This window comes from Zalophus californianus, chromosome 6, assembly GCF_009762305.2.
Source record: "Zalophus californianus isolate mZalCal1 chromosome 6, mZalCal1.pri.v2, whole genome shotgun sequence".
NCBI lineage: Eukaryota > Metazoa > Chordata > Mammalia > Carnivora > Otariidae > Zalophus > Zalophus californianus.
The window spans coordinates 42,288,545-42,349,492 of NC_045600.1; the positions used below are offsets into that span (position 1 = coordinate 42,288,545).

Here is a 60,948-nt window from a genome sequence, read left to right on the forward strand (position 1 = left end):
CTTGTGGATGCTTCACAGCAACAGGTCCCAGTCGAAGAATCTTTCTGCCCTGATCCTCCCTCTTGTAGTCCATGTGTTGGACAATGATATTCTCATAGGCAGAATTCTTGGGTACATCCTTGAAATCACTTGTTCTCACATTCCCCACTTCCTTCTGGCCAGGATTCCTGTCCGTTCTGCCTCCTAGTGATTTTAAGGATGATCTTTCCCCTCTTCATGCCTTCTCCCACCTTCCCCTCTTGCAGCCCACCACCAACTTTAAGCAGAGCAGATGTCAGCAGACATCTTCTGTAAAGGGCTGGCTGGTAAATGTTACGGGCTTTGCGGGCCATGTGTAGTCTCTATCGCATTATTCTTTGCTTTTTTTGTTTTACAACTCTTTAAAAATGTAAAAACTATTCTGGGCTCCCAGGCAGGATTTGGCCTTAGGTTGATGGCAACACCTCCAGGAGGTCTGCGTACTTTTAGGGCGTTCTCCTAGGCTGGCCTCCCTTGCTGGTCTCCCCCATCCATCTTTCTATATTAGACATTTTATTTATTTTTCATTTTTCTAACAAAGAAAAACCGCCCAACATGGGGCTCGGAACCCACAACCCTGAGATCGAGAGTCTCATGCTCTACTGACTGAGGCAGCCAGGCACCCCAATATTAGATATTTTAACACCCAAGACTTCAATTCTTTCCATTTAAATCATTATAAAAGAAATTTGTATCACTCTCCTCTTCTAAAATTTCTGCTATGCCCCGTATTATCTATAGAACAAACACAGATGCCTTATATACAAAAAGGGATTCCAGCTGAATCTGCCCTTACTCCATCCTCCACACACTTGAAGAGGCCACAAAGAATTTACCATTCTGCAAGCACCCTATAGTTCCCTGCCACCCTCCTAACAGCCACATGCTGTTCCTTCTGCCTAGAACGTCCCCTTTCTTCCTTACTTTTCGTTCTTCTTGCTATTCCTCCTGCCCCTCCCTCCCCCCTCCTCCCCCTCCTCTTCTCCTTCTCCCTCTTCTTCAATTCCCCTTTGGTTTACCCTCTATGGTACCTCAATTCACATGTACCCTTCAAGGTCCAATTAAAAAGTCATCTCATCTATGAAGTATTCCAGATCCCTCCTCTGTCACTAGCCTGTCCAGCTGGCTCCTTGTGCTCCCACAGGGATTCGCACACCCCTAGCAGAGTAGCTTCTAGCACAGGCAAGGCTGCCTGGGTTCAAGTTCATCCCTGCCACTCGCCAGCCGTGGGTCACTGGGCTGAGCTCTTCCTTGGTTCTCCCGTGGGAAAATAGGGATTATGTGACGATAGAATAGTTAATACATGTCCTTAAGACTCTCTGACACATCCTCAAGACTCCAAAGCCAGCTATGATTATTTTCTCAGACAAAGCACTGAGTATGATGTCTGATACATATTTGATTAAGAATCTGTCCTCCCACCAGATTAAGTTGCTTGGGGGCAGAAACTAGGTTTTTTTCACCTTTACTCAAGGTGAAAATATAGTTTGTGTAAAATAAATGTTCAAGGCCTAAAATATAGTTTGTGTAAAATAAATGTTTGCTAAGTGAATGAATGACCCCAGATACTGGATATTTTGAACCAGGTATGGTTATTCACCAAGCTTCCTTGAAAAGAAAGGCTTTCTGAGGCACCTGGCTGGCTCCGTCAGAAGAGCATACAAGTCTTGATCTTGAGGTCGTGAGCTTGAGCCCCATGTTGGGTGTAGAGATTACACAATAAATAAATAAATAAACAAACTTTAAAAAAAGGAGAACTTTCTGTCTCCCCTGGGGCTGCTGGTAGCAATGTGGGAGGAGAGAGGTCCTTCCTTGGGAACAGAAAAGCCAAAGAGCACAGAGATTGAGACGGAATTGTCAAATGGCCGGCCTGAATGGCCTGGTTCCACCACATTTAGATATGCAGCCTCAGGTATACTATTTAACCTCTCTGTGCCTCATTTTCACCCGTGTAAGAATAACAGTAACATTGACCTTACAGGCTTTTTTGAGGATGAAATGACTAACGCATTTAAAGCACTTGAAACAGTATCTGGGTGTGGAGTACACACCCAGTAAGCATCAGTCATCATTATGATTAGCAAGATCATCCTCCCTTCGGGCATAGGGCCATGTCCTCACAGAGCCATGCTTCAAACCCTCGACACAATCCCACTGAGTTCTGTCACCTTATATATATATTTTTTGGGTCTCAGGTGATATCAGGGCCAGCCCCAGATATAGGTGAAGTGGAGATATTAGGTGTGCCACTATTTTCTTGCCAGGTGTGAGAAATGGATATGTGAGGATATGTTAGGCTTCAAGAAATAGAGGCGTCTGATTAAACTGGCCTGAACAATGAGGAAGTTACTATGGCTCACGATAAGCAACTCAGAAGTAGGCAGGGCTTGCAGCTGGTTAAATTATCAACTCAACAACATGGAGCACCCAGATTCTTTCATCTTTCTGCTCCGTCATCTTTAGGATGTCTGCTTGACTTTAGGTCAGGACTTTCATGGTTATAAGACAGATGCAGTAACTACAGCCAGGGAATTACATTCAGGCACAACACTATTCCCCACTGGATGAAGAGGAATGTCTCTTCTTGGGCTCTACTTTGACAAGAAAAATACTTTTTGCAGAGGCCACAAGAAGATTCCCTCCATGTCTTATTGGTCAGTTGGGTCACATGCCCAGCTCTAAACCAAAGATTGTCAATGGGATCACCATGGTTGATTTACATTAACCAGGATTTACCCTAGAGTTTGGAATAGGGGTAGATTCTGGAACAAGATCAGGGTTCTCTAAATAAGGAAGAAAAAGGGAATAGCTATTGGAAAAGCAAATCAGCAGGGTCTGCTACAGAAAATTTTGGTACTTTTGGTGCTTTTGACATTTGGTGTTTGTCACAGTGGTTTATTTTGGAAGAAGTAGAGCAGAAAATAGTCTTATTCAGACTAAAGTATTTCAGCAGGGTTGTGAATGCCTTGCTTTGTGTTTTATATATTTTTTGTTTTTAAAATATTAACACATCTGGGGCGCCTGGGTGGCTCAGTTGGTCAAGCGACTGCCTTCAGCTCAGGTCATGATCCCAGGGTCCTGGGATCGAGCCCCGCATCGGGCTCCCTGCTCCGCAGGAGGCCTGCTTCTCCCTCTCCCACTTCCCCTGCTTATGTTACCTCTCTCGCTGTCTCTCTCTCTCTGCCAAGTAAATAAATAAAATCTTTAAAAAATACATAAATAAAATATTAACACATCTGATGAGGCACCTGGCTGGCTCAGTAGGAAGAAATGCGACTCCTGATCTTGGGGCTGTAAGTTAGAGCCCCAAGTTGGGTGCAGAGATTACTAAAATAAATAAATAAATAAACTTAAAAAATATTAACACATCTGAGATTCTAGTTTAAAAAATCTGAGCAATGGGGGCGCTTCCGTGGCTCAGTCTATTGATTGTCCGACTCTTGGTTTTGGCTCAGGTCATGATCTCAGGGCCCTGGGACTGAGCCCCACATTGGGCTCTGTGCTCAGTGGAGAGTCTGCTTCTCTCTCTCTCTAAAATAAATAAATCTTTAAAAATAAATAAATAAATATCTGAGCAATGCAGGCAATAAAATTTAACTCTCAGGTGTGATGGGTATCCAACTGACGAAGAGCTTTGCCTAGAAACTCTCTGAGGAAAACCTCTATTTAAAAGGGCTATTTTCATGTCCATGGAAACTGAAGAGTTAGCCTTATTGAAGGGATTTATATCTGAGAGGCTTTCATCCTATCCCGAAACAAACAAAATGATGGCCAGTGTGTCCTAACCATCTATCAGGCTCAGACACTGACCTTAATTATATCTGTCATTGTCCCTACTTCACCTAAGACTAGATAAGAGCCTTTGATGAACATTGGATTTCGGAAAGGGCACCAATGCTAGTGACCATTGTTTAGAGAACTGGAATTTGCAGCTGGAATCAGCACCTTAATGAGGGCATTGCTCTTCACATTTCAGAGGTATATCTTCTGCTCAACATTGTCATTTTGTAAACTTCTTGGCTAACATCAAGAAGAATGAAAAATTCATAATGAATTCATAATTCATAATGAAATCTTATATTGGTATATTATAGGACCAGCAAAAAAAGATCCTAGACGCTAAAACCATAAAACATCTACTTTAGATAAATTGAAAAAGGAGCTTCTATTATAAATGTTGTCTATACTCTGAAGGCAGAGAATACTTACAATTTTGAAGTGAAAGAAATTTTAAGATATTTCATGGAATTTTTGGCAATTTACAGATGAGGACAACTAAGTCTCAGAAAGAGCATATGATGGATGGGCCTAACCTCTCAGTGCTTGGGAGCTGCAGAATTGAGATTAGGGTTACTACTTTTTGCTACTCTTCTTGAGAAATGGAGTCTGATTCTCCTCCCCTTGAATCTGGCCTGACCTTATTGACCTGCTGGACCAATAGGATGTAATAAAAGTGATGTTCTGGGGCTTAGAAGGCTAGGTCAAAAGAAGCCTTGCACCTTCTGCCTAGGCCTTCTTGGAATGCTTGCTCTAAGGGGAGCCAGAAGTAAGACGTCTGACACCCCTGAGACTGCCAGGGCCTGAAAAAGCCTAAGATTGCCAGTGTAAAGGCAGCATGAAGAGCCTTGGCCAGCCGTCAGCTGGTCCAGTCATCCCCCAACCCAGATGCCTGATACAGGAGTGAAGGAAGATGACTCCAGTCCCAGGCACCATTTGATTGTAACCAGATAAAAGACCTTAAGTTAGAACCATACAACGGTTCCCTGCTGATCCACAGAACCATGAGAGGTAATAAGCAAATCTGTTTTAAGCCACTCAATTTGGGGATGGTTTGTTATATGATGATAGATTAACCAGTACATCCTCTGACTCAACACCTTTACGTGCAGCAACAATAAAGTACACAAAGCAGGAAATCCAAGTTCTAGAAAGTTCTAGAACTTTCTAGAAAGAGCAAAGATTCTTCAAGCTGTTGCAAGGTTATATCCTTGCTCTGCTGGCATCATCTGTATCACGGAAAGTCCATTAGAATGCAATCCTTAAAATGCTTTAACAGTCCACATCATGTGACAAAAGTGGTCTTCATTATTCATATGATAGTGTAGCTTAGGAACTGAGACATGGTTAGAGGATCCAAGAGAAGATACTCTTGGATTTTGCAATATTGACACCAATATTCGTAAATGACTGTGAATACAACTTGGAAGAAAGAGATCTTCCACGATAGTTTTAAAGGACCTTTCAAGGATCATCAAGACTCAAATACATCCAGTGTTACAACAATTGCACAGCTGGTATCATTTGAAGGTATTGGTCAGTGTTTGGTTTTATTCCACAAAATTCTCTTGGGAAGAAACTAGATTATTACCACTAAGTAATCAATGACTCCTTACCACTAAAGAATCAGGATGTTGATTCTCTCATAGCTGCTTTCCATGGGAAATTGTCCACAAATAGCTCAAAGATTTAAAAGCTTATAGCAGGAAACCAATATTGTCCCCTGTGGATCTTACTATTATATCAATTCACTTATACCTTTTAGGAATCTTGAAAACATTATGTCAAGTAAAATAAGCCCCACACAAAAGAACAAATATTGTATGATTCCAATTATATAAGAGACCTAGAATAGTCAAATTTATAAAGACAGAAAGTAGAATGTTAATTACCAGGGGCTGCGGGGAGGGAGGAATGGTAAATTATTGTTTCATGGGTACAGAGTTTTAGTCTGGGATCATGAAAAAGTTCTGGAGATGGATGGTGGTGCTGATTGCACACCACTGTGAATGTACCTAACACCACTGAACTGTACACCTAAAAATGGCTAAAATTGTAAATTCTGGTTTATGTGTATTTTACCACAATAAAAAAGTTTCCTTTTACTTTAAGAAAAAAAAAATAATACAAATAAAAAAGAAGAATTTGGGTGCTTTGTAAGTCAGCTTCCCAGCGGGAAACAGATGGCACACTCAGATTAGGACAATTTGAGGAGAGCTTCATAAAAGGACTCTTTACAAAGGTTTGGGCAGAGCCTAGGGAAATGGCAAGGGAGAGAGGAGAACCCCAGGGCTAGAATGGAAGGAGCACGGAACCAGAAGCCAAAGAAACAGAAGGCTGTGTGGAAAGGCTCTTCTAGAGCAATAAGACTTTCAGTGTGCGAAGAGCCAGCCTGTAACCAACCTGCAGGAAGGACACCAGAGGAGAGCATGGAGGCTGGATAAGAAGGGCGAAAGGAAGAGAGCCGCCACCACAGTGTTCAGTCTAATACGGCATCCGCAAAGCGGTCAGTGACCCATTAGTCCAACAGATATACACCCCCCAAGTCTACTTCCTCTCTGCGTCCCATCGCACGGGAACAACTAGGCCAAAACATTTGCTCTGTGAAACATAGGGAAATCAAAAAGAAATACACATGTACTTGGATATTCTTTCTCACAAGACAGTTCATTCTCTGGGGCTCACAGCCGCACTCCATTGCAGTGAGTGCCCCATGAGTCTGCATCATCTCTCTATACCCAACTTCCGGGAACAGACACCTTAATTCTTCAGGGGTCAAAACTCAACAGAATGAGGCCCAGAAGGAGGATTTAAAAACATTTACCAGTCCTTCTCTATTCTGTCTAAAGCCAACTCTGCAAGTTCTGCCTCCAATTTAAGGATTTATCTCTTTCTTATCCATCTGCTTCAAAGCGCATAGACTTTTCCTGTGGACTCAGCAAAATTAAACTATCTGAATGTGTAGCAATGAACCCCGTATGTGTTTCAGTTCTGTTGAGTTCTGGCTCTTGTTTTGTAGAGGGGTTTTCAATAAGAAATAATTTTGATTTAGCAAAAGGATGTTCTGAGAAATCCTCTTTCTTCTTTGCGGTTTAGGTATGAAAGGGTTAATGAGACCATCCCATTGGCAGAAACTCACGTTTCTCGTGATCTGAGGGTCCTTTTTGCCTGATGAACCCTCTCTTGCCTGCCTCAACTCAGCTGTCTCTCCTACTTGACTTAAAAATCTCATTCCATTAATGTCAATCCTCCAGGTTAGACCACTACAGCCAGGTCATGGTCTCTCGAAGCTCACTGCTGTTCTGCACATATGTTACCTGGCAGGAGGAGAAGGGCCCCTGATTAGGAGGTAGGGGAAGGACAGCCATCTTCTGTAGACCTCTTTCATTAGCACATTAGCATGAATGAGCTTATCAGATTAGCTAATTGTCACCTGGACACTTTGGACAGTGCAGAGATACTGGTGAGCCACATTTCCACAAAAAGCAGGGGGGAAAAGCACAGCGATGACAAGTCCCTGGAGGAGCTTGGAGCATCCTGGAAAAGGAGGACCCAGTGAGGAAGGATGAGGAAGATGCTGCAAAGCACTGGCGAGGCGGGAGAGAAGGCTCTGAATGAGAAGGCGCAAAAGATGGATTTCACCACATTCAAGGTTTGCCTGGGAGCCACCCCCCACCCCACCCCACCCCCTGCTTAAAGAATGGCAGATACACAACGCAGCACAGGCATGAACAGATAACCTGACCTCTGTTTCTAGAAATAAGAATATGAGCAAAATTGTGTTTGGGTAAATGGGAAACCAGATAATCTGCAGTCCCTCCCCCTACAAACACCTAGAAAAACTAGATAAAATACATAAAACTTTTTAAATACATATATAAGCCTCTGGGAAAGAAAGGGAGAGTAGAGACCTCTGTAACACAGCAGCTTGACTTTTAACACCCAAACAGGAGCAGAAGACAAGACTGGACTAGTATGAAGTGGGAGTTGACATGAAGAGTCTGGCATAAAACCAGGACTCTGACTTTCACTGAAAAGAAGGACTAGAAAAAAAAAAAATCTACCCAATGACACTGAGAAGTGACAAGGAAATTTAACTGAATCTTCTCCACCTCTAGGTGGGAAAATAACTTCCTCTGGAATTCATACCACAAAATCAGGGAGCCCCAAAGTGTAGAAACCAACATAAAAGGTCATGGTTCTGGGGCGCCTGGGTGGCTCAGTTGGTTAAGCGTCTGCCTTCAGTTCAGATCTTGATCCGGGGGTCCTGGGATCGAGTCCCACATCGGGTTCCTTGCTTAGCAGGGAGCCTGCTTCTTCCCCTGCCTGCCACTCTACCTGCTTGTGCTCTCCCTCCTTCTCTCTCTATCTGACAAATAAATAAATAAAATCTTTTCTTAAAATGTGGTCGTTCTGTGCCAGTGGTAGCCAGCCTATTGGATGGACCTCAATGATCCAGTGACACCACTTAGCTGCCAGGCAAAAGCACCTGCTCTGGAAAATGTACCTCAACCCAGACCCCACAGGTTTCCCACAGATTAAAGTCTCACTGGAGATGAACTCACAGTCAAAGCACATCATAAATAATCCTATATTGTCAAGATATGCAGACATGATAGACAAACAGAAACAAAAAAACCCCACAATATTTAACTCCCAAGAAATTCATATAATAGGACTGGCAGTGGTATAAGTATATTTTAAGTTATATAAAAGGGAACTGAAACCACAAAAACAGGGCACTATGAAAAACTATGTCAGAATCAGGAAAAAACAAAACTTCTAGAAATGAAAATTTCTCTTATTAAAAAAAAAAAAACACAGTGGATTTTTTAAATAGTAGACTGGACCAAAATGAAGTGAGAACCAGTGAGCTAGAGAGTAAATCTGAGGAGACTCTCAGAATGAAGCATAGATAGATGAATGTTAGGCCTTCTCATGATCTTTTCAACATTTCTTTACTTCTCAAATTCCCTACCTTTTTATCAGCAGGGATTCTAGAAGGATAGACAAGAAAGAATGAGATAAGATGCAGTATTTGAACAGAGGATGGCTGAGACTTTTCAAAATTATTAAAAGACATGAATCCTCAAACTCAAGAACCAGAATGAATCCCAAATAAAATAAGTAAAAGCATTATGTAAGTGTGGACATATTGTAATGAAAATGCAGAACATCAGAGAGAGAAAAAGAGAAACAGAGTGAGAGAGAGAGAGAGAGAGAGAAGGATCCTAAAAGCTTTTACATAGAAAAGACAGATTACCTGGGGGGTGCAGGGGGGAGAATACTTAGTAGTACAATAGAGACCTGAAGAAAATGGTATGTCTTTACAGTACTAAGATAAAATATCTATCAAGCTAAAGTTCTACATACAGCTAAATTACAATTTGGAAATGGAAGGAAAATTAAGACATTTTCAGACAAAGGTAACAAGGGTTTCTCATTGGTAGGTTCTTGCTGAAAGAACTTTCCAGGGGTAGACTTCAGGAGAAGAAAAAGAAAATTAATCCAAACTGAAGTAAGATACAATAAACCAAGGAGAACCAATAAATTGCTAAGTGTGGGGGTAAATCAAAACAAACACTGTGAAACATGCACACACACCCACACACACAGTATATGAACAACAATAATAATGAGAAGCCTGGATTAAATGATCATAATTAAAATGTTCTAAGATCCATATATTGCTCAAGATGAGGCAGGGATATTATTTAACTTTAGATTTTGTTAAATCAAGTATGCTTATTAAAATCTGTAAGGTCATTATGGTGCCTAGTCTGGCACCAAAGATGGCTCCCAACAGGCCTCACCTTCTTTGTGCAGTCCCTTCCCAGTTGGTCTGTGTGGCTAATACAATATGGTGAAAAATATGGTATGTGACTTCCCAGGTTAAATTATAAAAGACATATCAACATCTGCTTCCTCTCTCAGATCACTAGCTCTGAGGAAAACCAGCCACCATGTTGTTAGACACTTACACAGTCCTAAAAAGTGGTTTATGTGGCAAAGAACTGAGGCTTCCTACTAACAGCCAACACCCACTTGCCAACAACACAAATGAGCTCTTTTGCAAGCAGATCCTCCAGCCTCCCTTACAAGCCTTCAGATGACTGCAGCCCCAGCTAAATTTTGGCTGTATTTTCATGAGAGACTCCAAACCAGAACCACCCAGTCAAGCCACTTCTCAAATTCCTGACCCACCAAAGCTGTGTGAGATAATAAATGTTCATTATTGTTTTAACCTGCCTAGTTTTAAGATAGTTTGTTACACAGCAGTAGATAGCTAATACAATAACTATGATAAGAATAAAATTAGGTCATATAACTTCTGAACCATTAAAGGAAGGAAAGAGAATTTTTTAATAAAAATCACCCAAGTCCAACAGAAAATTAGAAATGAGGCGGGGCATATAAAGAAAAATCGTAGTGAAAGGAAATGCAAAATAATATGGTATCATGGAAATGTAAATAGGCCAAATTTACCACTTAAAAGAATATTTCCAGATTAGATTTTGAAAAAGAATCCAGCTCTATGTTATTACGAACTTTTTTTTTAAAGATTTTATTCATTTATTTGACAGAGACAGACACAGCGAGAGAGGGGACACAAGCAGGGGGAGTGGGAGAGGGAGAAGCAGGCTTCCCGCTGAGCAGGGAGCCCGATGCGGGGCTCAATCCCAGGACCCTGGGATCATGACCTGAGCCGAAGGCAGATGCTTAATGACTGAGCCACCCAGGCGCCCCTCCTCTCTCTCTCTCTCTCTCTTGCAAATAAATAAATAAATATTTTTTTAAAAAATCTTACAAATCATAAGAAAATACTATGAGTAGCTTTAGAAATATACATGAAATGGAAATTTTACTTTGAAAACAAAACCTATCAAAGATGACACAAGAAGAAATAAAAAATTAAACATTTTTAAAAAAATTTTTAAAAATTTGGATCAGTTGTAGAAAATCTATTCACAGGGTGCCTGGGTGGCTCAGATGGTTAAGCGTCTGCCTTCGGCTCAGGTCATGATCCCAGGGTCCTGGGATCGAATCCCGCATCAGGCTCCCTGCTCCTTGGGAAGCCTGCTCCTCCCTCTGCCTCTCTCTCTCTGTCTCTCATGAATAAATAATAAAAAAAAAAAGAAAAAAAAAGAAAATCTATTCACAGAACAAGCAAACAAAAAATATCAGACTCAGACACTTTTCCAAAATTCTACCAAGCCTTCAAAATATAGATAAACTCTATCTTATACAAACTGATCCAAAAAAAAAGAGAAAACAGGAGAAACTTATTTTTTGAAGCTGGTATTCCCTTTACTTTTTACACCAAAAGCAGACAAGGGTAATATGATAAAAAGAAAAGAATAGATTAGAGGAGAAAAACCATATGATTATTGTACTAGATGTACAAAAATATGTGATAAAATTCAATCCCCCATTATTTAATCACAAAACAAAATAAACAAACCCCAAAACCCTTAACAAACCAGGGAGATAAGCAAACTTCCTTAATCTCACACACCTATGGCAAATACCATATTTAATGGTGGAACACTATAAGCACGCCCTTCCTCACAGGGATGCTCCCCATCCCCATTTCTATTCAACATTGTACTGACAGCTCTAGTTAGCACGGTAAGACAAGAGGAGAAAAATCGAAGTATAAGAATCGGAAAAAAAAGGAATGAAGCTGTTATCATTCAAAGAAAATAAACTTGGTTCAAAAAAATATAAAAGTTCAACAAGTTTACTAAACATACATCAATATACCCACATTCATTGCACTTCTTTTTTTTTTTTTAAGATTTTATTTATTCATTTGCGAGAGAGACAGAGAGAGCACAAGCAGGGGGAGAGGCAGAGGGAGAGGGAGAAGCAGACTCCCCGCCGAGCAGGGAGCCCGATGCGGGACTCGATGCGGGACTCGATCCCAGGACTCTGGGATCATGACCTGAGCCGAAGGCAGACGCTTAACCGTCTGAGCCACCCAGGCGCCCCATTCATTGCACTTCTATATAACAACACAAACTACCGGAAAATGCCATTTAAAGTTTTTCATGTACCATAGCTTCATGGAATGTAGGGGAAATACGCAACAACAACAAAAACAAAAAAACTTATGGAGAAATAGGAAACTTTACTAAGTAGCATAACAGAACTAAAATGAAGAGAGGTATATCAAGTTATTGGATGAAAAGACTCAATGTAGTAAAGACTCAAAACAGTAAAGATTGCTATACCCTAAAGATGAGACAGACTATTGTTACATAGTAAAGACTCAATACAGTAGAGATTTCTCCAAACGAATCTAAAAATTATATACAATGCCGATCAAAATCACAACACGATTTTTTATAGATGGTGACAACCTCCATCACACGAGAGAGTAGAGAGCCGAGAAAAGGCTAGACAATTCTTGGGAAGGGGGAGGAGCAGGAATGAGAAGAGGGGGCTTACTCCCAACAGAGTGGTATTAGAGCAGCAATAGACAAAAAGGCCATGGGATAAAACAAAGAGCCCAGAAACAGATTCTCATGTATATGGATGCTTGATATATAACAGAGATGACATTACAAATCCATGGGGGGAAAAGGTATCATCCAGCCAATGGCATTAAGACAATTGAAAATTCATGTGGAAAAAGATAAAATTGAATCCTTATCTCATACTGTAAACAAAAATTAATTCTGGAAGGACTAAACACCCAAATGTAAAAAAACAAAACTGTAAAACTTCTAGAAGCACTGAATATCTTTAAAATAAAGAAGACTATCTTAAACAAATCATGAAAAGCATGAACATTAAAGGAAAATATGAATACATTTTGCTACATTAAATTTAAATATTGATATGATGTCATAAATAAAATACAAGCCACAGATTAGAAGAAAATATTTACAAATGATATGAGAGATTTGGATCCGAGCCACATAAAAAATTCCTAAAAACAAGTGAGACAAAAAAAAGAATATAAAGCAAAAATTATGAGTAAGTTATTGACAAGGCAAGAAGCTTGAATGGTAAATAAACATGAAAAATATGCACAACTTCATTAAGAATTCGTGAAATACAAATTAAATCAATAATATACTATTTCACACTCATCAGACTGGCAAGCATTAGTGTCTGGTAATACCAAGTGTTTTTAAAGATGTGGGGAATTTAACTATTATGTATACTTCCAGTGGAAGTATAAATTGGTACCATCATTCTGAAAAGCAACTTCAAAATCTAGAGAACTGAAGATTTCCATACTTTGCAACCAGTAATTATACTTTCAGTCATCCTCTCTAAAAAATTCTTGAACATGTTTACTGGAAGACACCCATTGTTAGACTGTATTGGAGAAAAATTATTGTACTAGAGGAAAATGTTCTCTAATTTCCGATGGAATACTGCACAGCAGTTGAATTGAATGTGTTAGATCTACATGTATTAACATGAATAAATTTTAAAAACATGATGGTAAGTAAAAAAAGTAAATTCTGAAGAACATGTGCAGTATTCCTTTTTTTTTTTTAAACACACAAGCAAGAGATTATGTATCTACATGTGTATTGTAAAAGTACAAAAGGACCATGGGAATGACACAAAATTTCAGGGTAGTGGTTGCCCCAGGAAGGGAAGGGAAGAGAAGAACGAATGGAGATGGGTCTTTAAAAGTATCTATTATATTTTAGTCCTTCAAAAAATTGAGGGGTGCCTGGTGGCTCAGTCATCTGAACCCCCGACTCTTAATTTCAGCTCAGGTCATGATCTCAGGGTCATGGGATCAGCCCTGCATCAGGCTCTGTGCTCAACATGGAGTCTGCTTGTCCCTCTCCCTCTGCTCCACACCCTGCTCTCACCCTTTCTAAAATAAATAAGTAAAATCTTTAAAAATTAGAAAATTCTAGGGGCGCCTGGGTAACTCAGTCAGTTAAGCATCCGACTCTTGGTTTTGGTTCATGTCATGATCTCAGGGTGGTGAGATGGAGCCCCATTTGCTTAGGATTCTTTCCCCGCCCTTTCCCTCTGCTCCTCCCCCTTGCTCATGCGCACTCGGGCTCTCTCCCTTTTTCTCTAAAATAAATAAATAAAATCTTTTTAAAAAAGAAAATAAAAGAAATTTTAAAATATAATTTTTTAAAGATTTTATTTATTTATTTGACAGAGAGAGAGACAGCGAGAGAGGGAACACAAGCAGGGGGAGTGGGGGAGGGAGAAGCAGGCTTCCTGCTGAGCAGGGAGCCCGATGATGCGGGGCTCAATCCCAAGACCGGGAGATCATGACCTGAGCCGAAGGCAGACGCCCAACGACTGAGCCACCCAGGCGCCCCAAAATATAAAATTCTTTAAAAAATAGAAATATAAATGAGTAATCATAATAATATGTATTTAATATTGGTGGTGGGTAGATAGAAATTGGATAGATTCCTTTCTGATCTTTTGGAGGTGTATGAAATGTGTCATTATTGACACTTTTAAAGATGAATTCAGAGATGTGACATGATGGTTTTTATCTTTCATCTTACCTGTTTTCTTAAACTCTCTACAAAGGTATTGCATTACTTTTGTAACAAGAAAGGAATATGGAAAAATGTACAGATAATCCTTGACAGTCTCTTAGATCACCTCAATTCTGGACATTAGGAATCAATTGTTTAAAATCAATTTCTAGGGGCGCCTGGGTGGCTCATTCGGTTGAGTGTCTGCCTTCGGCTCAGGTCATGATCCCAGGGTCCTGGGATCAAGCCCCACATCGGGCTCCCTGCTCAGCGGGAAGCCTGCTTCTCTCTCTCCTTCTGCTGCTCCCCCTGCTTGTGCTCTCTCTCTCACTGTCTCTCTCTGTGTGTCAAATAAATAAAATCATTAAAAAAAATCAATTTCTAAAGTTTGATGCTGGGGCACCTGGGTGGCTCAGTTGGTTAAGCATAAGCCTTCAGCTCAGGTCATGATCTCAGGTCCTAGGATCGAGTCCCAGGTCAGGCTCCCTGCTTAGCAGGGAATCTTCTTCTCCCTTTGTGCTCTCTCTCTCTAAATAAATAAATTAAAAAAAAATCTTTTTAAAAAATGTTTAAAAAAATAATAAAGTTTGATGCTGGTTGCCACGTGGGCATTCACCACAAGACTAGGTTGTGGCAGGTGCCTGTGTGGCTCAGTTGGCTGGGCGACTGCCTTCGGCTCAGGTCATGATCCTGGAGTCCCAGGATCGAGTCCCACATCCGGCTCCCTGCTCAGCAGGGAGTCTGCTTCTCCCACTGACCCTCCCCCCTCTCATGTGCTCTCTCTCTCAAATAAATAAATAAAATCTTAAAAAAAAAAAAAAGACTAGGTTGTGGCACAATGGACTGGGTCATTTCAGGATCATCATCAGCGCAGCATCTGTAACATTGACCTGAACATTCACTGCTGATGGCAAATTGATCGGATCTGATTGTGAGAATCTGATATGTGAGATCTGATATGTGCAAATTTTTCTGATTGTATCATAGGTGAATTTTCCCTGATTTATGTATGTGTATACAGTTTATGTGCATGCGTGTGTGTATGTGTACTTATCCCTTGTTGTACATACGTGTACTTTTTTAATCCCATAAGGCGTCTTGCAGAGATGAGGAACTGAGGTAGTTTTGGAGTTGGGGAAATTCTGGGAGTTAAATGAAGCAGAGATTCTTTTACTTCCGAGTCATTGTTTTGCCTCCAAACAGAAGATGTCAACAGTTGCCCGGTGATCTCTGTGAAATGTTTGTGGTCTTGTGTCAGTTCCTAACAACAAGTTGTCCACATAATAGAAGTACTTTATTTATTGTATATACTCCTTTGATGTCTGTCAAGGTTTTTAATGTTTCCTTTTCTTTTTATCTGGTCTCTCGCTGTTGGTATTGTCCCATTATTGCCTTCCTCCATTCAAAGGATCTTGTCCACTTAACTAACTTGGCATGGCAACCAGCGCAGCTCAGATGTGCACGTAGGTGCTTCATGACTGTATGGTGCTGCTATTGGTTGCGCCAACCCTGTGCTGACAATAGGGCCTCGGAATGATTTCCCGACGTATCTGTTCCCACCCTAATACGAAGACTCAGATGCTCGTTGCCAGGCATGGAGTTGCCAACCGTTAGTAACTCAAAATACAAGATAGAACAAATCTTTTTTTTTTTTTTTACTTTAAGGATGTCCTAATCATTGCATGGGACATAGTTATACTAAAAAATTATTGTTTTTTTTAACTGAAATTCAATTTAACAGGGCACCCAGTATTCTGACAACCCTGTTCTGACACCGTTCTTTAAGATCTCCAAAATATTCAGCAGTGTAATCACCCAAAATGGAAGAATTGAGAAGTTACTTAAAAGAAACTCTATCAGGGGCACTCGGGTGGCTCAGTCAGTTAAGTGTCTGACTCTTGATTTTGGTTCAGGTCATGATCTCAGGGTCCTGAGATTGAGCCCCACATTGGGCTCTGTGCTCAGTGGGGAGTCTGCATGATGTTCTCTCTCTCCTCTCCCTCTGCCCCTCCCTCCACTCACTCTCTCTTGCTCTCTCTCTCTCTAAATAAATAAATCTTTAAAAATAAAAAATAAAAGAAACTCTATTATATTCATTTGGGTAGGAAACAAAGAAAATAACTACAATTTTCAATATACTTCACAGTTGTAGAGGTGTTTATCTCAGTGCATGAACTTCATGATTGAATTATTATGAGCTCTCTTTGGACAAAATAAAGCTTGAATGTCAGATGGTTATTATCTGAGTCACCCAAATGTTCCATTCTCCCCACACTAGAAGCCCATATCTTCTGTGATCTTTCACAAAATGGCAGAACTAGAACCGATCCAAGGAAATATAGAGTAATGAAAGAAAATATATCCAGGGAAAGAAGTTATTTTCCAAAGAATTTTCAACCCCTCCCCATCTCCTGTCTCCCACTTCCATCACCACACATCTCCGTCCCCAAAGCGTTCAGGCTTAGGATGTTCTCTGAAGAAGTTTTACTCTGAGAAGTAGACAACATGTCAAAGCATCAGGACAGCAGATGAGACAACAAAATTCTCCTAGTTAAAATCAATCTACAGAAAAGAAAAAAAAGAAGCATAATGCTGGTTACAGATTCAGTAGTAGAGGATGTGAAGAACTGTGAATGTCATCTATTATGGGACATGTAATAAGGCAACATGGGGGAAATAACACAGCATCATAACTACTGACATGAAGAAGATTCATGCTTAGTTACTTGCTGCTTAAAATCACTGGCAGGAATACCCCAAGACCTGATTTCTATGAAGGCTTCTGTGCCTTTCTGGGTTGCTTCCTATTCCAGGTCTATATCTTCAAACACTCTCCTCCTAAAATAAACTTCGTTTCTCTCCTTACTGTATCCCTGGATTCTAACCCTATGCCTGGCACACAGTAGGGATACAGTTATTTATTAATGACTACAGAAAGAAAACCTAAGTCAGCTATTTAAAAAATATCTTAATTGATCTTTCCCATTTTAAGAACTGATAATTTTAGGATATAGGCCAATAGCTGGGGAATATAGCACTGCCATTTTTAAAAAAATTTATAATTTTTCTTAGTATTAATTGCACAACATAGTTTTATTTTTATATTAAATTAAAAAGCAATAAAAAAAGTAATGTGAAGTAGCTTATGCATGTTTGGGCTTTTAAGTGTTTGCCTTATGCTATGTGATCTAAAAGACTCAATCCAAAGAGCAATGTGAGAAAACCAATGCTTTTAAAATAAAATTTATTTTTGCTATGTGTGTTTTAACCAATGAGTGGTTAGGTGTTTCAGCTTATGACTGCTACACAAATAAATCCTCCCTATGTTACAGGGTCCCGAGGCTTACGTTATAACATGGAATCACTGTGTTACTGTAAGACTGTTAAAATAGATCTAAGGTAATTATTCTGGAAGTAGTACAATGATAAGCCACATTTACTCAAATGAACCAGTTCTCTCCCTTTTTTTATTAGAAAACTCTCTTGAATAGGGATTCTTGACAAGCTACGGTATGTCTGCCCTTAAATATATATGTCTAAAGAACTGAAGAAGCTATGATTGTAAGCCTGAATTGGCATCGAATCTTTTTCTCTCCAACAGCGTACTAAATTAAATACAAATCATCTAAGAATTCCTCCTTGTCTAAAATTGATTTGAGGGCACCTGGGTGGCTCAGTCGTTAAGCGTCTGCCTTCGGCTCAGGTCATGATCTCAGGGTCCTGGGATCGAGCCCCGCATCAGGCTCCCTGCTCCGCAGGAAGCCTGCTTCTCCCTCCCCCACTCCCCCTGCTTGTGTTCCCTCTCTCGCTGTCTCTCTCTCTGTCAAATAAATAAAATCTTTAAAATAAATAAATAAATAAAATTGATTTGATTCTTTACTCCCAACAAATAAAGAATAGAGACTGAGAGTCATACATTTCATTAAAAAAATAAATAAATAAAAAGACTCCTGGCTTTACACTAAGCAAATGTGCACTAGGTTAGTTAGCTTCCTTTGAGGGTCATGTATACACCTGTGACTATCCTTCCTGAACACTCCCAATTTAATGCTAACACACTAGCTGAAAATGGAAACCTGTGAATCGCGGGTTGTGTATGATACCCGATCACTGCAAAACATCTGAAATCAACCAGAAGTTTTCGCTTTTCATGGAAATAGTTGTCATGAATCACAACAGAAAGAGATGCACGTCACATGCCTTCTGACCAGAGTCACAGCCAAATTAAAATTCCAGCCTAGTGAGTCGATTGCATGGTAAACTGTTTTGCAGAAAAGCTTCAGTCACATACCTTTGCCTCCTCCTGCCCATTTTCTGGCAAAACACTAAGGCTGAAGACACCAACAACAATTAGAATTTAAAGCTCTTCTCCACTTGGTCGCAAAGCCTCTCCATCCTTGTCTAGCCAGAAACAATCTGTCTGCTCATTCCTATTTCCATGCCCTCTCCTCTCAAATTAAGCTTCGTGGCATTCCCATTTTTGGATATCATTGATCTTGAGTTAAGATGCCTAGACAATACAGTACTTGGCGTCTAAGAGATGCTAATGAATCTACATTTTGAAAGCTACCATAAAAATTCTGTTCTGAACACTTTTCGAGAGTAAAGAACTTGGTAAATGTTCCTGAGTGTTCTGACATTGTACCTATAGTATTGCTTCTGTAGATTTGGGCTTTAAGGATAAGACTTGGGTCTAGGAGCAGTATTGCAGGTTTTTCCCTAGAAAGATCTTCTCTATAGGTCTCTCTCTTCAATGGTGTCAGTACTTTTTATTGCTCTCAGAATTTGGTCCTGACCCCTTTACCATGGCCTTCAAGGAGAGTAAGACTCTCTAGCCTCACTTCATACTGTTCCTCCAACCCCAACTGGTTGGTCACGACACTGTAGACCCACAGAACATAACAGGTACAGGGCTCTGAACTTCCTGTTCCCACTTTCTGAAATGCTCTTTCCCTAGCTCTGTGCATGCGTGTCTCTGCTCCTTATCTTTTAAGTGTCAGGTTAAGCAGCCCCTCCTCAGAGAGGCATTCCTTGGCCACTCTATCTGAAACAGCTCTCCTAAGTATCTCCCCAGCTTCCTGCAGGTCTCTTGATCACATCATCCTGTTTATCTTCTTTGTAGCACTTATCACAATCAATACTTCTCACCAGACTATAAGCACTACACTATCCCCACTCTATCTCTAGCATCTAGTATAGCGCCTGGCTCAGAGATGGCACTTCATAGTTGTCAAATTATTATTGAGTACATGAATAAATAATGAGGTTAATAAGCATTGTCCTCCTTTTTTCTTTTTTTATTCTTATGTATAGTATCTAGCACCATACAATATACTAGCTAGGAAGAATTTAACAAAATAATACTTTTTTTTTTTAGCTGTACCATTTTTTTTAAGATTTTATTTATTTGACAGAGAGAGACACGGCGAGAGAGGGAACACAAGCAGGGGGAGTGGGAGAGGGAGAAGCAGGCTTCCCGGTGAGCAGGGAGCCTGATGCGGGGCTCGATCCCAGAACCCTGGGATCATGACCTGAGCTGAAGGCAGACACTTAACGACTGAGGCACCCAGGCGCCCCCAAAATAATACTATTTTTGAGAAATTCTAATGATAAAGAATAGTCCTTCCTTCTTTCCTTCCTTCCTCTATCTCTTCTCCCCCCTTCCCCTTTTCTCATTCTCTTTCTCTTGATTTTTAAGTTATATATGACGTCGGTTCTTAATATCTCAGCTCCCTGTTCTTTCACCTTAAAGCCTTTCCCCCAACTCTTCCTCAACCCTGTGAGTTGATGTGCAGCATAAACCAGGAAAGAATTGATCTATAGTCACATGGTCCCTGACAGATAGTCTGTCATGGACAAAATGACAAACAAACCTAGAGTACAAAGCATTACATTTATATTTGGAAGCAGCGTGTTAGAGAAAAACAAAACAAAACAAAACATTAGAGTCAGGAGACTGGGATTCTAGTCACTTTGCCTCCATGGAAATAATACAATGTCAATCCACTACTCTGTGCCCCAATTTTTTCATCTATAAAATTGAAATTATGTCTCCCTTCTTGTCTCACTTCACAAGTAGGAAAGGATCCATCAAGATGATTATGTGAGAGCATGCAGCAAAATATTATGTAAAAATATAAGGTATTATTATATTGAAAGAGAAGCACTCTTTTCTAGTTTGCTAAAAAGGGAAGAAGAGACAACAGTCATATCTGGGGAGCAAATGGGTATGGTGACCATATTTTCAAAATCCAAATCAGGACATATCTTTTGGCATATGATCTGACACATGGTCTGACCACATGACAGAATATTTGAAATCAAAATGTCCTGAAGAATCCAGGACATGTGGTTGCCATGGCAATGAGGAGCCATAGGGAGGCTGTGGGCAATGAAAAGACAGGGTCGAATTGGCAAGCATGGAAAACTGTTTTGCCAGTGATGTGCAGGACAGTTTGGAACCAATCAATGTAAGATTTTTCACTACTCTGAGTGTGAGGTAGAAGTAGCAATCCTGAAGCATCCCGATTCTGGGAAATTTCCCCCATTCTCTCCAGGAGATCCAGGGTAGTCTCTGGTTCACATTAATGTGGAGCAAGAAACAGTGTTTGGGGTAAGAGTTTTGTTGGAGTGGACCTAGCTCCCATGATGGTCCTGTATTTACTCTCAGTATCCCAAACACACCTCTACAATAAGAATAATCTCATGGTAGCCCAGTACTCCAGACAAAGGGAGACTCTCTACAAGTCCCCCAATGGAGACCCCAATCTGCCTCCACCTGGATGGGAAAGTCCGGGAACTCTTCAACCCTCGGAATTCTGCTCTTCAGAGACTGCATTCCAACTCCACCTTTCTTTACAGGAAAGCAAAGCAATCCTCTCTTCCGTGCAATTGCTTAGGAAATATCGTTTATGATTTCCAACTCCATCAGAGAGCCCCTGACAACACAACTCTGGTGCCATATGAATTCTACCGATGACTTTGAGGACCAGAAGTCAGATGGTTTTATGGCCCGTCAAAAGTAAGGTGCAGATAGATCTCAAGGAGGTATAATGACGGGACTCAGGAAAGGAGGGCTTATAAAAAGATCAATCTCTTTTATCATTTTGCACAGGTTCTTATTAATAATTTTAATAATAAGTCTTACATTTCTATTTCTAAGGGGCAAGTGTTATTTCATGGGGCAGATTCCCTCCCCCCCCCCCCACAATCTGCTCTCTTACACCTTTCCAGCCTTGAAGGCTCCAAGACCTCTAAATTCCACCCAGTGCCTATCCCATGCTATTGAGCTGGCATGTTTGCAGATTGCATGCGGTGAGATCCTGCCATACCAACAGCCCTGTCTCAGATTCCCCAGCATCACAGCCAAGCTAGTATTGCCTGCACATTTTCCTTGTCTTTTCAGTGAGTTCAGTGTGGCAGCAGCACATTCCTCAGCACAGGCTCCGGTCGGCATGGTAACTAGTTAGGAACTGCAAGCTGCCTTTTTTGCAGACTCCCGTTTCTTTCTGAGAGGGCTTTTTTTTCTTTCTTTCTTTCTTTCTTTTTTTTTTTTTTTTTTTTTAGGAAGGTGGTTGCGGCAGGGAATCGCGGTGGAGGAAGTCGTGAAAAGGGGGTGGAGAAAGAACTGACAGGGTTGGGCTGGGGGGTGGGGGGTGGGCAGAAGAATGACTTAAACACACTTTTTAAAAGAGTTATCTGGTCCACCCATGGTGTTGGTGCTAAATTGCCTGGGCAGAAAAAAGTCCTAATTGGGATGGGGAGGCAGTGACAAAGCAAAGCTTGTTCAAGCCTCGGAGTCTGCACTGTTGATAGTGCAGGTACCTCAGGGCGGTTGGGAGTGATTGCTGTGTTGACTTTGTCTAATTGCAGGGGAGGGGTTATGTGAGCTGTGACGGGCAGCGTTACACCCAGTGGGGTGGTGGACGAGAACTGGCACAACCACGCAGGGCTAAATAAACTGACTGACAAAGCTCTTGGCATATTATTAAAAATCTGGCAAAATGTTCATCTCTTGACAAAAATGTAGAGAGACTAGTAATGCATAACTTTATCCCATGTTGGATTTTAAAATGGCTAATGCCAAGTTGTCTGTCAAAATTAATAGGGCATTGCTTCTTCTTATAGAACAAAAAAAAAATTCTCATACATTTTATTCATTTATTCAATGCTTAAAAATCATATATCTGCTAAAAATTTCATTTAGGGAAAAGGTTTGGCGGTGGTTAACCTTGATTTTAAAGTACTGTGAGTTAAAAGCTACTTTTTCTTATGTTTGTTATAATAAAAATCACACCTTCATTAACATGTGAAGTATTGTATTCCGTGAGAAGAGATTTAAACGCTGCACCAAGCTTATATTAAGAGAGGCATTAAAACTCCAATTATTGATTACATCTTTATATAAGTTTGCATTTGGGAACTTTTTTTTTAACTCCTTTATATCAAGAAAAACGTTAAATGGGTTAACTGACTGTTGAGTGGATACTCTGCATCATCATAGGAATTAATCAATATATTGACTTTTTGACTCTCCTACTTTGCTATTTCATGTGTTGATTTAACTGTTTTTCCTTCCTTCTTTGCTTTCCATTAAGCCTTTATGCATGCTCTTCTATACAAACTACTTTTTATTCTAAGTTTTATACACATAGGGCAACTTTCTGTTCTAGAATCTGAGTGCATTTTGTGAGTTATTCAGACCTCCAAAAGATATAAATATTACTGTTCTTGGTCATATGCTTATGGTGCCTGTGGATAGCTATTTCTTTTCTTATTTTCCAGAGGCTGAAGCTTTGTAATTAAATGGGAATGAAAAGAGACGCCCTGAACATTTTCAAAAAAAACCTTTTATAATGTATTTTAATTCCTAGTTTACTTTACAGAACAATAAACTTTTTTGCTTCTAAATTTTAGAGTTTTTGTTAACTCCTTTCAGAACAAAAATTCCAAAATGACATTTCCTTCAAAATCTCATTGTTTCGCTAATTCTGACTTTTTTAAGGGCTCCAGTAAGATAGGAGAGTCAATGAAGTTGATGGAGAGACTTTGTTCTTAAGCCCTAATAAATAATTTGGTTTGGTGATTTTTCTCTTTTAATTCTTAAGACACCTCTCTACAGTCGAGTGTATGAGCTCTGTTTGAAAACTAAGACACTTGAAGCATAAACACTGTATGCTTCCAGGTAGAAAGGGAAATGTTCAGATGTTCCTTAACTGCTGAAGGAACAAACATGTAAATAAGAGATGGGTTGATTCCCCACTGTTCATGTTTGCTCACTGCGAACATTTGGTTCACTTGGCTTGGCTCATTATTTCAGCTGGGAAAGTCACTATATGAATTAATAGCAGATTTCCCAGCTGAAAATAAATGTTTACCAGTTTAGGGGGCTGGGGTTTTTTGGCAAAGACCTGGCTTTTTGTCTGACTGGTTCCTTTTTTTGGCATGCACATCCCTGAGGTGTGTAATTAAAGTAAGGGAATTTGCACATAGTGCTTTAGGGCTTTAATGAATAGAAAACACATGATATTTCAGCAATTTGGTAACTAATGTCAGAGTGTGCATTTCCTGTGTGAGGTATCACAATAATAGGGCTCTGTGAAAATAAAGGCTCCTGCAATCCCATGCAAAGAAAAAGAAAAGTGACAGCATTTGTTCCTAAGTTCCAACACAAAATACATAAAAAAGAGCAATTTACATTTTATAACAGACGGACTTTGAACTTGAACATATCCTCAGAATTAATGGCTATTAAATCAGCCCCACTTTTTGCTGAATATTGAAATTCCCTTCAGGACAAAGATCTTGGCTGTTGATACCAGGTTACATCACAAAATTGAATACATAGTATCAACTGGTTTTAATCATAACCATTCTCGCCTTGCTGTTGAAATTTTTCAACAGCTCGAAATCTGGAAAAGTATCTTTAAACCTCAGGAACCTTGAGGGAAAGAGGGAAAGGAACAAATTAACATTTATTGAGCACCTGTTATATGCCAGAGATTTTTACACAATAGCAAATTTAATATTTTACAAAAATAACTATGCAAAAAAGTCATTGGTATTCTGTTCTGTTGGGAAAAAAAGTCCAAAAAAATTAGGTAACTTGCCCAAGATCCCACAATCAGTGGCACCAGAATGTGAGAGAGGACAAAGCTCAGCATATAAAGTAAGACTCAGTACAACTTCTTTCATTATTGTCAGACTTCAAAACACATGTTCTTCTAACATAGTTCATAGTATTATTTTTGTACCTCTTATAAAAAATTATTCTAAAGAAGGATGAAAACCTTGCTCCCCACTCTTCCCTGGTCCCTGATTGTTCTTGTGAATAAGGTTTATATCCATTTTGCAAAGAAAACACAAAACTTCTTGTTCTGTCCTCTGTACAACAGTGTTGGAAGTAGTGAGCTTGTTTTCTGGATCACAGGGAAGTCATCTCAATCTGAGGGCAAATTGTACTTTTTTTTTTTAACGTAAACTCTATGCCCAACATGGGGCCTGAACTTACAATCCCAAGATCAAGAGTCGCATGCTCTACTAACTGACCTCTAGTTTAAGCTGCTCCATAAACTATATTTTCATACAGGACAAGGGCAGCTGTGACTGTTGGAAAAAGTATCCAACAGAAGCTTGGAAGAAGGGGATGCTTTCTCAAAGCCAGAGGCCAGAATATGGCACCCACATTATGGTAAAATAGAAGATTGCAGATGTCACCTTCCAAGGCCTCAGTTCCTATATCTGTAAAATGAAAGAATTGGTCTAGTCTCAACTACGAAGTACTCTTGGCTGAACCAGGGGGCAGGGAACAAGAAGTTGCCATAATCCACAAACATGAGAATTCCCAAAGGGTAAGTTTCAGGTAACTGCCTATCTTGTGGTCATGACACAAGGGCATCTGTGAGTATTCTTATAGCCTTAATGAAATGATTATCACATATTCTACCACATATTTCCCAGAAAGACATTTCTCGATATCATCCATAAACTAAATTCTAAGATAAAACATTATATTTAAAAGGCTTTTCCTCCTGCCTTTTTCTCTCCTGATTTTTCACTTTGGCCTTTCTGTGGCCTTCCTCTTACTCTCCAAAAAATATTTGAAGAATCACTGACAGACACACATCTGACAAGCACTATCCTAATTTCTGGTAAAGAAGAAAAATGTGTGTGTGTGTTGCTTGAAGTCTAAGCACTGCCTCCTACAATCCTAGGAATATAAACCTCAAGAGCTCAAGAGACTGGAGACTCTGAGACCTGCTACCCCACACCTGTCATTTTCCCCTTTGCTAAGGAACTCCCACTCTCCTCTCTCTGATGCTCCCTGCTTCCCAGCAATAACTGCTCCAACTGAGTAGCCCCATTCCCACAAAAAAAAAAAAAACAAACTAAAGATGTTACTATTTCCTCCATCAACATCTATTTCATTTTGTTTTTTTTTTTAATTTTTATTTATTTATTTATTTATTTGACAGAGAGAGAGAGAGCACAAGCAGGTGGAGCAGCAGAGGGAGAGGTAGAAACAGGCTCTCCACTGCAATGTGGGACTCAATCCCAGGACCCTGGGATCATGATCTGAGCCGAAGGCAGACGCTTAACTGACTGAGCCACCCAGGCGCCCCATGATTTTTTTTTTAAAGTAGGCTCCAAGCCCCAACATGGGGCTTGAACTCATGACCCTGAGATCCAGACCTGAGCTGAGATCAAGAGTTGGATGCTTAACCAACTGAGCCACCCAGGAGCCCCTGCCTCCATCAACATTTAAAGAAACGTGAACATCAAAAATCTGAGAGATTTATTAGGATAAAGGCCAGAAATGCCATTTGGAGTATTTTTTTTTTTTTTTTTGCTCGAGTGGGACAGTCTATGGATCCTCCCTCCCACCTTGTCACTGTCTTCATCGTCTGAGTCCTCACTTGCCTCCTCCTAATCCTGCTTCAATTCCATGATCCATTACCATTTTTATTCCCTTGCAAGCACCCTCGAGCTCCTTGCTCCTCTCTGAAGGAATGTATTGGTAAATTCTCACAACTTATTAAATCCAACTTTCTGCCTATTCCACATTAGCATCCTGGAACCGACCACACGGGAGAAAGACAACCAACTATGTTGGCTGATCTTGCTCTAAGTTCCTGGTCGTCATAACCTCCCGTGGAGCAATCATGCCGCCCAGCCAGCATTTGTTGCCCTCCACTGTCCCCAGTACTCCTTCATCCCTTCCCGCCTCTCTTCAGCCCTCCACGGTCTCCTCTCTCTTCATCACCCATTTACTTCCCATTTCCTCTGCACCGCTTGACAATAAAACTCCTCAAAGAAGTTGGTACTTACTAGTAATTTCTCTCCTCCCCTTTCTCTTGAACCCAGTTCAATCCCCACCTCTCCTCCGCATTGCAAATGCCCAAACTGCTCCTGTTAAGATCAATAAGGACTTCTACATTGGCAAATCCATCAAGTCTCAATTCCTCACTTAAACATTTATGTAACCAACCATTTTCTCCCTACAGAAATGCAGTTTGCCTTCCAGAGCACTTCCTCCTCAGACTCCCCTGCTAGTGCTTCTTCATCTCTCTGCCTCTAAGCGTTGGAGTGCTTGGGGTTCTGACCCTTCTGTTCTCTAACTACATTCAATTCCCAGAGGGTTTCATCAGTCACACAGCTTTATATACCATCTCTACACTGTTGTCTAGATGTGTATGTCCAGCCTGAACGGCTCTTACCCTGTGCCCCTATTGTGAAAACAAGATCCAGGTCCCATCTTGCTCCCTTGTTTTGTTAAGTGGGTTTCCCTCTTACTTCCCTAATATCACAATCCCTTAAGACCCGAGACCCTGAACTGTTCTTGTTGGTTCCTAGCAAAGGGCTCTGAACATACCTTCTGACAGACCTTCCTAATACTGCCTACCTGCCTCGGTTTCTGAATGTCTTGTAAGTAGGAGGAAGAGGAGGAGGGGTGAGGAGGAATAGAAAGCCCTGTAGCTGTTGTACACAGCCCCGGTGATGCTGACTGTTGTGAGTTAACAGCTGTTACCCTTGGGGAAAAGGCAGCAGGCTCCCTCCCTGAGCAGCCGTAGAGGCAAAGTCATTACTTGGTGAATTTACTGCAGTCTATTCAAAGCCTGATCTTTAGCATTGCAAATAAGAAACTTCATCTTTTTATAAAGTAAATCAGTCATTCCAAGGCAGACTGCTTCCTCTATCTCATGAGTCTGACGTACCAAACCAGGGTACCATTTTATTAATTTACACTAAGAAATAACTACTGGACACTTAACGTGAGTTAAGTGTCCGACTGTTGATTTCAGCTCAGGTTGTGATCTCAGGGTGGCGAGTTGGAGCCCGGCATTGGGCTCTGTACGCAGCGGAGAGTCTGCTTGAGATTCTCTCTCCCCCTCCCTCTGCCCCTCTCCCCCAACCCCACTCTCCCCTCTCTCTTTCAATTAAATAAATCTTTAAAAAAATTGACTATTGCAAAATACTCAGAACCACACACACAATATATTCTGTGCCTGCCATCAAGAATTTTAGAAAACCAGATCATGCTTAAAAGTTAGTATATTTTAAAAAAAAAGCTTGTGTATTAATTTATAGTAAGAAATGGCTATCCTTAAAATCTTTTAAAAAAGCGGGGGGGCGTCTGGGTGGCTCAGTCAGTTAAGCGTCTGCCTTGGGCTCAGTCATGACCTCAGAGTCCTGGGATAGAACCCTGTATGGGGCTCCCTGCTCAGCGGGGGGCCTGCTTCTCCCTCTCCCTCTACCCCTCCTCCTACTCATGTTCTCTCTCTTAAAAAGAAAGAAAGAAAGAAAGAAAGAAAGAAAGAAAGAAAGAAAGAAAGAAAGAAAGAAAGAAAGAAAGAAAGAAAGAAAGAAAGAAAGAAAGGAAGAAAGAAAGAAAGAAAGAAATGGCTATCTTGGTGAGCAAATTCTTGAAGTTCATATGATCTGTGAATTCCCTCTTTCTCTGCAGACTTATACAGGAAGCCAAATCATAATCAGATTTTTAAAAAATAGTAGCTAATCACATTGCAGCCAGAGCGATTTTTTTCAAAGCACACATTCAACTAGGTCACTCCTCTAAATACTGGGCACTGTTCTCAGAAGAAGAGAAAATCCTCAGCTCTACTGGCCCCACACGGTCTGTCTGCTTAATGTCTGCCTTCAGTGTAGGAACTGGTTAAGAACATAGGTTCTGCAACTACACTTCCATGATTCAAATCCCCTTCCTCTACTTCCAAGCTCAGGCAGTTTACTCACTTCTATTGTGCCATACTTTCTTCTTCAGGAAAACAGGAATAAAGATAGTGGTTACTTCATAAGACTGTGATGAAATTAGGAGAGTAAACTGCTTTCAACACCGTCTGGCACCTACTAAGTGCTCGGGAAATATTATCTATTATCTAAAACCACTCTGGGTCCAGCCACGCGGGCCCTCCTTCCATCTCTCAAATATGCTGCAAGCCATGATCATCCCAGCCTGGTACTCTGAGCAAATGCCAGCCCTGTTTGAGGTACACTCCTTTACCTCCTTCCAGTGTTTAACTCCTACATGTCCTCAGCCTCTTCAATCTAGGGTCACTTCCTCCTCAGATGGAGAATCCCCAGTCTACAGTTGCCTTTGTTATGTTAATGTTCTCTCCTTCATAAAGTGCCTGGCTCAGGTCAAGTCTTCTGTCTTGAAGGGTAGTCTCCATATTTGGCACTTTCTCCCAAAGCTTGACACAAGTCTGGCACATTATAAGCACTCCATACCAATGTGTTTGAGAAAATGTTCAGTTGATGCTTACCCCGGTCTGAAAAAAACTTTGGCCAGGCCTGGTCTTCCAGGGGCAAAACTTGGACCAGCACCTCTAACTTTGCCTCAGGAACTCTCTCTTTACCACCTTCCAGAGCTGACCAACCCCCTCTGATTAACACATTCTTTCTTTGCATGTGTAAATGCATGTGCCTAGGTTTCTTAGGACTCTTCTAGGGTATAAGAAAATTTTGCATATCTATGCTCTATTTTAGTCGTTGTTTTTAAAATTTTACTCTCAGTGGGTATCTTATTTCTCTCATTTCCAAGTTCTGGCAGGGGTGGGGTGCATGAGAGTTGTCTCTTTATATTTCTCTACTATTGACAACACACCTGGATCAGGATTCTGTCTACCAATGGAGACGCCCTGGTCTTTTGTATTAGGTGAGTGTATGCTCACCTTCCAGCCCTGAACTCCTCCTACAGCCTAAGCTCGGTCTACACCAGCTCCATGGGCCTCTCCTAGTCTATTCACTTAACTTTCTTGGCAGGGTCCTAAGATAGAGCCCAGTGGATACTCTTTATGGGGGTGGGGGGGGGGGGAGTCACTAGGTAGCTATACAACTCCACTTAATTAATGGAGGTAGGCTAGGGGTCAAGTATGTTTTTCGATAAATGGAATACAGCACTGCTCTGGGGATTAATTATTGCCTTAAATGGAAATAATAAAATTGACCCAAGGATGAGAGTAATAAACACAGAAAGCTGTCATTACCACTACATATTTGCGCTGTACAATGAGACAAATGCAAATTCCCAAGTCAGTACTAAGCAAAAGTGACTGCAGTTGTGAAGATGCCATCCAATTCTTATAGAGCCTCTGTCAAAAAGACTCAATTCCATGTTAGCAAAAATAATTGGCCTACAACACATCTGGAAACCCCAGAAATCTGAAAAGCATTGCTCTGGGTTTTCGATGTTGAGATCTGGCTTAGGCCAGAGATATGTGTGTGGAAATGCTACAAGAAAAGGGCTGGTCCAATCCAATGCAGAATTTAGCAGAAGGTAAGAAAGAACAACAAAACTCAGGTTGAAGAAAGCCTCTCCCTGGGGTATTTCTCGTCCTTTATTTTTACCCCAGATCCAAGACTTGTGGTTAATTCAGATAAGCACTTGACCTTTGTGGGTGCTTATCCAAAGTCAACCTTCCCGTGTCTGAGGGTCACCTGTAACTCATTAATCTCCATCCGTTATTGTTTTGCAGGGATGTCTGTTCCATTTAAGATATAAAACTCCTATACAGATAACATGGTAGGTTAATGCACTCACCTTTCATTCCCTGATTGCTGGGTTCACACCAAACTCAATTCTGTTATGAGTAAGGATTACGTTTTGATATGTTCCCTGTCCCCAGGAGCCATTTGTCTACAGGTCTTCAAATCCTAAAAGGATGTTGCAGGCATCAGCATACTCTTTGGGGCCCTATACAGGAGACGCCAGGGAAGAGAATGGCCCAGAGGTTACTGGGTCAGGACCGGAGGGGAAAGAACTATTTAGGCAATCTTGCTGAGTGCATGCTTCTCAGGGTGCTACCAGTCCTCTGCCGCTCTGGACCCTTAAGATGAAAACAAGGCCATTATCACTTTTCAAAAAAATAATAAATTGCTTTATATAGAATCTAGTACTGTTAGGCTGAACTGTCTTCCCTACAGCAAGCAAGATGCTAGCCGGCAATCAGGAAAAAAGGCACAAACTCTTTGCAGTTTTTTGAACATCATACTTTTCAGGCTCTCTTGTTTACGATTTAACTTCATTCCCTCTTTCATTAGGAAATGCAAATCTATGCCGTCACCTGTGGCACAAACTGAGCTGTAAATCTAGAGGAAAATGACAACCAAGGGCTCTCAACTCTCTTGAAGGCCGTGTAACATAACAGATGGCATTCCAGCTCTGGAGTCAGCCTGCCAAGCATAGAATCCCAGGCCTACTGCTTACAGCCTCCACCTCTCCCAGCCTCCATTGCATAGCTGTAAAATGGGAATAATTAGAGCACCTACCACTGAGAGTTACTGTAGGAATCAAATGAGATAATGCCATGTAAAGCACTTAGAACAGTGTCTGGCATATATCAGGGGCTCAATAAGTGTTAGCTGTCATTGGTACTTAATTGCTCTGATTCATGCAGGAGGGAAGCCTGGGTGGCTCAGTCCGTTAGGCATCTGCCTTCAGCTCAGGTCATGATCCCAGGGTCCTGGGATCAAGCCCCACATCGGGCTCCCCAGGGAGTCTGCTTCTCCCTCTCCCTCTGCTGCTCCCCCTGCTTCTGCTCTCTCTGTCAAATAAATAAATAAAATCTTAAAAAAAGAAAAGAAAGAAAGAAAACTAAAGGGATTTCTTTCTTTCTTTCTTTCTTTCTTTCTTTCTTTCTTTCTTTCTTTCTTTCTTTCTTTCTTTCTTTCTTTCTTAATCTGTGGCTTCCTCTCTGAGGGCTTCTCATTCTTTCTACTTTGCATGGCCACACACTCTTCCCTTCACCCCCACCCCCCACCCCCGCCGTGCCCCTTGAATTCCAACCGGTAAAAGTGCGAAGGAGTGGCCAAGGAGTGAGGCTGGTGTGGCCCAAACTGCCTCACTTAATTTCAGTCAGCTCCTTCTGCTGGCCACGCTGCCAGCACCCCAATTTCCCTTTTGGTGCTAACAACAAAAGCAGTGCACAAAGGCTTCCACTTTAGAGCGAAAAGGAAAAATGTACTGTCAGTACATATTACTCGTCAGTGTAAATGCTTTCAGGAGCCCTTTGCTGCTTCTTTTCATGTTCTTCGAGTCTAAGAACCATTTAGAGAAGCCCTGCTGTTCTAGCACCCTAAGGACATGGAGGAGGACACCCGAAGGCAGCTGAGAAACAGTTTCTATTTATGTGGAGCAAGGCAGGCCTAGATCTTTGACTAACAATAAGCAGAATATCTTAATCACAAGCATTCTGAAGTCATGCCAGGTGGAGTGCTTAGTGTTTGCCTGCTCCCCCCACCCCTTTTTTTAAATACAATTTGGAAAAGACACTGACACAGGCGGGTCAGTCTCTTATTTCAGGATCCAGGGTCATCTTCCCATGGGGAGGGTTGGGAGAGAGTACTCTAGCACCTAAATATCAGGCCAAATCCCCACACCAGGAGTGGTCGAGAATTTCTAGAAAGGACAGGTGCAAGGATGGCAAACTTTTGGAAAGGGAGCTGGAGGACTTCCCTTGAAGCTCTGCTTGCCTAGTGAACAGGCTGTTCTTTGCAGTCCAAGTTCACTGGAAGTAAGTTTGTAAGGCTGATGGAGATTTTGAAGGGCTGGAGTCTCCCCAAAGACCCCTCACTTCGTATTGTAACAATCACGGCTCCCAATTCTCATTCCCCATGCTTTGAGGAGCTTTTACTACGTGTTCTAACGTAATGTCTTCACCCAAGAGAATACGTTAGAATAAAATTGTTAGTAGTGTAGGAAATGAGGGTTTTATCTGCCTAGAAAGATGCCTGGCACCATAGGTGCTCAAAAATACTTGTTGAATGAATTTATGATGTCATAGAAGTTACCACAGTAAAAGCTCTGGGAAAAGACACCGCCAAAAAAACAACTGATTTCTGTTTTTAGCATTTAAGTTAATCATTAAAAATATTTTTTCCAGGGGACGCTTGGGTGGTTCAGTCGTTAAGCGTCTGCCTTCGGCTCGGGTCATGATCCCAGGGTCCTGGGATCGAGCCCCGCATTGGGCTCCCTGCTCCGCGGGGAGTCTGCTTCTCCCTCTCCCACTCACCCTGCTTGTGTTCCCTCTCTTGCTGTGTCTCTCTCTCTGTCAAATAAATAAATAAAATGTTTTAAAAATATATATTTATATATATTTTTCCAGGTTTTTTTTTTTTACTAACATATAATATATTATTTGTTTCAGGGGTACAGATCTGTGATTCATCAGTCTTACACAATTCATAGTGTTCACCATAGCACATACCCTCCCCAATGTCAATCAAATCATTAAAAATATTTAGACTGACTCCCTTTTCCTGATTGAAGCAGCAAACAATCTCCGTTTAGAATATAGAAATTGTTTAGTAAGATGCAACGCTTGGCAGAGACTTCTTGCTATCTTCAAATATTTCTACAATTCTATTCTCCCCAACTTCCTATAAGAATATAACTCCCAATTTTAGTTGGATACTTGGCTTCCCAGGTAAAGATTATATTTCTCAGAGAGAAGTTAACTTCCATATTGCCCAAAGCACTGTGTTTTGGAATGCCTCTTACTTTAGCCTAATCTGTATTTTATCAAATATTAAGGCCACGCCACATTAAGAAAGAAAGCTGAAAGAAAAATTCCATTCATTTAAACCAAAAACAAGTAGAGCAGAATCCATTTTTGAGGTATTAATATTTTTCCCTCTTCTAGTTCAACTACTACTTTCAGAATGGGTTCACATTGCTGTTGACTCATGAAAAACACGTTGGCCCTGATTTCTTAAGCTGTGGTAGTCCCAAAGACACCGTTAGCAAGTGTGAAATCCAATCCACTGCCTGTTTTTTTTACAGCAAAGAATGGTTTTTACATTTTTATTTCATTTAATTTATATTTTTTCCAGGCTTTTATTAAAATTTTTTTATTCATTAATATTTTGGGCACCTGGGTGGCTCAGTTGGTTAGGCGACTGCTTTCGGCTCAGGTCATGATCCTGGAGTCCAGGATCGAGTCCCGCGTCAGGCTCCCTGTTCAGGGGGGAGTCTGCTTCTCCCTCTGACCCTCCCCCCTCTCATGTGCTCTCTCTCTCTCTCTCTCTCATTCTCTCTCTCAAATAAATAAATAAAATCTTTAAAAATATATTTTTTTTAATTGAGATATTTGACATATAGTGTAAGTTTAAGGTGTATAACATATTGATTTGATACATTTATATTGCCATATGATGGCAACTGTAGCACTAGCTAACACCTCTATCCCTTCACATCATTATCATTTCTTTTAGCGCTGGAAACAATTAAGATCTAGTCTCTTACCAAGTTTAATATTTATAATACAGTTTTATGGTCTATAATCACTGTACTCTGTATCAGGTCTCCAGGACTTACGTGACTACATATGCAGGTACTGTTTTTACATTTTTAAATGATAGAAGAAAATCAAAAGAAGGTTTTGTGGCACGTGAAAATTATCTGAAATTCAAATTTCAGTGTCCATAAATAACAATGCATTGGGATACAACCTCATTCATTCATTTAAATATTGTTTGTAGCTGCTTTCTGGCAGAGTTGAGTAGTTACAACGGAAGTTGCATGGCCCACAAAGCGCCAAATGTTTACTATATGACATTTTCCAGAAAAAGTTTGCAGATCATTTCTTACAGTATCTTTCCTGTTGTTCTTAGTGGAAGGTGGGTATGTATCATTTAAACTGATTTCCTTCACTTTCAAGTTTCAAGCTATCGGAACACATTGATGCATTTAGGGATTTTCTCCAATAGCTTGATTTTAATCATGAAGAATATTTGATTTGATTAACTGATAAAGAATGTGAAAAGTAACAGCAGCTAAACGGCATTGTTATTATTTCTGTGAGCAATAGTACATAGATCCTGGTGACTGAATCTTCAGCCACACATTTAACTTCACTTCCTGTGGCACTGGTGAGAGCAAACCCTGTTGTTAAAAAGAACCTTCACAATGTCTCCTGTACTGTCTCCCCAGCAACATCCCCACAGCTGTTATACTAGTTCACTTCCTTCATAATTCTAGACCAAACTTTTGCATTACTGTCCTAACTGGTTTTCCTGCATCCAATCTCTTCTCCCACCCAACCCCAGTCACCAGAGGCAACTTCCTTACAAAAATAAAAAGTACATAGCTAATATTCCATTATCTAATTATATAGCTGCATGTCTTACCTAAAAAAAATCGGTCCATCCATTGTTTACAAAATAAAACCCAAACTTCTTAGGGTGGCAGTCATGATTCTTCACGGTATGTTCCTACCCTATACTCTATCCAAACAGAACCATTCTCTCTTCTCCACACATCTCTGGGACACCTGTTCTCTGTTACATCCTCTGTGCCTCAGCTCATACCATGATCTCTTGCCTTCAAACCTAACCCTTCTCTCCATTCCTACATATTTAAATGTTGTTTATTTAATAAATAAATAAATATGTGTGTGTGTGTGTGTGTGTGTGTGTGTGTGTGTGTGTGTGTGTTAAGGCCTAATTCTAATGCCAACTCTTTCATGAAGACTTCTCTGTCTGTCTTACCCCAAGTTCAATAAATATTTGAACTCCTATAGGTTTTTTCTTGCCTGGCATCATTCAGCCACCATTCTTCCAGGAGGAATGCATTGGTTTTACCTTGGCGATGCATGCGATCTTGAGGGGACTGTAAGTCAAATTCCCCCACCCTTCGTGGTGAGGGGACGGAGATGTGACATTCATTAGGCCAGTCAGGAACCATACCCTTGGCCTCATCCCCTCTCCTTCCAGCTCTAGCTCTCTGCAGTGTGATTCTTGAGTGATCCAGCATGGAAAATGGCTGGAGTTCATTCATGACCTGAAGAATCCATCCATTATTTCTGCTCACAGAAGCCTATAGCTGCTCTGCTCCAGTCCCTGCCAGTGTTGGTTTCTTTGACCTATCTTTTAATTTTATGAAGAACTTCATATCCGTCCAGTGAACTTTTTTTTAATATTTTATTTATTTATTTGACAGAGAGCGAGAGAGGGAACAAAGCAGGGGGAGTGGGAGAGGGAGAAGCAGGCTTCCTGCGGAGCAGGGAGCCCGATGCGGGGCTCGATCCCAGGACCCTGGGATCATGACCTGAGCTGAAGGCAGAAGCTTAACGACTGAGCCATCCAGGCGCCCCTAGATTGTATTTTTAAAATCCATATGAGAGCAACATTTTATAAAGATGCTTTTATTCATGCTTTATTTAAAATTAATTAAAAATATATCCATTTTGCTTTCAGAGAATACTTATTGAAGGAAAGATGGCATTGGAGATTATAATGGGGTGAAATTCCTCCTCCCCCTCCAAGGCTCCTTTTGGTGAAGCTGCCAACCCTAAAGGACTGGAAGCCATCTGCAACCTGTGCGGTCCCCAGCATAATGCCTCACACATAGTCACTGCCCAAGACATTTGTTGAATCCATCAGTGGTCCCTGTCCTGTCTTCTTTTGCTGCTTTCCAATGAGAATTCAAGGTGCATGTTTTTCACTTGGAATTTACTTGGCTTATTACTATTTTTCAATAAAAAATCATTAAATGCCCACCACTGGTCACTATTTTAAGCGCTGGGAATACATCAATGATCAGGTAAGATTCCTGGCAGCAGACAGCTTAGATTCCAGTGGGAGGCAGGTCTACTCACAGATGAAATCACCATACAGTCATTTACTTCCTGACTTATTATAAGTGTAGGACCAAAAACGTTCATCTTTCTCGTGTCACTTTGTGTTTCTGCCTCTTCTTTACTTTTGCCTCCAGCTATAATTTGGTTTTACTTCCAAAACATACCAGGAGCTTTATCTCCTTGGGACTATTGTTTCTATTTTTCCTACTATTTATGCCTATGTCTTCTGATGTTTGAGCGATCCTTCAAAAATACCAGCACATTGTTGTTGAAACTTCTGTGCAAAATTCCTAAAGCTTAGAAATATTAATCACATACAGCTAACACTTGTGAGTCATAGAGCCATAGAACCTCAATAACATAAAATTAAAAGAGAAAGCTTCCGCTGAACTAGCATTTAACTAAATTCTGTCTTGGGCGCCCGGGTGGCTCAGTTGCTAAGCATCTGCCTTCGGCTCAGGTCACAGTCCCAGGGTCCTGGGATCAAGCCCCACATCGGGCTCCCTGCTTGGCAGGAAGCCTGCTTCTCCCTCTCCCACTCCCCCTGCTTGTGTTCCCTCTCTTGCTGTGTGTCTCTCTGTCAAATAAATAAAAAATCTTTTTTTAATTTTATTTATTTATTTGACACAGAGAGAGAGAGAACACAAGTAGGCAGAGAGGCAGGCAGAGGGAGAGGGAGAAGCAGGCTCTCCACTGAGCAGGAAGCCCGACGTGGGGCTCCATCCCAGGACTCCAGGATCATGACCTGAGCTGAAGGCAGTCGCTTAACTGACTGAGCCACCCAGGCGCCCCATAAATAAAAAATCTTTAAAAAAAAAATTAAATTCTGTCTTTTTTTTAAGATTTTATTTATTTATTTATTTATTTGAAAGAGAGAGAAACAGCATGAGAGGGGAGAGGGTCAGAGGGAGAAGCAGGCTCCCCGCTGAGCCAGGAGCCCAATGTTGGACTCCATCCCAGGACCCTGGGATCATGACATGAGCCGAAGGCAGTCACTTAACCAACTGAGCCACCCAGGTGCCCCCTTAATTCTGTCTTTTAAACCCAGAAATCAGGCACCTCTGATGTAGCATTAGTATCCAGTGGAAACTAAAGTCCTAGAGTGAAATTAAGCCAGAATATATTTTTCTATTTCTGATGGACCTAAATTCTTAGATTATTCATGGGAAGGAAGGAGAATGGAAGCAGAAGAATCTGATTTAAAATACCATGTACATAATACCTAGAAAAATGTACATAAGGGCCTACTCAGAACATCTTGCCCCAATTCCAGGAGTGTCATTATTACTTGAAGGCCACCTGTGGACTCTTAAGAATTTGCAGACCCCAGATTAAAAAACCCTGGATTTATATTTTCTTGAAGACTTTAAAGTCAATTTCATTTCTTTATTTTTTTTAAGATTTTATTTACTTATTTGTGAAAGAGAGAGAGAGAAAGAGCACACAACTTGGGGAGAGGAAGAGGGAGAGAGAGAATCAGGCTCTGCACTGGGCAGGGAGCCCAATGCAGGGCTCAATCCCAGGACCCTAAAATCATGACCTGAGCTGAAGGCAGACACTTAACCGACTGAGCCACCCAGGTGCCCCAGTTAGTTTCATTTCTAAATGACATGTTTAATGATAGCACTCAACAAGTTATATCTAAATAGAAAGCACTACTTCCCCCAAAAGGGGGAAAATAGTAAGAAGATGTCATTAACAATCAAAGAAATATAAATTAAAACAATTATACCATTTTGCATATTTTAGGCCGTGAAACATGTTTCAAATACCATTCAAGTTGATAAGGTTGCAGCCTCACGGAGTTCTGCACTCCTTTCTGCAAATGCTGTAAATATCTTGCAAAATTCATGCAATTATTTATTTCCTTTGATCCAATATTTTCACTTCTAGGAATTTATCCTAAGAAATTACATCAGCCTGGGGCGCCTGGGTGGCTCAGTTGGTTAAACTGCTGCCTTCAGCTCAGGTCATGATCCCAGGGTCCTGGGATCGAGCCCCACATCGGGCTCCCTGCTCATGCAGGAAGCCTGCTTCTCCCTCTGCCTGCCGCTCCCCCTGCTTGTGCTCTCTCCCTCTCTCTCTCGCTCTCTCTCTCGCTCTGTGTGTCAAATAAATAAATAAAATCTTAAAAAAGAAAAGAAATTACATCAGCCAAATCATTATCGATGTGCATATATACATTATGTTGTATATATAAAGGAAAAAAATGTGTCTGCCTTTAAGGTATAAGTCTTTTTTTAAAGATTTATTTATTTATTTTTGAGAGAGAGAGAGAGAGAGAGCATGAGTGAGGGGAGGGGCAGAGAGAGAGGGAGAGAATCTCAAGCAGGCTTCACCCCCAGCATGGAGGCTCCATCTCAGGACCCTGAGATCATGACCTGAGCCAAAACCAAGAGTCCAACGCTTACAGACTGAGCCACCCAGGGGTCACTAGGTATAAGTCTTAATAAAGTAAATAAATTAAATTGCAACATTGTAATTTTGAAGGCTATGTAAAACCATAGAAAAATATTTATTAATGACAAGTTATTTCATCTTTTTATTTTATTTTTTTAAAGATTTTATTCATTTGAGAGAGAGAGAATGAGAGAGAGAGAGAGAGAGAGAGAGAGAGAGCACATGAGCGGGGGGAGGGTCACAGGGAGAAGCACACTCACCACTGAGCAGGGAGTCCAATGCAGGACTCGATCCATGGACTCCAGGGTCATGACCTGAGCCGAAAGCAGTCGCTTAATCAACCCAGGCGCCCTATTTCATCTTTTCAAAAAAGATTTATTTATTTATTTTGGGGGGGAAGGGCAGAGAGAGAGGGAGAGAAAATCCCAAGCAGACTCTGTGCAGAGCGCAGAGCCCAACATGGGGCTCAATCCCACAACCCTGAGATCACGACCTGAGCCGAAACCAAGAGCCGGACACTTAACTGACTGGGCCAGCCAGGTGCCCCAAGTTATTTCATCTTGCTGCATTGCTCTGTGTTTAATTTTTTGTAACAAATTGGAATATAAATAACTACTCAAATAAATAATAAACTTCCAAGTCACAGTAGCAAAATAGGAAATATCACCACTATCCTGTTGCTACATTATAGAAATATGTACACATTTGGAAGGTAATATACACATACTCAATTCAGCAAATATTAATGGAAGGCCTAGTATGCATGACACACTCTGCTAGGGTGGGGAGGTGCTAAACTGTGAAGAAGGGTATTGGCTATTCACCAAAATCTGTCTCTCCCCTTTTTCTTTTTCTTTCTTTTTTTTTTTTTTTTTTACTGCTCCAGTCAATGAAAGGGATATTGAGGCCCCAGGCCCTTGGGGCTCGGGCAGGAAGCTGCCCTGTGGGCAAAGGAAGAGCCGGTGGAGGGGCCCTATTTGACCTTCTTTTTGGGGCGCAGGTTGTTGGTGTGGCCGCACTTCTTCTTGCGGCAGTTGACAGCACGGGGGTGCAGGCGAGCGTAACACTTGCGGCAGATCATCTTGTCACAGTTGTATTTCTGGGCCAGCTGGCGGAGGGAAGGCTCAATGATGCCACCCCGGAGGCGAAGCACCAAGTGCAGGGTGGACTCTTTCTGGATATTATAGTCTGACAGAGTACGGCCATCTTCCAGCTGTTTGCCCGCAAAAATCAGACGCTGCTGGTCAGGCGGGATGCCCTCCTTGTCTTGGATTTTGGCTTTGACATTCTCAATAGTGTCACTGGGTTCGACCTCGAGGGTGATGGTCTTGCCCGTCAGGGTCTTCACAAAGATCTGCCTCTCTGCGTCTGCTGGCGCGAATCCGCAAGCCTGCCGCCACCAAACCACTCGACCACCTCGTTGAAGAAAAAGAGGGCCTCTCCCCTTTTTCTTAAGCACAGAGCTAGACTCCTATTTAGTTAGGTAGCCGTGTCACTGAGTGCCACCAATGGAATGTGTGCCACTTCCAGGCCGAGCTCATAGTACCTTCCTGCTCTCATTCTCTGTACTCTTTCCGCCTTGCAGCAGGCGTGCCAGGGATAACCGTGGTGATTACAGAAGCCACAGTTTGAAGGTAGCAGAGCCTCTGTCAACCTGGTACCCTGAATGAGTGCATGGAGGGGCGACACTGAGAATCTGTTCACCCTCTTGGGACTGTGACATGAGCAAGAAATAAACTTCCATTGTGTTGAGCCATTACTTGTTTGGGTCTATTCATCACCGCAGGCTTGCCTGCCCTAGGTATGAATTTTGAAATAATTATTTAAATTTTTTATTTGAACTTATTATATACTATCAGTTAAAAAGGTTGAAATCCTATCATCAAATTTCCTTTCTTTCTTTCTTTCTTTCTTTCTTTCCTATTTGCTAAAACACTTAGGGCTTACCCAATAATAGTCTAATAAATAGACCATCTTTCCTTCTTACTGATAAAGGTGATTGAGAAGTAACAAAAAAAACCTGGTTAATTTTATCGTGTATTAATTGTAATTTCTTGAAGTTCAGAAGATATTTTTTAATGTTTAAATAATTCCAAATTATACTTCTCAATTGAGATTCCATGTTTTATTCTTCAGCCCAAAGCACTTTTTTCATCTCTGTACAAACCTTCAGAAGAAAAACATTGTCTTTCTTTCCACAAATTGTAATACTATAGTGGTGTCAACTGTGTTCATAATGTTTGCTTTTATTTTATTTTTTTAGGTTTATTTATTTAAGTGATCTCTACACCCAACGTGGGCCTCAAACTCATGACCCTGAGATCAAGAGTCACATGCTCTTCCAAGTAAGCCAGCTAGGTGCCCCAAAACATTTGCTTTTATTTATTTTTTTTAAGATTTATTTATTTATTTGGGGGGTGCAGATGGGGAGGCTGTGGGGGAAGGGCAGAGGGAGAGGGAGAGGGAAACTTTAGCAGACTCCACATTGAGAGCACAGCCCAATGTGGGGCTCTATCCCATGACCCTGAGATCAGACCTGAGGGAAAACCAAGAGTTGTTGGCGCTTAACCGATTGCATCACCTCGGTGCCCCTGCTTTTATTTTTATATAACATCTACAATAATCATTATGGGGAGGGAAATTAAATATGTCAGTTTAATTTCACAATCTGAAGTAAAAATAACTTGCTTAGAATATTACATACACAATTAGAACCTGAATGCTGACAGAGACATCTGCATATTGCCATCTAGGTATATTTAGCAGTGGGGTGGAAATCTTTAAAATAAGAAAGGAATTTCACAAATTGGAACAAATACTCAGCTCAAAGTAGCATGTGCATAATTCTATTCCTAGCACACGTTTAAAACATTGTTTCATCCATGTGTTTCAGACTTCCTTCACCTCTTTCATATTTCAGCCTGTCTTAGTGTGTATGGGTTAAGGTTTTCATCTATAAATAATCTTTTGTTCAAGTGAAAAGAATTTGTCCTATCTCAGCTACGAGATTCTGAATACCCCCTCACCACAAACTCCATCTTCAGGTCAGCAAGATGCCATCAGCCTTAACAATCATTTTCTATTTCTTTCTAAATATAAACACCCAGATTTGGTTCATAGAGCACCTCACCCACCAGTGGGTTACGGTATGTATTCCCAGATCTTTCAGACACCGGAAAGCCTCGGATCTCCTGTCTCATCCCCATAGAGGCAGGAATTGTGAAATGGAAAGCCAACCAGATGAAAAATCTGGTTGTGTAAATGTAATTCACTCTACAAGGAGGCCTGCCCTCTTTCAGTTAAAATTTTCACATATCCATCAACATCTGACAATATTAATTTTATTTGACTTTTAGTTTCTAGAAGCCATAAAATCACTTTGAACTCAGATCTCTAAATGGCAAATAAAAAATACAATGCTTAAAAGCCAGTAAATAGAAAGTTACCCTCAGGTATCATAATTAATAAGCCAGTGGGGTTAAAACTACCCTGGGGGGAAAAAAGCTACACTGCTTGTTGAGTACATGAGGAATGGGGGGAGGGTGCCCCCCACAATACATCTTCTCTAAAATATATGCCACTCAGATTACAAATTCAAGTAATAACCTATTCCACACAGGTAGATAATTTTTCTCACGGCTGTACTTCTCATTTGGTGTTTATGGGAAACACTTCAGAATGACTTAATATGATTTTAATGGCAGTAGTTAAAGAAGTTAGAGCTCTCAAAGAAAGGAACAAAGGTAAAAGTGTAAGGGGTACTGAGGCCAACCACAGGTATACACACCTGGGCCCTGGCCAGAGACAGAAGCCCTGCATCTTGGTATGTTGCCCTCATGTGTTGCCTTTCAAAGTGATGCAGGATATGATTTTCCCCATATATATTCAGAGCTATTTAAACAACTGCACATCTGGAACTCACAAGTAATTAAAGTAAGGAAAAGTTAAAATGCATTTACAAGAAGTACTCATTACAAATCGGAAGGAGTACTTAATGTGCTATAATGGTAACTACATTCCCCCAAGGGACTCCGCCCCCCAACACAAAGGATGCCACCACCCCCAAGCAAACTCACTGTCAAAAATACTTGCTTCAAGTATGCATTCATTTCTTAATTTATCCCAGCATTTATTCAGTAGATATAAACTGTGCTCTGGCTCTGTGTTGGGCTCTAGGCTAGGAACTGAGATTATTCCAGGAAACAAGACAGGACAAGTCTCCACCTTCATAGCGGGCCGCACTATGATTAGGTTTTGGACATCAGTGTAAATGCCTATCTTACACATTGTTTCAAAATGTCATAAAAATTTGGGCGCCTGCGTGGCTCTGTTGGTTAAGCGACTGCCTTCGGCTCAGGTCATGATCCCGGAGTCCCAGGATCAAGTCCCACATCGGGCTCCCTGCTCAGCAGGGAGTCTGCTTTTCCCTCTGACCCTCTCTCCTCTCGTGCTCTCTCTCACTCCCTCTCTCTCAAATAAATAAAAACTTTTTTAAAAAAGTCATAAAAATTTATAATACTTCTTCATTATAATTAGTTATCTCATTCATTTGGTCAACAAATATTTAGTGAGCACCTATTACGGATTTATTAGGGTATATTTTAGAAGAGTATACTTCAGTTAGCTCTTGTCTAAATTAGATAAGGTTTGGTCTGAGCCAAACTCTCAATTGTTGGCTGTTGCATCTGGATTACCCCCAAGGGGCTGTATCTTCCATGATAGTGCCTGACACATGCTGGATGCTTCAAAAATGTTTGCTGGATGAATTTTTAAAAATGAGTGAACACACATCAGGAATTACACATTCTGGACCCCACTTCTGAACCCCAAGTCACATTCACATTTTATCTTTTTATGCTTAACTAATTCACTGTTTCTTGTGAATGCAAGTGAAAGTAAAAGGTCTTCAGGGCCAGGTAGCCTATCTTTGATGTCCTCTTTTGTCCAAAAGTTTTGCAGAGTCCAGGCATACAGCAAGCACTCAGTAAAAATGCAAACATCTTCATGAATGGAAATGGTTCACCATTCTCACAGAAAGTCCCCGGCATTTTTAATATGGTGCCTTCTATGCTGTGGCCAGTCAAATATATATATAATCTCTCAATCATGCCACATTCATTTTTGCTCCCATACATTTGTTCCCATTATTCTCCCCCCAACCAGACTATCCTCCACATTCTTTTTTGCTGACTTAATCCTAACCGATTCTTAAAGCCTCAATCTCAGAAGCATTCCTTTATTTTCAGAAGTTTTCCCTGCGTTACACCACACACCCCACCTAGGACCAACTGTCTATACCACGTATCATTTATCTTGGGACATCTTTTGTATTGTTGCCTTATTTTGTGCTTAACTTTCTTTGCATGGATATCTCAAGATCAGGGTGCTGGGTACGCTGCTTGCCCCTCTAGAAACATCCTCTATCCTTTTCCACTCTCTTCTATAAACCAGGATGCTCACCTTTGTGGATTTTGTCAATGGGCTCTCTTATTCTCCGGTTTGGGGTGGAGTTTAATCAATGACAATCACCAGCAGGAAATCAGACGGTGGGAGGAGAGAGGTGGTATTTGTTGCCCACTTCCCTGCCTGGTGGGACACAGCGTACCTTCATTCCTCTCGTGAAGGCCACAGCACCTATCAGGTGGCTCTCTCTAACAGCTGTAGCCACAGCTATGGTCGGCCTTGGGTTCCAGTAACTGCTCTTTCTCTTTATCCCTCCAGGTTCAGGGTGGAGATGGCTCCCCAATATTCCTAGTCCCATGGCACTTCACCATCACTCATGGGTTCCCTTACCCCTGCCAACACTCTGTAAGCTGTCCCTTCATTAAACTCTCCTCAGTTACCATCTATTGCTTGCCAGGACCCTGACTGATAGGAGAGCACTGCAGCTTTTGCTTGTATGTATTCCCACAGGTTATACCCCAGTACGGCCCCCACAGCTTCCAGCTCACCGTGGGTACTTAGTAAGCACCTGCTGAAGGAGGAAATGAAACCAAGCATGAATTACCAGCCTTAAATTAAGGTTTTATATTTTGCAGAAGAAAAAACAACTCTAGAAACTATGGTTCTTCAATCAATAAGAAGATTCACCTTCAGCTAGTATTTATAAATAATTAAACACAGTGCTTACTATTTCTTTTGCTCTTATAGTGTCTTAGGCTTCCATTGAATCTGTATTTATAATATTAATCTGTATTAAATATAGTTTATATATTTAAGCCTATTTCTTCTTCTGGGGAAAAAATTAGTTGGGTTAGTTAAACTGAAATTTTTTCCTTCCTTTTCTCTTTTTCACTTTTTTTTTTAATTAGGAGTCCCTTACAGATGCCCCAGTCATACCAGACTCCACCCCTCTCTACTCCCAGGCCCTTTTCTGAACATTTTTGAACACCTCAGTCTGAGTGGTAAAAATTGAATAAGTCTGATAAACAGACAAGCTGTCAATCTCTTCAGAAAGTCCCTGTGTTTTCACCAGCTTACCTACTCCCTGTTCTACTGAATGTCCAAGGTGCCACATGACATATGCCTATAGTACATGGGTGAGACAAGAAGTGTGTTCGATCTTTGAAGCAGAGATGAGAAGATAAGTGTCCACATACAACCTCAAGAACAGGTTAGAGAAGACTTCCTGAGCCCTGATCTTTCTAAAGGGCAAAGACTGGTACCTCACTCAAGTTAACTCAGAGAGATGCAGGCAGTCTTCCTTCCTCGATGGTCTTCCTTAATAAACACTTAGGTTGTGTTCTTCTGCGTTGTCTTTTAGACTCGGAAGGTGGCCTAGGACCATGAAACATATGCTCCTTGGACCATGCGTGTTTGAGCAGCACCAATATCTGATTAGCTTCCTGTTAGCATAACTATCATGGTTCACCAATGTCGCAATTCGTGCATTTCTAGCTAATACAGCCCTTGAAGAACTACCACTTGGTAGTTTGCTAGGTCAGTGAGTAGCAATGTAGGTTGATTGTGGTGTGTATGGCAGGGGCCTACTGTTCAAAACCTTAACAGTAATGTAGCCAGATTGAGAGTTATAACCATCAACTTCGAGGGATTTTTTTTAAAAGGCAAAATCATGTCAGCCAAATGATTTATCATTTCAGTCACTGTAGAATCAACCTAATGGTGGAGATTTTGGGATCTGTGGTTTCCATACCTAAAAATTCAGGGAGAAAGAAAAAAGAAATCACAGACTAACTCCAAATAATTTATTTTATGAGAAGAAATAATTCATGATTAGTGACAAAGAACTACATACTGACTCTTTTCTGATAATGTATCCAATATCATTTCTACTTTTTCCCAGGATGAAATTGTGGGGTGAAGCTGGATGGGTTTTCGAAAGGTAAATATAACAATCACTATAAAATGTAGAAGGGTTAATCCTCTCTAGCTTCTGGCCTTTATTGCATTTTGAGTGTATTTAGAGTTCAGATAGTACTAGCCTACCCAGCCTCTGGAGATAATAAGTAAATAATCAAATGACCCAAATATGATTCACCCCAGAAATAAGGGGGTGGGAAGTGGTAAGCAGTAAGAAGCAGTGGCATGGGTGGTACAGAGTTTGAGCTTTAACATCATGGCTTTCTTCACGGGTAGAGATGCCAACATTTCCCCCTGCAAGATGCTCGTTTCTTCCTTACACATATACAAATGACAACCACCTATAATCTCTACGGTCACTCTTCAGATTAAAAAAAAAAAATCGGAAACCATTTCTTCACGACAAGCAAAATGGTTTTAAAAGATTAGCAAAATAGATAAACACTTTACAATCCAGGCAACCAGAAACAGCTCAGGTTAGCATCAGAAATGGGGAAGTATCAGGACAATTTTGCAGCATTGAAGGAAGTCTTTGAGTTGAATAATTGAATTAGAGACAGCTAGCGTGCTTTATGTAAGTGATACTTCGTGTACCTTACTAGTTGGAGTGCTTTAGTAGGCATTTACCAGCATAGAAAGAAAATGGAACACAATGGATGTCATGTAATTGTTAAAAAGCCACTGGATGCTGTTAACAATGAAGATTATTGGCTAAGACCACATCTATTGTGTAAGGTAAAATAGCTTGTTGGATTAAAAAATTGTTCAAAACCTGCAAAAGGTAGTGAATATTAATGGTAATTTTTTTTTTAAACTGAAGAGAGGTTATCAGTAGGGTGAAATAATAGCTTGGAAAGGAAATGACAAATGGGAAGAACACAGACAATCCAACCTCATTACATCTGACTATTGTGGTATCTTCTCTGACACCACGTACTAAATTTCCAGGTATTTTTAACGCTATTAGGTTTACTGTCTCATAATAACCTTCTTTTCTGAAGAAGAGATGGAAAGAATGGGGCATGTTTAACAGAATTCTATTCAGTGTGTTGACTGTTACTAGTGGAGTACAAATCCTTGACTTTTGCAACTTAGCTATCTTTTTTAAAAAACTACAAACACATATTTTCATCAGTTTGTAAAAACAACATACCCCAAAATCAATGCTATCTTTATCTATATTATTACTTCTCTATGTGTATAGAAACTGGGGTCAACGAATTATTATCATGCAGTACATCTACAACAGGCAAATTTGTCACTGCTAAAAGATCTGACTCCTCATGCCCTATCAAAAACACTCTGGGGTTGCCTGTCTGGCTCAGTCTGTAGAGCGCGCAATTCTTGATCTCGGGGACATGAGTTCGAGCCCTGTGTGTGGAGTTTACTAAGAATAAAAATAAAATAAAAGACTCTGCATGAGTATTAATTCCTCTTAGGAAATTTATACAAGTCAGAATGGCCAAAACTGCTTGCTGTATCCAGTTAAATGATAAAAATATGGGTAGAGGCTTCAAATCCATTTCTTTCATCTTGAGGATAGTATTTTTAGGATATATAAATCTGGTATGGTAAGGAGTTTGTTTTGTTTTGATGGATTATGGTAGAAGTCATATTTTCTGCAATCTGTCCTAAGCAACTTTTACAGAAAGAATAAATGAAAATATAATCAAGATATATTCTACACTAGGCAAATGGGTAAAAATGTTCTAAGTTATAATTTGATTGTAAGTTCATATCATAGTTTAAATTAATTTAAAAAATTAAAAACCTTGTGAAACACTATTAAGTCTTCAAACTTATGGAATATTGGTATCCACACTGACATGTATTATTGTCTGTTAATGATGATAGCCATTGTGATAACAAGGAATTGTATAAAATTAATTTGTACACAATGGGTCCAATTCAGCAACTCGGATTTTTTAAGAGTATCTTGAGTAAAGCACTTTCTTGTGGACAAACACTTATTCCTTTACACTTTTTCCCCAGTAACTATATTTTACCATGTGTTTTGCTGGATATAAGTTCATGGAGCAATAACATTAGACAATGGATGCCAGTGGCGAAATTATTAAAAGATGTCTGATGTTAAAAGAGTTCAGGGTATCCCAATTGTGATGGTGGTTACATGAATCTATATATATGTTTAAAAATTTACAGAACTGTACACCAAAAAAGGTCAGTTTTACTGTATGATAATTCAAACAATGAAAGTAATTTTTTAAATATTATAATAATTTTAAATTTTAAAATAATTTTATAAACCATATAACAAATGGTTTACTTTTTTTTAATGTTTGTGCTGATCTCTGAAGGATAAAATATAACCTATGGCAAGTGATAAAGGTTTGTAAATAAATAGTAAATAGTGCTAAGACTATAAGGAACAAGGGGAAATTTTTTTTAATTAAGTACTTCTTTTTAGTAATCTCTACACTCAACATGGGGCTTGAACTCACAACCCTGAGATCAAGAGTGGCATGTTCTTCTGACTGAGCTGGCCAGGTGCTTCACAAGGAAAAACGTTTTAGAGTACATACCAGGGGCGCCTGGGTGGCTCAGTCGTTAAGCATCTGCCTTCGGTTCAGGTCACGATCCCAGGATCCTGGGATGGCGCGGGCGCCCCGCATCGGGCTCCCCACTCAGCGGGGAACCTGTTTCTCCCTCTCCCACTCCCCCTGCTTATGTTCCCTCTCTCACTGTGTCTCTCTGTCAAATAAATAAATAAAATCTTTAAAAATATAAAAAATAAAAATAAAATACATACCAAAAAATATGAAAGAACTATGAAATCTTGGCCTATGAGCTTTCTTTTTTTTTTTTTTTAAGATTTTCCTTATTTGTTTGACAGAGAGAGAGAGTACAAGGAGGGGGAGCAGCAGTGGGAGGGGGAGATGCAGGCTCCCCACTGAGCAGGGAGCCCAAGGCAGGGCTGGATCCCAGAACCCTGGGATCATGACCTGAGCCGAAGGAAGACGCCCAACCGACTAAGCCAGCCAGGCACCCCAAATATGAGCTTTCTTAAGAGAGAATTTCAGGGCATAAACTTCTCATAGCCTCAAAACACAAGAAGACCCTCCTAGGATTTACTAGTTGGGAGTAAATATTTCTCTTAGCTTTTAATAAAAATAATTCAAAAATTATGTTTGCATCAAAGAGTAAGAACTGGAAAGAAACTTAAGGAATCATTTGATTATCCTCAGGCAGATATAAATAAAATATTATACCAAAGCTTTTTTTTTTTTTTTAAGTAAGATCCACACCCACTGTGGAGCCCAACTTGGGGCTTGAACTCACCCCCCTGAGATCAAGACCTGAGCTGAGATCAAGAGTCAGACGCTTAACCAACTGAGCTGCCCACACACCCTTAACCAAAGCTTTCAAATCTCTTCTTAGAGATCTCCAAACACAGAAATTCCACTATGGCTACCAGTAAATATATTCCTGTGTTTTAGTACTGGACTGAATTAAGTTGGGGATGTCAATCTGTGTGTTTGGCTGACATAGCTCCAATGTTATATTTTTTCATCATCTCTGATCTCAGAAAGAAGGCATGGAGAGCATCCTTCAAAATTCCTCCTCCCATCTCTATAGATGCTTTTCATGATATTAATTGGTCATCACTTTAGCCATTCTTCCTCAGGTTCAATAAACTTACCCTTTAACTATGTGCTATGCTCGTAGAAATGTCCATAAGACACTTCTGTCATAATCACTTGGGGTTCTACACATCCTGTGTATTTTTAAAAACAGTGACTAAAGTAGGCCCTGTACTCTTAATACTCAGCCCTAGTCCTGAGGGTTGAGGCTTCCTCGGCCATGCATGCTCTGTTCCATTTTTTTTCTTTTTTCTTTTTTCTTTTTTATAACAGTCTCGAAAGAAGGTAGGTATTGTGTATACAAACCACATACAAATGGGCATCATGTAAGTGCAAAACCCTAATAGAGAGGCACCTGGTTCTTTAGTTTGCTGTTTAGTTAATGATGAAAGTGCAGGCAAGAATATGACAAAGTAGCCTTAAGTCAAGGACATGTAAGTGATAGAGAAGGAAACCTCCTCTAGGTGGGGCCCGGAGGAGTTACCATTCTCTTCCTATCAACATTGGGGTGGATGTATAGGCCCCTTTCTCTATAGCAGCAGAATAAAATAAAATGAATTTTATAATTAACAACCATAAAAATTTTAAGACAGAATTAAATGATCAGCCCATTCTGGCATTTGCACATATAAATAGGAACAGAAATAATTAGAGGTGTAGAAATAAAGTTTACAAAGACATTCCACATTGGATTTCAAATTTCAAGTTTGAGACACCCAGAGACTGGAATTTCTCTGTAATTCATAGAAATGGCTAGGCTGGCATGGGCCAACTTTAGATGTGGCCAGGACAGGACCTAGAGGAGGCCCAGCAGATAACTATTATCACCGAATGAGAAAGAAGACCCCAAAGGGAACCAGAACAAGTCATTCTACAGTCTTACTGGCAGAAGGGTTCAGCCATTCTTTTTTTTTTTAAGATTTTATTAATTTATTTGACAGAGAGAGAGAGAGAGCACAAGGAGTGGGAGTGGAAGGCAGAGGGAGAAAGAGAAGCAGGCTCCCCGCTGAGCCAGAGCCCGATGCGGGGCTCAATCCCAGGACTCTACGATCATGACCTGAGCCAAAGTCAAACACTTTAACGGACTGAGCCACCCAGGCACCCTGGGTTCACCCATTCTTTATTGTGTTAAGGATTCATACTTCAGTTGTATGTTTATATTATTTTTTACTAACTGAAATATTATTCATTCCACAGCATGTTTTATTTCTCCTCAAACAACTCTTTTGCAACCTTTAGAAAGCCCTATATTATGTTCCTTTTCATGTGCCTGAATTTGGTGGACACAAGAGGGTGGACTTCTAAATCCTGTTGCTCAGAATATGTAAAAAAATAAATAAATAAACACACCCCCGACAGGTTTATTACTGTTGAATGCACCACCACCTGTCACGCAGGAACAGGAATGAGATCTACTTTGCAAAGAAGTAGTTCTGCTCTACAAACTATTCATTGAAACTCTTGTATTGGGGGGGCTCCCTAAAATTGCCATTTTCAACTGCGTAAGACAACACTGGTGGTGGCTAGAGGCCTAGTCCCTATTTTAAAATCCTAGAAAAGGTAAACCCTGTAAATTATGGGCCATTTGCACTCTCCCCTCTGCTTCCCTGACTGGAAGTAATTGGGTCCAAGGAGAAAACCAAACATTAATGGCTTAAATCAAGCAGAAGCCTTGCTAAGGATATAACTGCCTAAATGATAATATAAACTCACTGTTGTTCAGTTTGTTATTTAAAGGCTGTGCTTTATTCTGTTAACTTCGATTTGTCCTTTCTGCTTCTATTGTTTTTCTGTCCTGGACTAGCCACATCCGCATTCTGGAAATCCTCCCCACACCGCTGTCTGGGTTTCATTCCCTGACAAGGACTCTGTGCCTGTCTCCCTGCCAGGACCCGTAACACCCATTTGTAACTATCATCTTAGTCTTGTCCAGTGGTGATATCTTCACCCACAGATTTAACTGAGACAAAAGTATTACCTTCTGAACAATAGTTCAAAGTTGAAAAACAACTTGAGCATAAACATGTGAGTTAAGAAAAAATTATTAGGGGGACGCCTGGGTGGCTCAGTTGGTTAAGCGACTGCCTTCAGCTCAGGTCATGATCCTGGAGTCCCGGGATTGAGTCCCACATCGGGCTCTCTGCTCAGCGGGGAGTCTGCTTCTGCCTCTGACCCTCCCCCCTCTCGTGTGCTCGCTTTCTCATTCTCTCTCGGATAAATAAATAAAATCTTTAAAAAAAATTATTAGAAGACAGGCCATACATCAGGTTAGATAAAAACAAATAAGGCAGGTTGCTAGTGTTGTCCAAGCAAGGTTTTCTATGGAGAGATGCCTTCTATTTAGTAAAACTGGACAAATTACTTAAAAAAACAAACAAACAAAAAAACCTTAAATTCACACTTAAAAGCAGGGGGATGAACTAGTATTGAGAACAATTAGGAAAATGACCAAAAATAGCACTTTTCATCTGCTGCACAGGGGAGTTAATATCATGAAAATTTAACCTAATGAAATATTTGTCAAACAGTACTTTTTGCCATAGTGAGAAATCAATGCTCCCGTGCGTAAGTTTGAGTTTATAGAAACTAAAAACTTAAGGTGGTAGAATTAAGGATTCTTTTCATTTTCCTCATTATAGTTCTATGTATTTTCTAAATTTTTATGAAAGAATTTTTAGAAAGAGAAAAAAAGGTTAAAAACTAAAAACTCTTTAATATAGTTCTTCCTGCTGAATTAGTATCCTGTTTATGAAACAGAGCACAATAAACTCAAAGTTGCTAATTGACTTCATCAAGATGTGGCTATCTATGTGCTTAAATAATAACTGAAGTGACTGTGAGAAGTGTATTTTATAGAAAGTAAGAATAATATTATGCCTGTATGCCTTGTCTATATGATCCCAAACCTGAAGATATTTGAACATGTTTGAGTGACGATGTTATTGTTATTGTTGTTGTTGTTTACTTTTCATCTGGATTAATGATACTGTAGTTAAGTCCCAGTGCCCTAATGGATAAGACACTGCCCTCCTAATCAAGGGATTGTGGGTTCGAGTCCCATCTGGGGTGAAATGGTAGTGCTTTTTCATATCACCTATCAGGTAAAAATAAATACCGTCTGGATTTGTGATACTCTATAGCTCTCTATATTTTTGTAATCATCAAAAATGTTTAAATGTCAACATTATTACACATGTTATCTATTTCTCTACATCAGCATTTCTCAACCTTGGTACCTCTTGACATTTTAGGCTAGATAGTCTGCTGTGGGAGTGGGGAGGGCTGTTCTCTGCCTTGCAGGATGTTTAGCAGCATTTCTGTTTTTTTCCTGCTGAATGAATACCCTGTTCATGGAACACAGCATAATAACTCAAAGTTGCTAATTGATTTTATCAAGATGTGGCTAGCGATGTGTTTAAATAGTAACTGAAGTGAGGATGAGAAGTATATTTTAGAGAAAGTTAAGAGTAATGTTATCTCTACCCACTGGATAACAGTTGTGACAACCAAAAATGTCTCCAGACATTGCCAAATGTCCCCTGGGGGCAGAAACCGTCCCTGGTTAAGACCCACTGCTCTATAGTAACTTATTCCTATCCAAATATTTTGATTATCTCTTTAACCATTACCTATTACCATGGCCGCATTAATCATGCCATGATTCACATTGATCACAATGATTAAAGAAATTACAGATTTACTCTGGCACTCCAGCACTTACGATCAGGCTATTAGACAAAGCCTGGTAATATTAAAGGAAAAAAATTCCTATAATTACAAAAATAAGAGATTACACAAAAAGAGCAAAGATTTTGGTTGTACACTGGAATCCAATTACATTCATTTGTTGAAGTGGTCTGAATGACTCAAAAGACATACAGCAGCTACTATTCATTCAGCTGCAACACAGCACAAAATATCGACACATATTTTGAAAAGGAGAGATGTTGGTTCATGTGACAATACCGCTGATATTCAAGAAGAGATGTTAGTGACTCATCAGACACTCGGGCATGATTTTTTCCCTTAAATGTCACCTATCATTTTGTTATGGCCTTTTTTACTTAAACGCATGTTCACTGGCACCCACAATCAAAATTCTGTTGCAAAACTAATACTAAAATTGAATATCTAACTTTTATTTCATGCAAGTAAATATTATAAGTGATCGTAGTTAATAACATAAATAATAAATATTCTCTGTATCACCATTCATCTAGATTGTGGTGATTTTTATTTCATCACTGTGAATAGTAGCTGGTCTTTTGTCTTTTCTAAATATCCCAATCCTCAAGGGATAATTAAATATGACCCATAAGCAAAATAAAGTTTAAGAGGTTTTTTTTCAAATACACAGCCTCCATTTGTACTATTGTCCTCCGATTTTCTTTCTACATTAAAAAAAATAACATGTGAATTTTAAAACTTACTTAATTTAAAATGACTCTTTTTAAAAAGAAAACACTGTAGTGGGATGCCGGGATTGCATTCATCCCAGCATGCCCCACCACTGTTCTTTGGACGGCAATCACAGGACCCAGACATCAAGCTGTGGAGGAGATTCTTCCAAGCAACAGCATCTGGCTCTTTGGCAAACTGAACAGGCAGTTGCCCTGGTGGCTTTGGAGTTGCCTCTGGGTCTGTCACAGGGTAAGGCTGTGGATGGAGCGTCTGGATTCTCATCTCCTTTCATTTCGCCATCTTTCTCATATACCTTTTCGGCATCAGGAGACCCACTGTCTTCCGGAAAGGTAAATACTGCCCTCCTTAAGCCTCATGAATGTCTACATAAACCCTGTTGTACTTCAGTAAGGGTTCTTTTCCACTGCCCACATCCTTTACAAAAGTGTAAAAATGGGCGAGCATTCTGGCAGCAGCAACACTAGCGTTCTATTTCATACCCCACCTGCAGAGAGAATCAGAAATTAAATGTTCTATTTTCAGTCCTGGATATTTTAAGCCTGTATTTTCACCTTTATTCGCAATGGATCTCTTTGCCAGTTAAATTTAATAAAGTCACATTTATAATATGAATAGCTACCTAATCTCATGGAAACTTTTTTTTCCCTTCATTCTCAAGATCACACAATCTAAGCTGGTAAGGTGTTATAAAAACTAGAGGGGCTTAGTGTGAAGAATTTATGGCACTTTAAAATCATAAGTGCAGTCCCCGGAACAAACAAACACCTTGAGCACTAGAATCGGCTGCTCCAGAACAAAGGGGCTCTCATATCGTCTTAGCTGCAAAGGAAATTAAAAAGACCAAATTTGGAAAGTAAAGAATGTTTGGATGTTTTTAGGATTAAAAAAAAAAACACCAAAAACCCAATAATAACCTTCTGAATAATTTGTACCAAAGGCATTAATCAATATGGCCTCTCTACAGACCGCAGGCTATGCATGGGTGCCATGACCCACAAATCATACTCAAAAGATAAAACAACTACTGGCAAAGAGAGGACTCAAAGACGAGCGGGCCCAAACAGACATAGCAGTAAGATTGCTTTATAAGACATAGCACCTAATTCCTCCTGTTACAGTTCACCAGCAAAAAAGGGGCTTTCGACACTGGCCAGCTCTATGGAGACCGAGTTCTAATCTACCATTTGCTTACCACATTCAATTAACTCCATCCAGGATCTATGGGAGAATTCATGGTAATGATTCTCTTAAGAATGGGAAGCAAATTTAAAAAGAGGAGGAGAGAATCGTTATAGAAAAACTCTATTTTCGTGGAAGTCGTTGCTTTGTAAATCCTAAATTCAGAAAGAAATAAAACCCGTCAATTTCGAGGACTGGCTAGTAGTGGAAGCTAAAAAGGTCAAAAACAAACAAATAAGCGGCAGTAACTATTTCTAGACCAGAAAAGGGGATTTAAAAAGTAAGTAGTATTAGACTTATAAATACTTCATTTTGCATCCTCTTTCTTTTTAACTAATTTTTTTTTTTAATTTTAAGTTAACTCTACACCATAGATGGAGCTGGAACTCACCCCCAAGATCAAGAGTTGCACACTCTATCGACTGAGCCAGCCAGGCGCCCCACTGTTTGCATTCTCTTAAAAATAAGGATGTAATGATGCTATACACATATATAGTCTCTACATCTTTTAGATACTGGCTAAAAGAAAATTAAATATCAAGTTTTTATTTCTTTCAAAAAATTATCTTCTACTGGAATGCACATAATTTATCTAAACACATAATAAATTCTACACTCACTTGCCTTCTGATTTTATTTTTCAGAAACAAATTAAATTTGAACAGTAAGAGTCATCTACTTTTGTCTGTTAATGCAAACAACTCTTATAGTTTTCTCAAGGAACATTGTTGTGGATAATCAACAAGTTCTTACAACTCTGAGCAACTGACAAATCTCTCCAGGTTTAATTTTTGTCCCCAGTAATCTATATTCTGGAAAGCAGAAAAATCAAGAAGACTTCTCCCCTCAGATTTGCGATGGGGCATTTTCCAGAAAAGAGTAGATAATGTAAAATTTTAGATCAAATGCTTATTATATAACTATCTGCCTCTGCTTTAAATGAGAAAAAAAACAAAACAGAACAAAAAACTTAACTCCTGGTCCTGAGCATGAATCTCCAGATATAATCAATCAACTGCATAATACATAGTAGGATCCCTAATATGTTTGCTGAATGAGGAAATGAATGAATGAATGTGAGTTCATGTTACAATCAACTTTTTAAAAAAATACATGTACTCTGGAGACTTCTTAGATTGAAAATCACACATCTTTAGAGAAATCAGAGACTCCAGTGAAAAATTTTACACATGAAAAAGAAATAGATTTATCTATCCTGCCAAGTATGAATAAATTGGTTAATCAACCAAATTGGTCCAAATGTGCAATCAGATTTAAGATGCTATACCAGTCCCCCCCTTAACTGCAGGGGATATTTTCCAAGACCTCCAGTGGACGCCTGAAACCGCAGATAGTACTGAGCCCTACGTATACAATGTTTTTTCCTATATCTACATACCTATGATAAAGTTTAATTCATAAATTAGGCACAGTAAGAGATCAACAATAACTAATAATGAAAGAAAAATGATGACAATATACTGTAATAAAAATATGTGAATGTTGTTTCGCTCAAAATATCTTACTGTACCATATTCACTCTTCCTCTTCTTGTGATGATGGAAGGTGATAAATGCCTTGGAACTGAGATGAAGTGAGGTGAATGATGTAAGCACTGTGACGTAGCTTTAGGCTACTATTGACTCTCTGATGATGGGCCAGACGGAAGATGAATCTGCTTCCACACCGCAGTTGACTTTGGGTAACTGAAACTGCATAAAGTGACACCACAGATAATGGGTACTATTGTATGGTCTAGTGTGAAATTGTTTCGCTTTTACTGGAATGTTTTCATTGGGATTCTAGAGTTGACTGAGGTTGTACCTACCCAATGTCAACTATCAGGACATTTAAAAATATTTTTTTAAAGGTTTTATTTATTTGACAGAGAGAGATACAGTGAGAGAGGGAACACAAGCAGGGGGAGTGGGAGAGGGAGAAGCAGGCCTCCTGTGGCGTGGGGAACCCGATGCGGGGCTCAATTCCAGGACCCCGAGATCATGACCAAGCTGAAGGCAGACGCCCAATGATTGAGCCACCCAGGCACCCCTCTTTTCTTTCTTTTTTTTTTTTTTTGACACAGAGAGAGAGACAACGAAAGAGGGAACACAAGCAGGGGGAGTGGGAGAGGGAGAAGCAGGCTTCCCACTGAGCAGGGAGCCTGATGCGGGGCTCGATCCCAGGACCCTGGGATCATGACCTGAGCCGAAGGCAGACACTTAACGACTGAGCCATCCAGGTGCCCCTAAAAGTATTTCTTAAGGATAATGGAATTTTTTCATTTCCTTCCAAGTGTTTTATCACAGACACAGGTTTTCCTTGGTGAATATCTAGTATCTACAGAATGTTTCTGTTAGAAAAAGTAACAAGGCCTTTGATGCTTGTTTTTTCCTGAAACAGTAGGAAAAGGTCAGGATAAACTTAGGGCCATGATTCTATTGATACTCAATATCTATAAACTCTGCCTGTTTCTTCTGTTTCTTTGACATATTTTGTGCACTAATTACAAGAGGGCACAACCAGAAAGAAACTGCTTTTCCAAAAGTAACCTAGAACATGCCATCTACTTTGGGTGTGGTATGTGTGTCCCTTAAGAGGTGACTCTGTCATATTCAGGAGCTAAGTATTGGAAGCAGTTATATCTTTCACTTTTTGCTTGTTCATTAGTTGAATAAGCTGCCAGAAAACTGCCATTTAGGCTAAGAGCTACTGTCTGTTGCTGAACTAGCTTAAATGGTTTTCAATAAATGATTACGAATGTCATTATTGAGTGGCTATCCAAAGTCACATACATGCTAATAAAGATGCCTCCAGCATCCACAGGTCAAGTGCCAAGAAACAGATCCACAAATACAAGTTAGTCTATTTGTTGCTCTTATGTTCTTGGGCAAGTATGACATCTCAGGTTCACGCTATCCCAAGAAGAAAACCACTTCTAGGTCTAGGAGACCTAGTCTCTCCCTTGATACTCAGCTGACACACATAGCCTCACCACCAAGAGAAACCAAGATTTGCTTGATAAATAGTAATTGGACTACTTCAACTTTTGCAATATGAAAACGGCCGTTGAAAGGAACAGGAAAAGCTCTAGATACATCACAGCGAATCAAGTGGGGAAATAGGAGAAAGTTCCTAGACCATGCCAAGTAGCCAATAGCTGGCTTTTACCAAAGGGAGGTTTCAATGCTCTAGAGATCCACCTGTCCTGAGGGAGGGAGAGGAGGAGCCTGGTGCTTCAGGGAAAACTCCAGGTCAGCTTGTCTTCAGAAGTTTTGAGAGGCTCCCTAACCCGTGGGCAGAATCACAAAAAAATGGCAAGTCTGCAGGAAGTCTGTAGATGAAAAGAGGGAAACAAGAGAGAAAGTGGGGTAGGACAAGGCTGGCCCAAGGACACTGAGGGCTGCAGAAGGAAGTGTGCATTTGTGGAAGGAACTTTCCTGTGAGGCTACCCCTCAAGGGAAAGCGATGTATTCAGTTGGGCCTTGGAGAATGGGGTCCTTCACTCTTCCTCCGCAGGATGCGTTTGTGTGTCGTTCTCGCCCAGCAGTATCTCTCTCCCTGGCGTTGCGCATGGCTGGCCAATGCGAGAAGCCTCCAGAATTCCCCGAAGGAGCGCGCCCCCCACCAACCCTTTGGAGAAGGGAGGTGACCGCCTGGTGTGAAAGCGCCTGTTAGCCTGCAGCCGTGCCCTGGCTCACATTGGGGGAAGGGAGTGATACCGATGGAGGGGCACTCCCTCCCCCCGCTGCTCCTAGCTTGCGTTGGGAAGCTGCGCTGGGGAAGGACCAGGGGCAGAGCGGGTTCCGAGGGCTGTAGGACGTCAAGCTGCAGGCGCCTAGCCCTTCTCGGGCGCCAAAGCACCTCGTACTCCTAAAGATCCAAACTGAGATATGCCCCATCTTCAACCTGTACCTGCCCCCCGGGCCTGGCGACCGCAGGGCCGACCGAGGCCAGATCGCACCCTCGAGTCCTCGAGCCGCGGGAGCGCCGGGCCACGCCTGGCACAAGGCGCCGGCGCGCCTCCCGCCCCAAGGCTTGGGAACCCGGGGTCTCCCCTTCCCGCGCTGGCTCCGGCAGCTCGCCCGCCCGGGTTCAAGGCGGCCGGGTCGAGGCCTGACTTCGCCGCGCCTCGCCGAGAAAAGAAAAAGCCGAGAGGGGGCTGCCTCCTCCTCCCCATCTCCTAGCCTGGAGTCCGGGCGTGCTCGAATCTAGGGAAGGTCGGGATCCCCCCCTTCAGCACACACGCACGCGCGAACACACACACACACACACACACACACACACACACACACACACACCGAGACACAGGAGCGCGCGCACACGCATACACGCACGCTTTGCTCTCCGGGCGGGAGTTGCAGAGGGGGCGTTTTGTAAAACTTGGTGGATTCGCCGGATGACCATGTGCGCCCAGACGTCCCCACCACACTCTCTCAATTTTAAGTTATTTTTCCCCCCTACGACCTTTCCGTAAGTGAATCAAAGCAGAAGCTAGACTCCGAGGCAGCCCAGTCCCTTTTGGTAAACTTCTTCCATGTACCAGGTAGCCCTGGGTCTCCACACCCTCCAGCGCGTGGGCGCCGCGGCTGCCCTTGCCAGGCTCCGCGCACAGGCGGGAGGGCGCGAGGTGTGCGCGGAGATACCCGCAGCCAGGGCGACTCCGGCCGGCCGCCGTTGCCCGGGACTGCTCAACCCGCGGGAAGGGGCGCCTGGCCCCGCGCCTCATTTGCCCGGCACTAGCCCGCCTGATCACAGCCGGCCCAGGCGCTTGCTTAAGAAACCCAAATTAAGCAGTGGGTGAATTGGGAAGGAGGGAGCCGGGGGAGTTTGCACCATGTATCTCAGGTATGAGCACTTCTCACTGACATTGATGCAACTGCATTAGAGTTAATGGCAACAGCCTGCTTCTCATTATTAATTGTCTTTGTGTTTGGATAAAGTATGTAATCTTCTTCTCAACCACACCATTAAAATAGGTTGCCTTTTCAATTAAGAACTGTCGTGAGCACAGCAGTCAATTTTCCTAATGAAGATGCATTATATTTTCACATTTTTTTAAATAATGGAGAATCCCAGGTTTTCATTAGACGCGATTACAGAGAAATACAAGAGAGTTTCTCTAAAATTTATGTGCTCATGTAGTGCATTAAACGCTGCTTTTAAATAAATTGAAATTTCTGCAGATAAAAGAGAAGAATGTGTATCAAATATGTTCAAATCGCTTCATTCAGATTTTAAAAAGCAAATAACGATGAGTTCTTTTTTTTTTTTGAAACGCATTTAACAGATATAACAATAAAAACAAGTCAGTGAATGTCTGAAAATACACCTATAAACTTTTGGGGGGAATCTCTTCTAGTTTAGAGATGATTTGTAGCTCTTAAACTAGAATGGTGATGTTTGCTGAAAATGCACTATGCCCATTTAGATAATGTGCAGCTTTTGATTAAATACCTCAGCTTGATCATTAGGAAGCAAAAAAATGCCTGGGCTGTGCACCTACAATTAGTTTTTGTTTATTTGCTTCCCTCCTTGCTTTCATTTTTCTTCCTTTAAAAAATAAAAGACAAATTGAAAGCTAGTGAATCTGAGAACTGTTTAAAATCCTATGCTTTCCTGATAGGCAACTTTTCAATTGTAAGAAAACTAAAATTG

General features: G+C 40.7%; 1 protein-coding gene and 1 non-coding gene across 2 annotated transcripts; both read right to left on the reverse strand.

Annotated features, from left to right (window-relative positions):
• Positions 1–565: 565 nt before the first annotated feature.
• On the reverse strand, positions 566–639 carry TRNAE-CUC. Its single transcript has one exon. It is a non-coding gene; the product is annotated as a tRNA-Glu (tRNA).
• A 39,085-nt stretch (positions 640–39,724) lies between these two features.
• LOC113909325 (ubiquitin-60S ribosomal protein L40-like) lies at positions 39,725–59,470 on the reverse strand. The gene is made up of 2 exons (XM_035728055.1): positions 59,206–59,470; positions 39,725–40,186 (listed from the first exon to the last, which is right to left on the reverse strand). Exons 1-2 carry the CDS (start codon positions 59,468–59,470, stop codon positions 39,744–39,746), a joined length of 708 nt encoding a protein of 235 aa, XP_035583948.1. The 3' UTR covers positions 39,725–39,743.
• Between the last annotated feature and the right edge of the window lie 1,478 nt (positions 59,471–60,948).

Bases quoted from the DNA above. Each gene is read 5' to 3' on its own strand.
- LOC113909325 (XM_035728055.1), bottom strand. From the start codon at position 59,470: ATGGGGAGGAGGAGGCAGCCCCCTCTCGGCTTTTTCTTTTCTCGGCGA. The intron at 40,187-59,205 runs GTACAGGTTGAA...TTCTTCAACGAG, and splicing joins TCGCCAGGCCCGGGGGGCAG to GTGGTCGAGTGGTTTGGTGG.